The following is a 66,937-nucleotide window of genomic DNA, read 5'->3' as shown; positions in this document are numbered from 1 at the left end:
CAGAGTCCTGGAGACAAGGGCACTCTTGCTGAATGGCTGCCCTCTCAGGATATGCACCTGGCTCCTGGCATTCAGCCAGGGACAGTCCTGAGGAGTGCCCCTTCTTATATTTGCATATGAATGCATCTGTTTTTCCAAGGCTAACTCTGAAGCACTCCACTGGCACCAATGAGCCCAGGCACTGCAAGGCTCCAAGTGAAGGTGATGCTGTGTCTGATGCACCAGTTCTGTCAAGATCCAAGAGCATCTTCATCTCAGGGTCAGTGCTGTTGCCCTGGGACGTCAAGGGGATGCTGTTGCCTCCGCAATCTCTAAGACAACGGTGGTGATCTTCACTGAGCAACAAGACCGCAGCTCCACCAACACGCAGCACTCTGTGACAAAAAAAACAAAACCAAAACCAAAAACAAACGGTAATTGGGATGAGTGTTTCTATGTTCCAAGACAACAAACCATCCTGATTTATTTAAAATAGTTGTTAATCTGAAATTTAATTCCATCTATTTAAACACAAGAGTTTTGATAATTAGGTAGTATCTTCCATAATGCATATTCATTATAGTAATTATGGAATCTCTAGTACAAATCGGCTTTAATTATCTATTTTTACCCTACTTAAAAGGCAAGCTTCAAAGTAATTTGTAGTCACTATTTAACAAATGGTTGTATAACAGAGAAGACAAGTGACAGAATCCTATGGAATCAGAATGTTTAAGAAAGAGAATGCTGATGGCAGAAGTCACCAGGGAGAAGTTAGGCCACCAACAAAGGGGTGGCTAAGGGAAGATCCCACAAAGGGCAGACCCTGAAACATCTGCTTGGGAATTTGTTTACTCAGTCCCTCAAGTACTGTGACACATCTGTGGAAACAGGCACTGCAGAGCATACAGCAGTGAGGGGGGAGGCGGGGAGGAAGGGACAGTTAAAGAGTGTGACAGAAGCTGCAAGGTACACACATGAAAGGCTCCAGGGGTGAGCCAGGCCAGTGACAGGAAGGGGCCAACCTAGGAGGTAACAGGGACAGAAATGACAGGATGAAGCACTGAAAGTGGCTGAACCTGGGGTAGGTAGAAAGAGGGGAGCAGAGTTCAGTCTGTATGATGTCACTGAGGGTGGGTTCCAAAGGACAGCTGGGTGCACAGCCTGGGGACCTGAGAGACCAGGGCAGGAGGCAGAGACAGGTTTAATGATAAATGGGAGATAAGGCCAAAATGGCTGGGATCATCTGGATGGCAGAATAAGAGGGAAGGAAGCAAAGACTTCTCTCTTAAGGAAGGACCTGGGAAGAGAGCCAAGTGGCACACCCCAGAGAAAACCGGGGCAACAGTGGTGCCACGGAGGCTAAAGGAGCACGGCTTCAAGTGTCAAAAGCTATAGGACCAGCAAGTGCTCATGGGAAGAGGCCAGCAGTGCGCCTGGGGACAGAAGGCCCAGGGCAGCAAGGAGAGAGTGGCTGCTATGGAAGGCTCCTGTTTCTTCCATCTCTTCCCAGTGTCCTCTAGAAGGCAGATGTAAATGCCTGCTCACTCTGCAGTCACTGCCGGGTGTCAGGCAAGTTCTAAACTCCGTCCTACGACACTCAAGGCTCTTCTGCAGTCTGCCTACTTCTGCCTTTCTAGACCCACAGCCTGCCCACTTCCCTCTGGCCGGGGAATTTCCCTCAGTTGTTCAAACTCAGTAACAAGCGTCTGTCTTCAGTCACGTGGTCTCACTGCTTGCTCTCTACTAAACACACATTCCCGCGAGCTTTCTCATCCTCCAGACCCTAGAGGTCTGATGCCACCTCTGTAGAGAGGCATCTCTTGACTGTGCCTAAGGCAGAGCCAGCACTGCTCTGTCCAGCAGGGTATCCGGTCCCATTTCTCTACAGCAGCGATCACGACCAGACACACTGCTGTGTGTACCGTTGTCCCACTCTGACAGGTGGGACCTCACCAGTCCTGCCTTCTGCTGCGTCCTCAAGGTCTAGTACAGGACACAGACATCCACACACATCTGAGAGCATCTCGGGAAAGGATGACTGAGCCTCTTAGAAGGGACAGGGAGATAAAATGGCTGAAGACAAGAGAGGAAAGTGGACAGAGTATGGTTCTTGAGGAAGGCACCGGGGGCAGCAGCCCAGCGGGAGGAGAGAAGCCATCACTACACAGGCCAGCAGGCAGGAGGAGGTCAGCTGTGGCTGTATGCCAGAGACCGAAAGGAGAAAACAAGTATCTCAGAACACAGCAAAGAAAATGTACATAAAGTAGTAATTACACAACCTTTTAACTCATCTCATCATCAAAGACTGGCACTTAGGATGCTGAGACTGAGGCCATGAGCATTCTTGGAGATGGGAACTGCTGTTACATGTTTTGGATAGTAGATTAGTTATATGAACAGCACAGAATGTCTCCAACCCTGCAATATCACCTCCATGGAATTATCCCAAGATGACATAACCGCAGGAGCAGCAGAGGAGCAGTAATGGTGACGACAGCGAATCGACCGAGTGCATCCACCTCCCTCTTCAAGCTCACGTGCAAGGCACAATGCTTCACACAGTATCTACCAACTTATTTATGGTGATTTTTTTCAAGTAATGGATAAGATATAGGAGAAAAGATGCCCCACACTTCTCTTCCCATGTGCAGCTACACAGAATTTCTTACAAAAGGCTGATTTGGAAATTATAATATTGCTCAAAATGCTTGCCCTGAACATTTTGGTTCTTGATATTGACGGGAATATCTTTAAAATGTTGTTATTAAGAGGGTGAGAAACTCTGTATACAAACCATAGAAAAGCTTTTTTCTGCATGTGGCCCTGCAAGGCCAGGACTAGATGATTCAATAATACAGTTACTTGACCGTGAAGCACATTAGGTCTTATGCATCTAAACCGCCCACTGCAACCTTCCGCCTCAGGAAGTCTACTGTACTCGCTGGACCTTGAGGATCTTTGCTTCTTCATTACACCCTGAATATTGGCATGTATAAAAACATGGCCCCTTAAAAAAAGTCTTTTACAACTTCCAAATTTTATCGCCAACTCTCCTCATCTGTAACCATTCTAGGCCTCTGCAGCACACGGAGCTTTCTCCTTTCTTCAAGGTGAGCAAGGGGCATTTTAAAATTTGCTCACGTATTTTACATGGAACTAGTTGAGAGGAAAGCTCAAACGTTCCATCAGACTCCTAAGTGTGCCCTGTCCTGGCGACATGGTCAAGCCTGACACTCTGATTCTGAGCCACATTCCTTCCCTGGGGGATCCCACTCTGTGTGACACACAAACCATCTTCCTCCACCACCATTATGAATATGCTTAGCGAGCATTTGTTTTTTCCTGCATTTTAGTAACGTAAGTCTCCTCTTTTGATTTCTAGATGTGGGGACCCATGAATACCGTGAGTTTCTGGGAGAAAAGCTTACGTATCTAACTATGACTATATATCCTCACATACTGTCCAAGAAGTGCTGATACTAGAAAGTCTGGGTAGGAGTAAGACGATGAGGCTGCCCAGTGCTCAGAACAGCTCTGAAGCTTTGGTTCCACGGAACCCTCTGAACAATACGTCAGCGTCTGTATTATGACAGAAAAAATTAGCCATGATGTGGTCTGCTTATGCCTGAGGAATTGTGAGTAACAGCCAAGACTGGAGCCACTCATCTGGCTTCCAAGGCTGTGGTCTCAGTCACTGTGCTACGCTGTCTGTATGAACCTGAAACCTTGTAAGTAAAAAGTCAGGTCATGGCTGGGCAGGATGGTGCATGCCTGTAATCCCAGCACTTGGGAGGCAAAGGCAGGCAGATCTCCCCTCGTCTACAGAGCAAGTCCAGGACAGCCAAGGCTACACAGAGAAACCCTGTCTTGAAAAACAAAACAAAACAAAACAAAATGCCAGAGCAGAAAGGCTGCAGGCAGAAAGGAGAAGGAACCCCATTCCCTATATTCAAATGTATATACTCTGATCTTGACCTGAGGCATTCTTAACCATGCAGGAAATCTTGCATATTCATCTTCCTGGCTCTGTGGGTAAGTGTTTAAATTTACTGACAGTGGGCAGGCAGGCTTACCCATCACTGGCTCACTTCTAGAACTTCCGGCTGCTGCAGGTGCTGGCTGCAACCCTACCTCCCACGACTGGTAGACATGTCTAAAGTAGAGAATGCTAGATCTTTAGTCAAGTCATTATCTCTGCAAAGTTCCAGTTTAGAGACATGCCCTGGCTCACAGGTTTTTTTTTTAATCTCTACATGAACTGGTGGTTCACAGGCTATAGTTATGAGCTGGGCTGTGGCACAGCATCACACTGGCAGGTTTTTTTTTTTTTTTTTTGCTTCTATTTATTTATTATTTTTAATTTTAATATTTTATTAATTTATTCATATTACATCTAAATTTTTATCCCATCCCTTGTATCCTCCCATTCCTCCCTCCCTCCTGCTTTCCCCCTACTTCCCTCCCTTATGACTGTGACTGAGGAGGTCCTCCTCCACCTGTATATGCTCATAGGGTATCAAGTCTCTTCTTGGTAGCCTCGTATCCTTCCTCTGAGTGCCACCAGGCCTCCCCCTCCAGGGGACGTGGTCAAATATGGGGCACCAGAGTTTGCGTGAAAGTCAACGCTGAGATTCCATCTTACTCCCATCAGAATGGCTAAAATAAAAAATTCAAGTGACACCACATGCTGGCGAGGATGTGGGGAAAGAGGAACACTCCTTCACTGCTGGTGGGAATGCAAACTGGCAGCTTTTAAGAAATCTACCCAGGCCCAACACTAGGCCAGTTAAATTAGAGATGTGGAGAGTGTTGGGAATGGGCCGCAGTAGTTTAAACATGCTCCTGCGAGGACTACAACATGAAGTCAGGGCTGTAAAACCTGCTGGAGGGGAATTAGTATCAGATCTGGGGATGCTCAAGAGATGCCTACATCTCAGTGCTGCCTCCAGCAGGACTGAGCTGGGGACCCAGGCAGCAGGGAGCGGCTTATTTATTTATTTTTGTGTGCCTGCATGCCATGGCTCATGCACACGGGGGGTCAGGAGTCGTTCCAGAGCCAGCTCTTGCTCTCTATGCCCCCCCTCACATGGGAGCACTGGGACTGCAGTATCCTTACTGTATCTGGTCCTCAGGCTGGGCTGAAGAGATGGTAAAGGGCTTGCCGTACAAACATGAGGACCCGAGGTCAAATCCCTAGCACTCATGTAGAAGATCAGATGTGGCCACGTGTGCCCGCAGTCCCAGCATGGGGGATGGGACGCAGAAAGATCTCTGGGACTTGCTAAGCTGGTCACGGTTTAGCCACATCTGTGAGCTCCTGATCAGAGGATCTGTCTCAAAAATTGTGTGGAGAGTGATACAGAGAGACACCCAACAGAGACTTCCGGCCTCCACTCATGCGCACCACATGAACACATCATGAACACATGGACAAGTGCACCACAAAGGAGAAGACGGAGAACCCAGCTGACAAGACGCAGTGAGAGGGCTAACAGGTAGGCTTAGACTTCCTCATGGTATGTCATCATTACACCCTGGTGACACGTCGCTCCTGCAGCAGGCTAGTAGCACTCATGTCCTGATCCATCAAGTGTCCAGCTGACATATATTATCATTGATTGAGCCCCTTATTTTTGTCTATTTATTCCTGCATCAACATAAATGACTGGAAAGTGTTTATCTAGGTCTCACTGTTTGAATGTCTCAAAACAAACAAACAAACAAACAAACAAACAAACAAACCAAAAAAAACCCCAAAACCTTCTGCTAAACGATTTCCCGAGGTCAACAGCAGGAAGCAAGGTTTGGACACTATTCTGCATTTTCATCTCATGTCAGAGATGGTCCTGCCCCTGCCATTCTGGTCTGTGGTCCAGCAACCCTGTGATCAGGCACAGGCTTATCTTCCTGGACCCCAGTTTCTCATCTGTAAAGTGCAGGGTCTGACACAGAGGATGCAAGTTTTTGTGAGATTTAGAAGCAGATATCTAAATTATCCACCCTGGTGACTGAAACAAAAGTCATTGTTTTTCTCAAAAAATGGTAGAAGACACAGAAAACCGGTTTCGATTTTAAACTTCTAACTTTTGGAAAATTAAATGTCAAGATTTTGGGAAATTATTCCACTGCAAACAGACTTAAGGGCAATGATATATTTTTACTAAATGGCCTGAGGCTAGAAAATTATGGAAATGAATTCAACAACTTACCTTTCCATTTCTTGGAGAATGCTTTTGATGTCTTTCCCTAACTGAAATTTTTTCCCAAATGGGATGTCAGAAATAATAACATCGACACTTTGTGATGGCAGCGGTAACTCTGGAATGCAGAAAGCGGAGACTCTTAGTACAGCAAAGTCAGACATTTACCACCTCAATAGGACACTGACCAATGAAGATTTTCAAAAAATAGTCAATAAAATTTAGAGCTGCTATATTGTTTCTATGAGAAGACAAGATTCTGACTGCTTTGGAGACCCAAGATAGAAGCCAGCAGCATTACTGTCCAACCCTCCCAGGCCTGGCAGGGCCACAGCCAGGAGGAAACGCAGAGCACTGGAATCTAATAAAGATTCCTACGTACATTGGCAAAAGGTCTTTAAAGGCTTAGGTGGCCACGCCCTGCAGATAGGCCTCTGTCCTCTTCCCCTCCTCCAGCAGCAGCTCTACCACAGCATCAGCCTGTACCGGAAGCACCAGGCTCTGCATGCAAACAGTTCATCTAGGAGCATCTGCGAAACAGGCTGTGGGGCAGGCATTTGATGCAGACTCCCGAGACCGTGAGCGTCTGACTCCTAAGCCTGAGCACACACTAAAATCCTGTACGTTAGTGAGTGCTCTGGGCTGCCTGTGAACATATCATCTGTGACTAAGAATAAGGCTTTAAAATAGGAACAGCGAAAAGCAAACAAGTGAACAGTTCTGTTTTCCAGCTCAGAAGGATGACTCAAGAATGTGAAAAGTTTTGTTTTCAAACTGTAAGTCTTTCGAGCAAAGAACTGCCCAGATTTTCCCCCTTTTCCACCAGGAAAATGGGTAAAAATATAAGACCGTGGAGTTAAGATTCTTTCTTGCAAGTTTTATGGCCCCTAAGGTATGTTTCATGTATATATGCAGGGCTGGTTGGGGGAGGAGGGCTTTTCTAGAAGCGGCCACTCTCCCCCTTCTATCTTTCCCTTGTACTTTCTGCTGATGTCATCCCTTCCTGTGCCAGGGACCAGAACACTCACGGTCTGTCAGACACTGCCATCTCTCAGTTGTTCACAGTAAGTTCTAGATTCAGGAGGACTGGTCCTCGTCACCCACTACTCTGCCATAACTCACTCTGCTCCTCAGCTGATTTGGCTCTTCTCTGTCTGCATTTTACTAAGCACTTCTCCACTTCTAACGAGCCCCCAAAGGCTCATTAACAAAACATTCTTTGAACATTTTACATCTGGAAATGTCTATGCTAAAATGCTGTTGTGGATGGGGATATCTCCCCCCCCCCCCATCATATGCTGCTGCAGTAATCTTGAAAAAGGACCACAGAGCCCTGGAAACAGATGCTACTATGCTGGAAACTGTTATAACTCCTCTCTTTGTCTGTGGCCGAAAGCAATGATGGCTTCACTGGCTCACCGTCCTCCCTGGCTCAGCTGCTGCTGATCTTCTTCTATGCTTAGTCTACTTTTGTTCATTTCAGCTAAGTATAGGGAGGTGCAAACAATGCCAACAAATTCTTAATCTGCTACTTTAATGCAGAAGCCCACAGTTAGTCTTTTTGTTTTCATTTTATTTTTGATGTATGTGAGTGTTTTGCCTGCAAGTTTTTTATTATTTACTTACTGAGTGATGATTGATTGATTGATTGAGACAGGGTTTCTCTGTGCAGTCATGTCTGTCCTGGAACTCACTCTGTAGACCAGGCTGGCCTTGAACTTAGGGATCTGCTTGCTTCTGCCTTCCGAGTGCTGGGAATAAAGGTGTGCGCCCCCACTGCCCAGCAGCCTGTGTGTTTTCATGTGCACCAGAAGTGGGTGTTGGATTCTGAGACTGGAGTCACAGACAGTTGTGAACTGCTATGTGGGTGCTAGGACTCAAATCCGGAAGAGTAGCCAGTGCTTTTAATGACCGCTGTCTCTCCATACGTAGTTTTAGACATGTAAAATGTAGTTTGGCCACTGGGTTGGGATACCCTTTAATTTATAGTTCAGTAAACAATATTGCTGAGAAGGAGAATGCTGAAATTATACACTTTGGTATTTACTCATTATATTACATGATGTTGAACCTAACAATAACACATATTTGTGCACACTAAGGTTTTACTTGAACATTAAAAATTCCAACACTACAATAATTGTAGTGTACACTCATCTACCAACCAGCTTCATAGACACATTTGTTTCTGAGCCCGTGTTATCACTGGGTTAAAGCCGTTTTTTCATAAGACTGCCTATGAGCTTAGCTTCAAAGTTCTACTTTCATATTTAAAAAACTTTTTGGGCTACATTTATATTTCAGAATGTATTTTATCTAGAGCTGTTATAGTAATAATAGATCTCAGAGAAAATTCTGCTAAATAGAGGTCACTCACAATTGTACTTCTCCTGGAAAATGGGTCCATTTTAGCCCTCCACAGACTTTCCACTCAGTGACATCAGCAATGTCTCTGTTGCTTTTATTTTATCAACTGTAGACTCAACAAAATTAGGACGGCAGTTTCGTTCCATCTTACTCTAGAATCTACCCATGTCCAATTAAAATGAAAAGCCACCAGAAGATTCTTGCCACAAGACACTTGAGGTGTCCTTCCAGAGCGTCATCTTGTGCATTAGTAAGATCAGTAATCTGTCCATGCTTTCCCATTGCTAATCTTATTTTTAATAACAAATCACCCAAAGCACTCAAACAAACGTAAGGACACTTGCAGTTGAACAGTGAGCAACATCACATTGGAACACCAGCCGTTTCATGTTGATGAGAAGCCATACTTGACACACTGATGTCAAATGCATTTTCTTCAGCTGCATGTGACAACACCTGGCTTTGATCCACCGATATCTCTAAAATAACTTTTCAGCTTTGAAGTAAATGTTAGGTGACTCTCTAAGTGGGCTGTCTCATTCGGTCAGGGATGTTGGCCTTCAGAGTGGACAGTGAATGTCAAGATACTTCATTCAAGTTGTCTGTCCACCGTCACCCCTCTAAGGAGATATAGACTTGGTGCTTACCTTTCCACATGAAATCCACCCTATGAACTCACTGGCAGAAAAGCTCATTACAAAATACAAATGTTAGCAAACAATACAGTGACAGGGGCAAGCACTTCTGAGGTGAGTTCTTATCTGTTCTCTGTATGAACTTCATGCCCACATCCCACATTTGCTGGTAACTCTCTAAAAGCTAACACCAGCCCGGCCAGCACGACCTGAGACAAGTGGTAGAGGCAAACATATCAATATGAAGGAAAATGAAACAGCTCGTCACTCACCTCAATATAGGTGGCAATAAATGACACACTTGTGACAGAAAATCTTGTTACAATAAAGCCTGCTGATGAGTGACCAGCTGTTGAATGTCTTACTGGGAGCAATATCAACATCGTCTTATTTAGTTATGTTTTAATTACATCATAAATTTATCTCTTTTGCCCAAATATATATGTTACAACTTCTATCATACATTAAGAATGTAGATAGAGAGCTGGAGAGATGGCTCAGAGGTTAAGAGCACTGACTGCTCTTCCAGAGGTCCTGAGTTTAATTCCCAGTAACCACATAGTGGTTTACCACCATCTATAATGAGGTCTGGCGCCCCCTTCTGGCCTGCAGGTGTACATGCAGGCAGGGCATTATTTATATAATAAATAAAACTTTAAAAAAACTGTATATACATCAACATGAAAATCAGTGATGAGTTCCTCCCAGATAATTGGCAGCCCAGCACACATTTTATTCAGTATTTTCACAGTGATTAAAACTCAGGGACAAATTTGTAGAATTTCTTCATGTTAAATGATCTTTGATTATATAGTAGCAGAGGCTTACAACACAAAATAAATGACAGCAAGAAGCAGAAATAATAAAGCCATTAAAATACAATAAAGTGGGGTCAGTAAGATAGCTCAGTGGGTAAAAAGGCACTTTCAGCCAAGCTTGATGACCACAGTTCACTCCTTGGGCCCCACATGCTGGAAGGGGACAACCGATTCCTTTAAACCTCACATGGTTATGACCTCACACATGTGCGTGTACACAGACAGACAGACAGACAGACAGACAGACAGACAGACACACACACACACACACACACACACACACACACACACACACAAATCCCAATTAAAAGTTCCAATGCTGTGACCCCTTAATACAGTTCTTCATGTTGTGGTGTCTCCCAACCATAAAGCTATTTTTGTTGTGATTTCATAACAATGGCAAGTTATGCATAATAATGCAAGTATCTAATATGCAGGATATCTGAGATTTGACACCTGTAAAAAGGTCATTCAACCCCCAAAGGGGTCGTGACCCATAGGTTAGGAACCAATGTGCAGTACAAAACCGATCTTAACATTTTCTCCTGTGATTCTCATTTCTGCTGTGCGCTTGCTCGCTCTCCCCCCTCCCCAACATTAAACATACTCCGTTCTTTTGGACTTTACGTTCAATATTTACTCATGGCCAAAGGCGTAATACGCCTTCCACAGCAAGATTAAATATGTGAAGCCAAGACAGTAAGCGGCCAAGGAGCTCTGTGAAACAGCTAGAGCAAGGCCAGCCACCGCGGTTACCGAGCTCCGAGAGGCACTATGCTTGCTTGATGCCCATTCCCATCAGCCACTGCTGACTCCCTGTCAGAGGGGCTGATGGTTATATCCATCCTGGTTGGCCCCAGACCTCCCTGGATTCTTGAGAGTATTAGTTTAGCACCCAAGGGTGGGTAACTAATTCACTTCTCTATGTCCAATGTGAAGCAAAGATTTGCTAATTCATCGCATTTCGTACAGTTCAGATGAAGGAAATTCAAGTCATTTCTTCTCCCTCTAATACTCTATACTATGGTTGTACCATTCCTTCCAAGGTCATGAGATGACAATGATTCAGTAGTAACAAGGACGTCTTTAGAAGGTGCACCCCAGCATAAGTGCTATGGAAGCTACATAAGTATCACTCCCCAATCAGGAATATCTTGAAAAAAAAAATCAACTATAGTAGCGGAAGTAAAGAGTACGTTCGTTAGCCCCACAGATATTCCTCAGGATTAGCAACCAAACCTGTGCACACATACTGGCTCTTGTTTCATGTTACTACTTTACCTGTAACAGAGACTTTAAGTAACTCAATCTTGTCCGCAAGGCCTGAGGCCTTCAGATTCTCACATGCTCCAAGTAACTGCAGGTCGCTGACATCAGCACCCAGGTAGTATACATCCTATGGGAAAGAAACCCACATTAAGTATTTCAGTATTTAATATAGTCTATTTGCATTTTGATAAAGGGCAAAAATAAAGTTAAAAGAGTCTCATTTCAAGTTAAAGAAAATTTAAAGCTTTTCTTCCCTAAAATACACAATAGTAAATTTTAAAGTCTGTTAATATTTTACCATTACAGATGCCCAAAGAATTTGGACATTAGTATAAGCTATGTATGAATAATTATCACAATCTTGCCATATTTTCTTAAATTCTTTATAGCATTTAAAGAAATAATGCAGAAATTTAATTAACTCTTCAAAATCTATTATACTTATAGTAAACAATAACTCAAAACTAGACTATCTACTTGTAAAAAAAATAGTGACTGTAAGTATTAAAATAAAAACATAACTTGATTTAGACCAAACTTTGCAACTTACTGGCCACTCTTCGGCAGCTTCCACAAGTATGGTCGCAAGGCCACACATTGGATCTAGAACCAGCGCTCCAGCCTAAACACAAGTAGAAATAAGTCGGCTGTAACAGACGTAATATAAGAGAAGCCAAACCTGGGGAGTCACTATTTCAAGAGTCAAGATTCCTTTTTATGCTCCAGGAGACCCTCAGGCAGCTCAAGTCCTAAGGCAGGACTACATTTGCCACGGATCGAGGCAGGAGGGAGCCCAGCGTGGTCAAGGAAGAGCGAGCGAGGCGGCAAATGTGATGAAAACTGTGGAGAGGCAGGCAGGGGATGCCATGACTGTATAATGCCCACCCAGAGGTCTGCAACAACATGCAGCCCATCCTGCATGCCCGCCTGAGGCAGGGCACCCGGGTCGGCCCTCTTCCTGGATGCCAGGCTAATGAAGCGGTGCCCATCTGCAGTGTTACCATCACCACAGCAGAAGGAGGGAACGCAGGACAAGTGTGCATTGCTCTGAGTGGTCTCACTGGATGCTGTTCCCATGACTCCTACGCCATCAGGCTAGTCACACCATGCCAGCCACTTGGTACACGGAGCTTCAAGGAGTCAGGACAATGCGGTACTATTTGTGTTCGAAGGGAAATAAAAATTCAGAGTAAAAGCTTAATGGCTCCATTCTGGGAACATCATCATTTTAGATCTTGTTATGTGACAGTACAGCTGCAGGGGTCACTCTGGCTCCTCTGCAGCATGAACCACGGGCGGCTGGAGTGGTTAAGGGTGGTGCTGGGAGAAGTAGTGGGATTCTGGGTTTATTTTAGAAAGTGGAGCTAAAAGGAAGGTTTGGATGAGGACTACTAAGCTCACCAGGACGGTGCGGCTAAACTTTTGCCTGACCAACAGAAGAGCTGTCTGTTACTGGTGGGGGCAGAGGTGTGGAGGGAGGTCTGGAGGAACCAGGAAAATGTTCTGACACGCCCATTTTGAGACACCTCTTGGACCTCTTGGGATGGACGATGAGTGAGTCACTGAGGAGATTACTCTAGAGCTCAAGGTTTGGGCTACAGATACAGACTTGGCAAGAGTCCATGTGAGTCAGCCGAGAAGTCGTGTTTAAAGCCTGAGAACTGGGGGAGATCATTTGGGAAGCAACTGGAGTTAAAAAGGAACAGTCAGTGCCTTAACTGTAGGTGTTAGGACACCGAGGCTCAGTCATGCTTCCTGAGGAGAGGAACGTTCAATTCAGGAGGAGAACCAGAGCGGTTCCTAGTCAGCAGAGAGAACTGGTTTCAGGGAGAGTGGCCATGGCATCAAATGTTATAAGGACGATAGGCACGTTCATCGGGGTCTTCATGAAAGAAGTGGGTGCTGAGAGAACAGGGAGAAGGAACCCGAGGCAGCAAACGTCAGCCATCTCCAACAGGCGTTCAGGTGGTTGTCGTTGTTATTGTTTTTATTTATTTGTTTGTTTCTTTTCACAGTAAGTAGAGAAAGAGACCCTTGGACTTATTAGAGAATTTTATTTTATAGTAGTCTTTTTAAGTTCCAAGATATCAGAGCAGTGGACAGGGTGATGATAATGACCCACGAGAGGGAACAAGTCCCTAAGTATGAAAGAGGAAGCTGAATCCAGTATCAGGTTCTGGGGCGGAGCAGAACAATTCACTACTAAGGGACAACGGGCAATAAATGCTATGTGGATGCAGATCCCTACATGCTGATAGGTCTGGGCCTAGTACTTAAGTCAAATAAGAAGGAAGAGAACGGAAACTATTGTAAGAGAGCAGGATTCTTTTTTAAGAGATAAGGCCTTGCAATGTTACCAAGGATGTCCCTAAACTCCTAGGCTTTTATGATGTTCCTGCCTCAGTTTCCCAAATAGTTGAGGTGATAAGACTATTGTGAGAGAAGAGACACGGCCTTGTAGTGTTACTGAGGCTCTTCTCAAATGCCCGAGCCCTTGTGATGTTCTTGCCTCACTTTCAGAAGTAGCTGAGACTATCGGTGCACATTTCCACACCTGCGGAAGAACAGGACTCTTCAAACAGAGACTTTCACAAGTCACACCCTTCTGGATCTGACATGGTCTAGCATGGGACTAGGGCAGATCACCAGAGGGAGAGGAGCCAATAAGGCAAGAGGCAGGCTGCCTCTGGCCTACGAAGGTCAGTAAGAACCAGGCAGGAATAAAGGCCTGTACTCTGACAGGAATGACAGGGAGAGAGCGCTGTACTTGGCTGGCATAATCTGACAACACGCGCTTCAAGGGCAGAAGAAAGGAACTGACAACAGTGAGGGGCAAACAGGACACCTACCCCTTCAGGCTGAGTGGCACTTGGATATGGGAGGAAAGCATCCATCACTGGACCTGTCTACAGAGGAAGCAGGGTCCTCAGGGCACAGCCAGGTCTCAGAGCCAGATGGCACCTGAAGGAAAGAAGTAAAATATCCTTCAAGCAAGAAAATCTGTGTATGCCTACACAAGACAAACATAAAAGTTCAGATTTGTATGTGGTCACGTAAATTTACGTTTAAACACAAACTCTGAAACTGGTCAAAGTGTAGAAAAGAACTGATGGGAATTATATCTCTAGTTTTACATCAAAATAAGTTGGGATAACTGTTTAAAGACTAGCATGGGGTCTGGATCCCTGACCAAGCTGATGCTCAGACCTCAAGGCTCTGGTGCTCAGAGAAACCTGCTCCCACTGAGACCCCCAAGAAGGAACTGGTAGGAGGCCATCTTGCCTGGGCTAAGTAATAAGAGTAGCAGTGGAACCAGGTGGACGCTTGTCTTCAGAGAGCTGCAGGCCTAGAAGGAGAGCAGAGGACAGCTGCCTTTCCTTCAGGCATCTCAGGGCTGACAGAGTCTCTGCACACGATTGACACACACACCTGTTTGCCTCTTACCATTTATTTGAGGCATTCAAATATCCATTGATACCACACTTTGGCTTTAGTGAGAAAAAAAAAAAATAAAAAAACTCAAACCCAAGCCAAACCAAAACACACCTGGCTCATCTAAGGGAGCGATGCATTCTATCTGCTCTAGTGAGGAGAGCTGTTGACAACAAAAACCATGTCTTTTAAGGTAGAAAACCAATAAATGAATTAAGGGAGATCATGTCTCTGTTACTGGAATTTAGAAGAACAGTTCAAATGGAATAGTAAAGTATGAAGAGATGAAACCACATGAGGGGGGAAAAAAAAAACAAAAAACAAAACAAACTACTTGGAGGATAGAGCCGGCTGTTTAACATGCTCTACTAGGAATTTCCGAGGTCAAAAACAAAGAGCCTAAAGCTGAATTCAGCAGACAGCTGAGGCAACACTATTACATATTGGAAGAAAGAGTGTTTATCTAGGAAGAACAATAGATAGTAATTCTTATTAAATAAGAACAATTTCCTATGCCATAACAACTCATACTTGTGCGCTTTCCGTGACAGCCACTAGTGTAATTTCTTTGTTAATGCTAATTCATTTAGTCCCAAGCTGAAGCCACTAGAACCATCACAGCAAAAGGAAGACATTCTAAGGAGAGTCTCTCCTCTCACCATGGAGAAAATGGACCCCAAGGCACTTCCCTGGGCTCTTCTGCTGAGATAAAGAGAGCCAGAGGAGGAACTGGTCTCTGACAGATTTCACACAGTTCTGACAACTGTCAGACCAATGTGCAAGAGAGTAGGCAGAGACGATGGTGATGGACGATGGGCAAGATGACACCTTGACCAGGATTGCGTGGCTCTGCCAACTGGCCCTGTATTTAAACCTAAATCCTCTGTCAGGGATGGGTTTGTACATGGGTGGGTCACTGGACCCTTTTTGATAGTTTCTTTCCTAATGTGACCTTACTGGAATGAAAATAAATAAATAAATAAACACACACACCCACGCTATTCATGATTACTTATTTTTTTAATTTAAAATTTTCATGTGTATGAGCGCTTTGCCTGCATGTATGTCTGTGCACTATTTGTGTGCCTGATGCCTGAGGAGGCCAGAAGAGAGGTGGATGGCTGCAACTGGAGGTACAGATGGTTGTGATGGGTGCTGGGAATCAAATGCTGGTCCCCTGCAAGGGCAACCGCGGAACCATTTCTTCAGCTCTGTTTGTAATTGGCCTATTGAGGACAGGTGACTAAGCCTAGCCCATTGGGGCTGCTAAGGTCCCATAATGGTCTGACCATAATGGTGACTCAAACACTATGAAATTCTATTTTTATCTTGCAAATAAGGAACTGAGGCCGGGTTGTTACATATCTTTCCAAAAGTCCTTGGCCAGTAAGCGCTAGAGACAGAACTGACCAGGCAGGTGGACTCTAGAACCTCTGGGCTTTAATGGAAACATACGCACACACACACACACACACACACACACACACACACACACACACACACACACACCAAAATGCCACATGTACAGGGATTCTGGCAATATTCCTGAGCTTTAGGATTGAAGTCAAAATTCTCAGCCTACCATTGGAAAAAACCAAGAAGCCCCATAGTGTGTGGCCTGTCCATCGGAGGTACCAGAAGATGAAAGGCAGGAAGAGTATCACAAGGCTGGAAAGGGAGAATTCCAAGTCAGGAACCTTCTGTCAGCCATAGAGGATGGGACGGATTCAGACAGTGTCCCACGCAAATACAACAAGAGAGGGGATGGCCATGAAAAGACTGACCAAGTCACTGCCTGAGCCCTAGGTGAAAAAGGGAAGGAACAAGGTAGGGAACAACCCATCTTGGAAGGATCTTGGCATCTGTATCCAAGTGTGTTATGAAACATTAAGGGTGGGCAGGACAGCCATGAAAAAGCCTGTGATCCTCAGCAAGTAAGTTACTTCACTGTAGCAGCTGGGGGCTGGGAGAAGAAGCCAGGACAGTTGCAGGGAAGGGAAGAGAACGCACCCCTCATGGCCCAGGAGGGGCAGCTGGGAAAAGCAGTGGTGAATGTGATCACTTAGGAATGGGCAAACAACTTAGGGAGTAAGTGCTAAGCAAAGTCCCTAGCCTCAGGGTGGACACCAAGCATTAGTAGGTGGCCTGGTCACACCAGGGGCAGTCCATAGATAACCAGTAAGACACCACACCAGACAGAAAGAGAAGACAGAAGTGGAACTGCCATGCCTCTTTCAGGATGTTTTCAGTGAAAGAGACAGGGACAGAAAAGATCAAAACCAGGTGTGAGGCTGCATGTGGTGGTAAACTGAAAGCAGGGAGGTTGGTATAGAAGCACAGCCACAAGTTCAAGACCAGCCTTAGCTCCAAAGAGTGCTCAGGAATGCTTGAGAGAAAACAAAACAAAACAAAACAACAAGAATCCTCGATCTTGAAAATAAAAAGCAAGGTGTGAGATGATGAATAAGACGAGAGACACAGTGAAACCTCAGCTGAGCTGGCTAACCCAGATGGAGAGGGCTTCCACAGCCAAGAGGCAGCATTCACAATGAAATCAGAATGTTTTACAAGGAAATTCAAAACTTAATGCAAACAGTAATATGGGGAAGTTTCAGAACAGCTTTTAGATAATAACACAAGAAGTAGATATCACATACAATATTTCTTAATAGGAAAATACAATTTTCTTATTGACAGTGGAGCATTTATAGACTGATGAAGTGCTAGGATACAGAGAAAACCAACATTAAAAAAAAAGATGTAGGTTCTATAAGTCAAATTTTTGGATTATGACTCATAAGATTAGAAATAATAAAATGCAACTCACTTTGCCTTCAACTTTTCCAGTCAAAATGCTTACAGAAGTCCAATACAGAAAAGCAAAAAGCAAGAAACAATACACACACACACACACACACACACACACACTGTAATAGTTTTTAAATCAAATGGTAGCTGTAAAAAATCGAAAGACAAAGGGGAGAAAGGAAATTAACAGCCACAAGAAAAAGCCCAAACAGAAGCAAGCAGGGTGCCCACCAGCAGGAGGCTTGAGTCAGCACCTGGCTGCAGTGGAGAGGGATACATGCATCCTCCTGACCTTAATTTCCGCAATAGATGCCATGGCCCATGCTATGGTCGACCGCAGCCCAGCCGTCTGGATGTAAGTTCTGCTGGCTAAAGGAACCCTGCAAGAAAGACAACAGGCAGGTATCACATATTACTATATGCAAAGGAACAGGAGACAAAAGATGGTAAGTTTGTCTCCCCATGAGAAGTACTTTAACATATCAACCAGATACACTCTGTGAACTAAAGGATGTTTTAACCTCATTATTAAATACCTTCTACATTTGGGCCCTTAGTTTAATCAACCAGTGTGGGATTTAAGAATAACAAATCTTTCTTAGGCAGCTGAAATTTAAACCCTCCTATGTTCAGGTTACAAAACCCTGATCGTACATGAAGGAGACCTCTGACTTAGCACTTCCCTGTCTTTCTACACAGAGCAGCTGGCGTCACCGAGAGGAACAGGCCTTTGTGATCTTGTGCAATACGGGGACTTTATAGTCTCTCTGTAAGCTTGGTTTCTGCTGATTTGCTCTTTCTGAGAGGACAGAATGAGGCAGGAGCATACATATGAGTCTCTAACTCTCATTCTTAGCTGCCGCACAGGCCACCCTACAGCTATCCCTCAGCCTAGCTACCGGGTACCTATGTTTGACAGACTTGAAAGTTGTTAAAGTACTGTCAGACTGTCAGGTATCAATTCTGTGTAGATGTAGGTCAGAGGTCAGTCTTGGGTGTTGTTGCTCCTGGGAGGCTGTCACCTTGTTTCTCCTGCTGATTAGCCTTGGATTGCTGAACAGCAAGTGCAGGGACCTGCCTGTCTCTCCCTCCCCAATGCTGGGGTTCTAAGGATGAAGTTAGGTCCTCAGGAGGGTGCAAAGAATACCTTACAAACCCAGCTGCCTTCCTGGCCTCCATTTCTGCCTTTCTAATGCAGTGAGCAAGGGGCATCGTTTTGTAGCTACAATTTGTGGGTAAGATAAATAAATTATGATGTCAAGAATCTGTGCTGGTAGGAAACAACTTCCTGAACAGAACACCAACAGCCCAGGCCTTAATGTCAACAATTAATAAATGGACCTCATGAAGCTGAGAAGCTTCTGTAAGGCAAGAGAAACTGTCAAGAGAACAAAGCGACAGCCTACAGACTGGGAAAAGATCTTCACCAACCCTTCATCTGACAAAGGTTTAATATCCAAAATATATAAACTACTCAAGAAATTAAATACCACAAAACCAAACAACCCAATTGCGAAATGGGGCTTGGAACTTAACAGAGAATTCTCAACAGAGGAATATCAAATGGCCGAAAAACACTAAAGAAATGCTCGTCCTCGTTAGTCATCAGAGAAATGCAAATCAAAACAACACTGAGAATCCATCTTACACCCATCAGAATGGCTAAGATCAAAAACTCAAATGACATCACATGTTGGCGAGGATGTGGAGAGGAACACTCCTTCATTGCTGGTGGGAATGCAAACTAGTACAACCACTTTGGAAAGCTATCTGGCGCTTTCTCAGAAAAATGGGAATAGGGCTTCCTCAAGACCCGGCCATCCCACTCCTTGGAATATACCCAGAAAATGCCCTATCACACAACAGGGACATATGCTCAACCATGTTCATAGCTGCTTTATACATAATAGCCAGAACATGGAAACAGCCTAAGTGTCCCTCAGTAGAAGAATGGACTAAGAAACTGTCGTACATTTACATGATAGAATACTACTCAGCTATTAAAAACGAGGAATTCCCGAAATTTGTGGACAAATGGATTGATCTAGAAATTATCATAATGAGTGAGTTCACCCAGAAGCAAAAAGAGACAAACGGTATATACTCACTTATATCAAAACACTAGTCCAAGGGATACGTACCATGAAAATCTTTACTTACCAAGAAAGTGGATCAGAGGAGAGGACATCCTATTGAGACTTTAGGCGAGAGTAGCATGGAAGAGTGAGGAAATAGTAGGACCCACAGGGTCCTGAAAACCTACAAGAAGAACTTTATGACAGGCAGATCTGGGTCCTGGGGTCCTCCTAAAACTAAGGCACCAGCCAAGGAGAATATAGGCATTAAGCTTCGAACCCCTACCAAGACCTAGCTGACAAACAGGATATTCTCCACCGTTGAGTGGAGAGTGAGATCTGACTCTCACATGAACTCTGGTGCCCCTTTTCTGACCACGTCCCCTGGATGGGGAGACCTGGTGGCACTCAGAGGAAGGATAGCAAGTTACCAAGAAGAAACTTGATACTCTAAGAGCATGTATAGGGGGAGGAGGTCTCCCTCAGTCACAGACATAGGGAGGGGAGAAGGGGAGAAGTGGGAGGGAGGAAAGAATGGGAGGAAACAGAGGAAAGGCTAACAATCGAGATGTAATATGAATAAATTAATAAAATTAATTTAGAAAAAAAAAGGAAAAAAAAAAAGAATCTGTACTGGTGTGTTTTGGGGTAGGTTTATTTTAAAACCAGTGAGAGGGCTGTCACGCAAAGTCACAATGTTCTCTGCATCCTTCTAAAAACCTTTCAATGGAATCGCTCTCTCCCTTAAGCTGCTTTTGTCAGAGTATTTTATCACCGAAAGAGAAAAGAAACAAAGACACTAAGACAGACTACCATTGCCTGGAAGCTCTCTCCTTCCTCCTGTCCACTGGGGAAGCCTGACTTAGTCCCTTCTCACCTTTCTTTTCTCTCCTTCATACTTGCCATCACCTCCTTGCCTCCCTCCCTCTCTCATTGTCTTCTTCTCCATTTCTTCTTTCCTTCCTTCCTTCTGACACAGTCGTGTTAAGCAGTCTAGGCTGTCTTGGAACTCACCATGTACCCAGAGTACCCTGTGTTAGATGACAAGGACCTAGTTGTTCGGGGTCTCTTAGGTTCTTTGCCTACCTGCCGCCCATTAGTTAACTCTTCCCTAACTGGTCAAGCAATTATCATGTGCCAGACTGATTTCTTGAACTTAACCATCTCACTGGGAGACACGGTTGTTTCGCCTCAACCTAACTGAGTGGATCCCTGTTACTCTAGTAATGTTCCTTCTCTTCCTCACTAGTCGCTGGATAGTTTCAAAAATAAAAGCTAGAATGTTTTCAGCATGCTCTGAATCCTTGAAACAGTACCACACACTGTCACACTGTCACACCGGCTGGCTCATCCAACCCCGACCACAAAGCTAATTTAGTGGTTTGAATGAGAACAGCCCATAGGCTCAAGGCTCATATATGCTTGGTCCACAGCTGGTGGACTACTGAGGAAGGATTGGGAGGTGTGGCCTTGTTGGAGGAGTTGTGACACTGGGGCTGAGTTTTGTGGTTTCAAAGGCCCACACCAGATATAAGCTCTCAGCTACTGCTCCAGGACTGTGCCTACCACTCTGCTGCCATGCTGCCCACCAGGATGCTAACAAATGCTAACCCTGTGAAAGTGTAAGCCCCCAATAAACACTTTCTTCTAGAAGTTGTCTTGGCCATGGTGTTTCATCACACCAATAGATAACCAAGACAGCTTTAAAGTAGGTAATATTATTTTCTTGATTTTATAGCCGAGAAGAGATGCCATAACCGGGTTGGTATAGATACAGTTAATGTCCTTGAAACGTCAAACTGCTCTTCAAAAGATCGGAACAGTTGTTGTCTTAAACAAACAAACCCTTTAGGAACTACTAAGATATTGTGATGTGGCATCGGACATCCTGGCTATCTCATGCTGCTTCATAATTTTCCAATTTCTCCCATGGTGAGGGCCACCATATTGTTCCTTTTACTTATACTCTTGGAAATCATATTTTCAGCCAAGTGCACTGCTTTCCTTCACCAAGGCATTTAACTCAACCTAACACAGGATATCAATTGTAACCTTATTTACACTCTGTATTCCAGTTCTGAGTCTTAATTTCCGGTTACATATGTGATTTTAAACTTTTAGCTTATTACCAATTATTATTGGAAATAGTATATGCATGACTTCTTGTGTTTCTTCAAGTATGAAAATTTTTGGAGTAATAAAATTTAATGACTTAAAACACTTACATAAAGTTATATATACTTGTTGAATAAGAAGTTCAATAGTTTTATATATAATTAAAATTTTTAAAAATTATTTTATTTGGTGTCAGAACCTAAATAATATCACTGTTGCATTTAGTACCACAAGGGTAGAGATATTCTTTTTCTAGTCAGTTTCTAGATTCACCTATTTGGGGGGAGGAGGGGAGGGGCTGGGGGTGTAGTTCAGCAGCACAACATCCGTACTGAATGTGTGTGTAAAGCCCTGGGCTTGACCCCAGCACTGAGGTGGGGGAGGGAGATGGGAGAAGAGGGAGTGGGAGATGGGAAGGGAAGAGGAGGGGGAGAGGAGGAGGAGAGGAGGGGAAGAGGCACAGAGGGAGGAGGAGGAGAGGGAGGGAAGAGGAGGGGGGAGGAGGAGGAGAGGAGGGGAAGAGGCACAGAGAGAGACAGAAACTGAGACTTACTTTATGATATGAATCCTTATAAAATATATGTTTTATGTTTAACTGTTTGACTTGGCCTTCCTACCTTTGTTTTGGTGATCATAATTATTTATAATTAATAAATGAATAAATACACAGCTCAAATGTAATCGTTCTGCAGTCTCTCCCATTCTTTCTGTCAGCAATTAGGGGACTTTTAAAAAGCCAGAGGCATAGGGACTGGGATTAAAGTCATCCAGGACCTTGCTGCAGGGCAGCCATCTTGGACTGAAGAGCAGGCAGTGGGGCAGCTGTGGCCCAGGGAAAGCAGCAGCCACCACGGCAGGCGATGGTTGCACAGGGGTGCAGTGCTAAGAACTTTCATCTAAGTCCTGCTCCTTGCTGGTGTGAGACCCTGGTGGAGCCTGCCATGCGACCAACAGTAAGCAGGGACACCATCATTCAGCATTCTTGGGCATCTCTGCCTTGTGCTGGCCAGCTGCAGAGCTCCTCACTGGATAAGAGCCATTATAACCACCTTAAGCATTTACAAACACATTCTCGTGTAAGACAGAGAAAACAGGAGCTATGGTGAATGCAGCATTAACAGAAGGGGGGTATATAAATCACTATATTGAGTGAACAGAGTTAGGTACACAGGCATTTAAAAATGCCGTTACTATTTATACGCTTTCAAGACCCTAAGAATGACTATTTGTATCTACCAGCTTTCTCCCCAGAACACCTATAAAGCAACCATTGCCCAGTAAGAAGTCAATGGGTATGATTTTTAAAAAAAGATTTTGAGCTTATTTAGTACTCTGCCTAAGTCGAGAGACACTTACAAATGATTTTTAAAGCGAGCAATAACCACTCGTAATAAAACAATCATGGCAATGAAATCTGGACAATATTTGATATGCACTTAAGTAACCATGCTTCATTTTCTCTTTAAATTACATCGCCAAGATGCAACAGACTAACAATTTTAGCTTACACCTGGGCTGGTGCAAACTACTTAATAATAGAAATATGAGGCATTGTTTCGAGATTTATCCTGTGATCCATGGATGGCAGTGGTCAACCCTTTCTCAGCTTGAACTAGTCAGATCAATACCCACCCCCAAACCAAGACCTCAGCATCCTGTCTACCTCATCTGCTGTGTCAGTACTCCACACTGCACAAGTAAAAGTCAGTTCTTAACTGTATGCGCACAACCGTTACCTGAGCAGGGGAATCCCCAGAACACAGTAGGCATCGCTTAGATGCATGAAGATCTGAAAGGAAGGACAGAGACGTCAGGGTGGCACAAGAAAGCACACCAAGTTACTGACAATCTGAAGCATCTGGTTTGCGTCTCTATAACCTGGATTATAATAACAAATGCAAGACTACTTGTCATGTTTGGAAAAACTCTACTTGTTGTCGTTGTCGTCCTTGTCATTTCATGGAAAAAAAAAAAAAAGGTTGAGTTCCAGTAGCAGGTAAGCTCCACAGTCATGTGTCAAAGAACTCAGCTCTTTCCGCACTGGCACGCTCTGGCCTATAGTACCTGGATGGAGCTTTTTACACTGAGGAAGATAAGACTTCCTCAAGCCTAGTCTAACCTCAAGCAAGACTTGCAGGCACACAGGGCTGCCTACCCCAGCGCACAGACAGCTCACAGCAGTGGAAGCTTCCCTACGGCAGGGTGTCTCTCTCTCTGCAGTCTGCAGGTGAGGGTCCGCTTAGCTTCTATTGCTGGAATAAACACCAAGACCAAATGCAACCCCGGGAGACGGGGTTTGCTTCACATTAAAACCCCCACGTCATATTCCATCACTGAAGGAAGTCAGGGCGAAACTCAAGGAGGGACCCTGGAGCCAGGCACTGAAGGAGACACCCAGCGGAACACTGCTTACTGGCTTGTTCCAGTGGTTTGCTCAGCTTGTTTTCTTGTACAATTCAGGACCACCTGTCCAGAGTGGCATGGCCACCCGTAGTGAGTGAGGCCCTCCCACATCGATCATTAAGACCCATGCACAGGGCAGCTGATGAAGGCATTTTCATTGACGCCTCTTTTCCCAAGGAACTCCAGCTTGTGCCAAGCTGACAAAAACAAGTCAAAACAAAAACCTAGCCTCTTTCCTTCCTTCTCCTAGGTCCTGAATCTAGTTTAACATGTCATCATTAGTAGCCCACATATAAAAATGGGAATTTCTCTTCTTTTAAAGTCTGATAAGATTTACAGATCATTCTAACATGCTGACCATACGGTCCTTGGTACTCTCACCCAAAGTGTCTTTCCCCCTACTTGCTGCTAGAGGTTGAACACTGAATCCAGGGCTTCACAGATGCTGGGTAAATGCTCTACCACCGAGCCACACCCCAGCCTGCAAGGTCGGGTTCAGTGTTAGCACTTGCACCAGAGTCATTCCATATGAGAAATTTTAAGATTTACCTTGTCCCACATGTGGACAATTCCTCCATCAACTGAAACATCATAGCTGAACTTTCCAATTGTATTGATTATGAATTTTAGCAAAATTACTTAATAGAATTCTATTCAAATTTTAATATATATTGATCTTATTTTCACATACCAAATATCAAGAACAGCTTCTCCCTCTATGAAACTAATTTCCTATCAATTTTACAGAATAAAATTTAAGATTTGTTTCTTAATCAGTTGGAGACACAAATTTTATTATATGTGGCTTTAGCACCAATTATGCTTTTGTATGGTAACTTTAACCCATTACAGGTATTATTAATTGCATGAGGTAGTGGACAGGAGCTAAACTGAGCATAGTTTTGTGAGATGATTTTGACAGCGTAACACAGCTAGAGGAGAGAAGAGGGAGAAAACAGAGAGAGAAGACGAAGTGAGGAGAGACAAGACCATGCCAAAAAATCTGGGGGCCAAAATATTCTAGGTGCACCATAGAGGTGAAAAATATCAAACAAGGGACACTCCCAACCCTCCCCCCCCCCGACACACAATCAACAATTCACAAAGAGTCTGACATCTGGCCAGGTCTGTCCCCATATAAACTTGTACAGAAATTATGAAAACAACTGTCTGCCTGCCAAATATTCATAAGATGGTTTTCAAAACACAGGGAAGGCTATTTTTTTTTACCCTCTATATTTATTTGTTCCTAATAAAAGATAAACATAATCCCACAAGCCCAAGGCCACTACTAACAATAACACTATATTTTGTGAGTCATTTTTTTATTATTCATTTTCTTTAGATAAGAGCCACAATTTCTCATTAAAGAGATTTGTTAATCACACAGCGACCATGGAGAATGCCTCTGCAGCATCGCTATAAATGCTCTCTTCAGCTGTGGCCAAGGGACTCCAGTTTGGGTTAGACACTGTCTGCACTATTTGGCTGCTGAAGAGAAACCAGTGGCTGGATCCATGCAGACATGGTTTTTCTAACTGAAGTTGACCTGGAAAGTACAGAAAGTAGACAATGCTGTTGTATAGAAATTAAGATAGACAGTCATTACCTCTAAATTTGGATTCCGCAGATCAGCCTTCCATCCGAACTGCCTCATGAGAGCGATTCCAACCACTCTTCCTATCTCCTGCAAAGTGGCAAGTTACAGAAAACACAGGAACGTAAGAAAGAAGAAAGCGTTAAAACAGATAAAAGCTAGTAGCCTGGGAGAGAAGCAAGACATGATGGTAATTTAGAGGTATTAAAATATACTTCCAAAGATTGCCTATGCACAGCAACAGGGCTGTATTTTTACTTTCTCCATCTTTCAACCCCCCTGAGATGTCTTTCTACCTGTGTGCAGTCTCTACTCTGGCAGTCTTAGGTGTGTGACATAAGACCATGACCTGATATGGGATCCTTCTAATAAAGAAAATGAAGGCACACTAAAAGATTAAGCACTAACTATTATCACCCTTTATGTTTACACTTGACCAGGTCAACTTCATTAGACTCAACCTTTAGGGTTTGTGAGATTCTAAGTTTAGCTAAAAGACCCAGATCAATTTTGTGCTATTGAACTTTGTAAGGGCCAACTGATGAGGCCTTGGGATAGAAACAGGTGTCTGCCCTTCCATAGACTGTTAAGACTTCATGTGCACTGGTGTGTTTGTGGCCCTGACCCAGTGACAGGGCTATAAACATCACACGGAGCAAGGTGGTTCTCAATAAGCATACAAACGTCGTGAAGAAGAACACGACATATTAAGACCGCAGCATTGAGATCTGCAAATGCAAAGGACACCTAGGAACCTACGAAAACCTTTGGCAGAAACCAAAAGAAGGCCATGACGCGAAAAGGCACGCCATTTCTGAGCCTCTGAGGCTGAGTTAAGAAGGGAAACACACTCTTATGAAGTCAGACCTCCTCATCTGTCTGGGCCACGGTACCTGACTGTTCTGTGCTCTTGGAAAGCGGGCTCCCACTTTGGAGATGAGCTTACCTGTCCAGTAAGGGTCTTTCTGATATTCCCACTGCAGCGACAGGAAACCCTGAAAGTCATGCCGTCCTCCTCGTGCTGAGCACCAGCTGTCCTCTCCTTGGCATTCTGGAGCCCAGCAGCTCTAGTGACAGCAGCCCCCTGCTCCGGAGAGCCTTCTGGTACTCCGTCCTGCCGGCCTTCCACGTGACTCCCATCAACCACCTCTCTCTCCTCTACTTTTAATTTCTTAGCAGTGATAAATTCATTTTCTCCCGCTTTTCGTTTTAGTGGGTTAGCATCCTTTTGAGGAACTTTTTCTCTTTTTGTATCACATTCAAGAAGTTTCTTCCAAAGTGAAATGCCCTTCAGCCAACTTCCTGGATCATCATTTATAAGTCTTTGGATTTCATTCAGTATTTTTCCTAAAAAAACAAAAGCTTCAGTTTATCCATCCCATCTTCAAGCTTTATAGACAATTAATTGTCTATTATATTCATCAAATCCAGACTTCATGACCTTTATTTCTTTAAAATATTCTATTGAATCGCTACATGAACAAAATTTCACTTTTATTTAGAATTTATATAATTTACTCTAAAAATATAAAGCAGAATAAATTTCACTGCCTTACATCCAGAGTTCTGAGTTTTATTGAATTTATAGAAGTCCCATGTATTACCTTCTCAAAGCCATATATCCTGTGATAATATACTTAGCCAGATTGTGAGATTTTTCTTTCTTTGGTTTTTCCAGACAGGATTTCTCTGTGTAGCCCTGGCCATCCTGGAATACCCTTGCTTTGCAGTCCAGGCTGCTTTGAACTCACAGAGATCCACCTGCCTCTGCCTCTTAAATGCTGGGATTAAAGGTTTGTGTCACCAATGCCCAGTTCAGATTGTGTGTTTGTTCACAGACTTAGAGAACATAGTGATCTTTGAGAAAACAGTAACCTTGCCCATGATGGGGATTGGGGGAGATGAAAAGAAAAAAAAGAGGAAAAACCAAGAATAGGAGCTGGAGAGATGGCTCAGCAGCTCAGGTCCTAAGGTCCTGAGTTCAGTTTCCAGCACCCACATGACAGCTCACAACTGTCTGTATCTCTAGTTGCAGAGAATCGGATACTCTCTCACAGACATACATGCAGGTAAACCACCAATGCAAATAAATAAATAAATAAATAAAAATAAAAAGCAAGAATAAACAGAAAAACCTTGGACCCATTTCATTTGACAAAAATTTAACATAAATACTAAAATGAGTTCCCATGAAATCAAACTTCAGAACACAGGTCACTTATAAATTAAGGGCTGTCAGCTTGCCCAATGAACTTTAATCTTTTCTTATAAACAAAAGCCACTAAGATGATCTGAAAATTATCATTATAGTTCCTTCAATATGACAGTATATGGAAGTCTGGAAAGAAATTATGTTAGGCCCACAAATCCTCAGGATTCTCTTTAATTTTTTTTTTTTGAGTCTTGATTTCTTATATTTGCATTTTTCTTGAAATAGCTTCTTATAGATTTATGTGATTCTTTGATGTCTTATGCATATAGCAATCAGAGAGAAGGTTAAGGCAGTGTTAAATCCTGCAGTTTCTGCCTTTTTAAAACGGCTTTAATCACGATCTTGAAATTATTTATACAACATAACTTTAAAGTTAGGGAGTAGTTACGAAATCTCCTAAGCTCCTTTTGTACAGGGTCATAAGTTTGTTGAAAACACTTAAGGTTCTAGGAGAAGAAAAATTTACTATGTAGTAATTTTCCAACTATATCACTCAGCTAAAATTCATTAGATGACAGTTTTTATCAACTTGTGATGCATAATTGTATTCTGGTTATCATAGGCTTTGAAATCAGATAAATAACAACAGGGCATATTTATCTCTAGAAAGAAAACATGTGAACAATAAAACCCAGAGGACAGGAGGCAGTTTCCACGGAGGAGTGATGGAGCCTGCTATAGATATGTGACAATACCAGGGGACTAAAACCTCTAACTAACAGTGGCACAGCATGAGTGAACCTATGAGTGTGAAATGGAGACACATTATTGAGCGGGCAGCCTCGTAGTGTCACATAGCAGGTGGGGACCATGCTGTACCTTTGTGCAGAGAGGAAACTGCAATTGGAAGCTGCTTCTTAATCAACAGAAACAGTCTTTCTGCTGACTTTAACTTCTTCATCGAGGTCAAATCTGAACAGGTGGTGAAAAACACTTTTCCTGAAATATATTCAACCTAGACACAGAAAAGCAGATATTAGTGTGGCTTGGGGCTCAGAATGAGGACTACTTCCTTTTTCCCTTTCATCATGTGTGGAGCATCTCTCTGAGGTTAGGTTCTGCAGTAGGCACCACCACACGTATTTTCCCTTTAAACACTTAACTACCCTAAGGTAGATTTTATCATGCCCATTTTCCACATTGGAAACTGACATTTAGGGTGGGCTAAGTCATCTGTATAGGGTCACGTGGTCAGACTATTATGTTCCTTCTTGTAAAGTACACACCCATGTGACTACAAAAACAAAGACAAAATATTCAGTAATCACAGCCAAATTTTACTCACTGCTTAAAAGCAGGCAAAGGAAAGGCATTATGCACAGCACAACTCAGCTGTCTAGACAAAGGTGGGTGTTTACTAAATACTCTGTGTCTACGAGGGGACACAGGACAAATGATGAACAATAATGCAACAGACATATAAAGTAAGATATTAAACTCATAAGACCACCTGAGTTTAACCCAGGAGGACATGAAAAGGTTAAACTGCTTCTCAGATGTACTGATAAACTACATACCGTGTGAGCACTGAATATGGAAGCAACCATCTTTCTAATGTTGGGGAGGAGTCCTGTAAGAGCGAGGATGCAGGATTTTAACAAACAGGAGCAGGTGCAGAAGCAACAAAGACCTGGCTGCAGGAAACTGTTGGTATCCTGGCAGCACTGGCTGAATTATGCTGATTGAGAATGTCAGGGGGACGGATGGCGTAGCTCAGGCCAGCCTGATATATGGCCGTGAAATTCTGAGTACCACAGATGGTAATGGACAGCCATTAAAGAATTTTGATGAAAACTAGGACAGCAATGATTTAGCTGACAGAAAAATTACCTTGGAAGGGGCATAAAAGACGGGGTTCAAGAATGTGGTGCTGGAGGGAGAAACAGATTACTGAGGTTGAAATGATGGGGCACATGGCCACGGAATAGGAAAATAGACGGGACTGAGACATACACATCACACAGAAATAGTCTTTGGGATGAGCTTGTGGTACGTTGGGGAGGAGGGATGTGGGAAACGCGCTGATCCACAGGGAATTGAATGCGGCAAAGTGCACTTGGTGCCACAGGAATCCTAACCCTTCTAGCTGTCATATGTTCAGGAAGGACATGGATCGTCTTGGAGTTCTCGTTTTCACAATGGTCATGGTGGACTGACACAATCCTAAATTATCTGGAACGTAGGCACCAGGGAATATGGGGTACCTTGTGGTATTGGTGTATACCCCAAGGGTCACGTGGGGTGACACTGAAAGGTGGTAGAATTTTCAGGTTTGACCTAGCAAGCAGTGACTGGGTCACACAAACCTTGAAACCAATGCTGGCCACCTGGCTATCATTGGTCTCATGTCAGTAGCTACTTCCCAGGAAATTGGGTTGCTATAAAAAAGAAGCTTGGATCATACCCCTCTGCTGTAGACACGGCCTTCCTTCCGACAGGCTCTCTGAGCTTCTCCACCTCATTGTGACAGATGGGTGTGGGCATTTCAGACACTACCCATGTGACGTCAATTTTCCCCTAGCATAATGTTGTGTTTAATAGATCTCTTTTCTTTGTTTGTTACCTAGTACCAGACATACTTCTGCCACAGCATGAAGAATGAACCAAGAAACCACATGCTTAAGAAGCTATCATTCAGGGTTGGAGAGATGGCTCAGCGGGTAAGAGCACTGACGGATCCTTTGGAGGAGCTGGGTTCGGTTCCCAGCACACACACTGGGGCTCAAAACCACTTGTGACTCCAGTTTCAGGGATCCATTGCTTTCTTCTGACCTTTGCAAGCACATGGCCCACACAAGGTACATAGACAAACATGCAGGCTAAACATCAATACACATAAATCTATATATAAAAAGGGTCATTATGCAACTTAACTTAAAATCCTTGCCAAGATCCCAAAGGAAAAAAAAATCACTTTATTGAAGATGAAAAGTTTTAGACTAAAATAATGGGACAGAAGAGATGGCTCAGTGTTAGGAGCACTTGCTGTTCTTGCAAAGGACATGGTTCCTAGCACCCAAAGGGCTGCTTATAACTATCTCTAACTCTAGTTCCAGGGGATCTGATGCCCTCTGTTGGCCTCTAAAGGCATAGCATGAATATGATACAGAGAGATTAAAGTAATGAAAACAAGAAAACAAACATAAAAATCTAGATCAGGGATTTTACTTAAGTAGTCAGTGATTTAGACATTTCTATTTCCTTAAATATTCAACAATTTTTGCTTCTTTTACTTATTTGAACGTTAAAGAAAATAGTTTGCACAATGAGATATTCTTAAAATATCTCTGTTTTTTGTTTTTGTTTTTGGAAGGCTTATTAACAAGAACATGATGGGGTGTCTATCAACTGACACACTGAAAGGCTGGCGTATTCAGGACATCACATCATGAGAACACTATGCTGATTAATTAAAATACCAAACACATCTAAAAAAACCCAAAGCAATGTTACTGTCTTTAGCATTTACATGAGGGTTACCAGTCTTTGTACATGCGATGGGCACATCATCACAAGTAGCTTACTAATTTAGTCACTGTGAGAGTCACACAGTCACAGAAGTGAACAGTTTTTTCATTGTGAACGTTGACATTATTTCAAAGGAGGAGGCAGAATGAATTTCAGTACTTAAGACTTCACCAACTGCTAAGGCTAGGATTTCCCTTTTCCTCCAGCTTTTTTTCCACTGCTTTTGGGGTGGAATTTGCTCCTATTATCTGTAATTATGTGTGTAGATAAATAAATACATGTGTGTTTCGGTGGCATAAGAGGTCATAGGTTACAGGCAATTGCCTGTATGTGATATGGGTGCTGGGACCCTAAACTCAGCCCTCTATGAGAGCAATATTGTGCTCTTAGCATCTCTCTAGCCCTTCAGTTTATCTACTCACTTAAACTACTTATTTGTGTGTATGTGTTTATGCCACATGTGTTCGGGTGCCCATGGAGGCTAGGCGGATCCTTTGGAGCTAGAAGCGGGTTGTCAGCTGTGTGATGTGGGTGCCGGCAACTGAGCTGGAGTCCTCTGGAAGAGCGGCAAGCACTCTGAAGCCCAGAGCCATCCCTCCAGCACCGCCCTGGTCCTACTTTACATTTATTTGTTGTGTGACTGTATATGTGTGGAGGCACGTGTGCCACAGTGCGTATGTGGAGTTCTGAGGACAACTTGTCGGAGTCAGCGCTCTCCTTCCACCATGGGGTCCTGGAGACTGAACTCAGATTGCTATGCTTGGCAGCAAGCACCTTTACCCACAAGGATCTCTCAGGCCTTGGCTTATTGCTTCTAATTGATCATATTCAATTATAATATTATGGAGCAATGTGGCATTCTAGAATTTTCATCTCAATATTTGTTATTTGAAAAGGCATAAGTTTTCCTACTATTTTGAGTCAAATGAAAATGAAGTGTCCGAACCAAGTGGTCTAATGTTTAACATCTATGCAGATGAGCTAAGAGCCCTTCCATGCCAGCGTGTCTAAGCAGTTAGCATATCTGGCTTTCCTTTCACATTTATAGAGTTAAGTTTAACCCAAACATTAGTAGATGTTTAAATTTAGGCAAACCATAATATCATTGAGAGGGACAAAGGTTCTAATTCTACTGACACTATTTAGATTTACGATGGAGTTTTAAAGTACTAGGTGATCTTTTATGGTGGTATCTGAGTTTGTTTTGGTTCATTTTTTAAGACAGAATTTAAAAATAGATTTAATTTTCAAAATGGCATCAAACTGAAAAGAAATGCACAGAATCTTGAAAAGGCATGTATAATCATCCCGTCCCATGGAAATGATTATGAAATACTCCCTTAGGCTTAACTATCCCCTACTGTCATGACACTCTTAAGAAATGAAAAACTGGTTGGCTTCCTAAAGGCCTGGGCTAACAGTCTGCGCCGTGTGGATTCACAGAGATCAATGGACTGATGGACAGGAACCTCTGCTTGGCTAGCATAGCATCACCTCCGCTATGTTCAGTTTTATCTTAACCATCGCTACTATGATCCTTACCAAAAATTAGTGTTTAAGACATTACACGTTGTTATAAGGAAGTTTTTCTGTACTTGAAGGGATCTGAAGGTGTGTATTAAGTACTTTAAGATACCCACACAGCTTTAAAGACATCTGTCTCACCACTGGAACATGGGGATGGGGCCTCAAGTTTCAGGCTGGCCAAGCTCTAGACACAAATTACAGGAAACGCAGAGGACAGAGTCTGAGGTTTCCCTAGTTACACACACAAACTTAAAAACAAAAGTGATATAAATTCACTTTTGAATACTAATTAGGTTTCTATTCTTTTCTTTAAAAAAAAAAAAGATTTATTTATTATGTCTACAGTATTCTGCCTGCGTATATGCCTGCAGGCCAGAAGAGGACACTAGATCTAGTTATAGATGGCTGTGAGCCACCATGTGGTTGCTGGGAATTGAACTCAGGACTTTGGAAGAGCAGCCAGTTCTCTTAACCTCTGCGCCATCTCTCTAGCCCCCTAATTAGGTTTCTTGATAAGGAATATTTTTAGCCATTAAATTACATACACTGCTATGAACATCATAATTTAGTGATACATGAGCAAAGATGCTGATGAAATGATTTCTGGGATTTGCATCAAAATATCCTGGGTTGGAAGTATGGCAGGAGAGATGAATGGAGCAGAATTCGCTGTGTGCTAGTCTCTAAGGCAGCTGGTTGATGAGCAGGGAGAACTCACCACATTATTCTGTTTGTTTCTGTGTCCATGAAAACAGTTAAAAGGAATACACAAGAGGCTATCTGCTGCAGGCTTTTTCCGGAGGATCTACCTGAGTGGCAGCCACCTGGGAAGGGATGGTGTTTTCATGTTCAAATGCTAACACCTGGGCTCAGCAGCAGAGCGGCGGAAAGAAAAGCCTTTTGGGACTGGCACCTTCAACAAGCTTCCCTGGTGAGTCTTAACAGTCACTAAAATCCTAAAAACACTGATTAAAACTGAGTGATTATCTTCTAAATGTAAGCGCTCACTTCTGAGTTAATTTGTTTTATAAGTTCAGATTTTTTAATATTAATTTTCTTCCAGCAAACCTAAATCCCTAGGGGACTCTTCTCCTCACAAGGAGGATTTTTAAGCATTTATGGAGCACCAACTGTTTGCCACGCATCCCACGCGATCTGTCTTTAACTGAATGACACCATGGACATTAAGTGTCAGCCAGGGAAAAGTGATGCTTAGAAACCCGAACAGTTTATCCGAAGCCACACATCTGCTGAAGCGCAGTGCAGGAGTTGACTGTATGCTCTTCACTATAGGCGTAGCTCTCACTCAGTGCTACAGGGCAGGTCCTCACGCTGTCCTCCGACCCCTGTGTCTGCAGAAACCCCCTCGGTGGATTCAGTGAATCTCAGACAGAAAACACTTAGGAAGTAAATCTTGCGTCTATACTGACAGACTCCTTCCTTGGTATTTCCTAAACAATTTGTTTGACCACTGACACAACATTAGTGCCCTCATCTCCTGGACAGGGTTCACATGTGCAAGTTACAAGCAAACACTACACTACCATGACTATAGATCTGAGCAACCCTGCATTTCTGTACAAGGAACGGGGAAGTGTCTTAGACTCCTCTTCCTCAGATATGAAGGTGAGGCAGACTAGTGGGACCCATCTTGGGGCAGAAGGTAAGTTTATTGTTGCAGTACTGTTAAGCAATGATGCTGATGACAGAGAATCATGTTTTCCAAACAACTCTCTTAATGTCTGTTTCTCCTTCTTGTAAACTAAGATGTGGGCTGGGGAAATTTGACCCCCTGAGTGCTTTTAGCCGCTTCTCTGGTACCCTGGCTGTTTCTAGCAAGCTCTGTCAGTCAGTTGTGTAGCTGGACTGCCTTAATACCAATGTGAACACTCTGGACACTTCATGGAGGTCTTGAGGAAGATATAACATGGCCACAGCTGCTTGCTGCAAAAGCACAACTCATTTAAGAGACTATTTCAGCTGTGGCTTTTCCAAACGCCTTGCATTTAACAGCTGAACCATCTCTCCAGCCCACTGGACCCTTTTTTGGCATTACAAGTCTTGGTAAACCAGACATGACCCTTCTTACCCAGCATTTATTCTTAATCAGGTCAGGATTGGTCCAAACACACCTTCACTTCCCAGGATCAGTTTCATTTGTAGGCAGGGCTGTATTTGATGGATGTAAATACACATCGCCACCCCATCTCTTTATGGTTGTAAAATGCAGGCTGTTTAGCTTACTTTTGAATCCAGCTGGGACACACCCTTCTTTGCTGCTGCCTCCTGGTGTTATTGCAAAATTAGTACCAATAAAAGGCTTCTTTCGAATGATTTTTTTTTTTTTTTTTTTTGCTTATTTTTAATCTTCAGCACTAAGGTGGGATGAGTTGGTGACACAAAGAGAAAATGGCAGGAAGGGTGACAAAGCTGGTGGCAGAAGCGGACGTGGCAGTCAGATTAGAGGCCGCTGCCCCAGAGGACAGCCAGGAGAGAAATGACTGAGAACAGAAGCAAAACAAGGGCTCCAAGGAGCTAAGATGAAAAATGGTGGGCGCCCTGGTTGCCAGAAGACTCTAGGGAGCCGCCAACCTTAAAGCTCAAAGGTCTCAGGCCTAGTGCTGTAACACATGCCACGAAGGGCTCAGGGTCCTTTAGGCCCAAGAGCTATATATCGGCACCCATTACTTGTTCCTGTGGCTCTGTGGAGCTGCCACTCACTGCTGCCGTGCACCAGGGATTACCAAGGGATTAGTGTGTGCCTGGTGGGTAAAGCGCAGAGCTAAGTGATAAGGCTCCATCTTGAGTTCCTGAAGCTGCAGAGCTGCAGTTCTCAACCTGTGGGTTGTGACCCCTTTGGGACGGGGTGGGGCAGGATGTGTGTGTCTAAGGACCTTTTCACAGGGTTGCCTAAAACCACTGGAAAACGCAGAGACTTACATTACAACTCATAACGGTAGCAATATTACAGTTACGAAGTAGCAACAAAAATAATTTTATGGTTGGGGGGGTCACCACAACACGAGGAACTGTATTAAAGGGTCACAGCATTAGGAAGGTTGAGAACCACTGCCATAGAGGCTTCGAATCTAAAGACTGGAGCAAAATGTACCTCCCATGGGAGTATGAAGCTGTTAGCCTCTGGACCTGCCTGCCAGTCCAGTTCCAAGGCCTTGGGTGCTCAAGATCCTAGGATAGGCAAAACTAGAAGAGCTCTTGCCTACCTGGCTAGGGTTCCAATGCAGGTAGACAGTAAAGGACCCAGCTGACAGTAATGAAATAATTCAGCTTAGTGGTAAAATACATGGGCTTCGGAGTTAGATTCGGACACACATGTCAGTCTCCTTATGTATTTGTAAAATGGAAGTAAAGGTGACACATCCATAGTGTAGCTCAGAGGATTAAATCGTAACATGTGTACAGTGTCTACCAGCTCAAGTGCCTGGGAATTGTCAGGGCAATCCTAAAGCAACAATTACAGCAACCATCTCACAGCAGCTAACAGGAGGAGTTTCCCCTCTAGTCAGAGCCGCTGCGATGTAATTGAGGCGTATGGGGATATCTCTGTTCCTAAAGCCAGCACAGGGAAGAATATGAAAATTCTCTTGGCGTTTACCTGCTCTCGCTGACAAGAAAGTTTCTCTCCTATTTAATTGAGTCCTTGCTGCTTACATTTTCCTCAAATGATTTTCCCTTTAAAGGAGACAAATAGGATCCTTTCTCTAACAATCTCAGATAAACAGATCGGATCACACCTTATCCTTTCTACACTAGGCTCATCAAGTTAGCAGAACAAATCCCTGGGCAGCACTATGTACGGGCACATGGCTTGCTGGGTTGGGCATCATATAGGCATGCTTGATTTCAGAATATGAATATCACCGTTGTCATTTTGTAGTTGTGTGAGTTGAACACATGATTGTATTCGCTAGTTAACACTAGGTAATAAATACTCTTGTAGAGGACCCATATTTGGGTCCTAGCACCCATGTTGGGCAGCTCACAACCACCTGTAACTCCAGCTCCAGGGAGATGAGTTGATGTCTTAGGCTTCCACCAGTACTTTGCATTCACACGAGCACACACACAATAAAACAACAACAACAACAACAAAAACAAAAAACAAAACCCCAAAACCTTTAAGTCCTTGCTGAACGCGGGGACTATTCTAGAAAGACCATTTTAGATAGGTTACTATTAGCACCACTAAATTCAGTAGTGCAAATCACAAATGGCAGTGGTCTAATATGGCTGATGCCATTCTTGGTAACTCTCCCCGCTGCACCTGTGCACTATAGCAGAAACTCCTTTTGCGGGCTTCGAACACTGCTCGCAAGAAATAAGCAGCTAGTTTGGTTTTCGCAAGCTTTTCCTTTCCAAGAACACATCACACACAAAAGTACCGACCTACGGTATGACATCTTTTCCCTCTGTTTTCAAGAACTAGGTTAGCACATTCTAGCACTTATGAGGACGCTTAAAATCTGCCCACTTGTCACTCACTGAAACGCACAGGTAGCTAGCTCCAGGGTCGGCAGGAGCATATTGTTTTTCTAGCTACTGTTAGCGCGTGTTTTAGGTTTACTTGCTGCATGGACAACCCACAAGGTAAAGCCCAACCTCGTCAGGAAAGTAACTTTGCATCTAAGATATAAAGTAAGGTTTCTAACTTCAGTTATTGTCAATTCATAGTGTCTTTATTTAGGAACCCAGAACAAAACTGGCTTCCCTCTCAGTTTAAAACTTTGGCCGTGATACACGTGCGGTGGCCAGATTGGATAGAGAACGAAACCATCAACCATCTGGGCACTCACAGGAGTCATCACAGGATCTGAGATGGGGTGCCGCGTGCTCGCACGTCCTTCCCTGGCCTGAGCCCCAAGCTGGAGGCGAGGGAGTGGGAATGGGGGTAGGGTGGGAGGGCAGGGCTCTGGGACCCCCTTCGGAGGCGGTCTCCCTAACACGGCGAGCCCGACTCACCTGCGTGGCCTCCAGGCGCGCGCGCACCTCCCGCATCAGGAACGGCTCTAGGCCGCGGCCCGCGGTGCAGAAGAACCGGGCGCCACCAGCGGGGTCAGAACCTGGGGAGTCCCCGGCCGCCGCCATGGCACTCGGGCGCGGCCCCGAGACCCGGTCACGTGAACTCGGGCGCGCGCCCTGGCGCTCTCACAGGAACGCGCACCCGAGCGGCGGCTTCGCAGGCGCGCCCCCTATGGAACGCCCTGAAAACTACACCGAGCCTCCCGCAGCCAGCAATCTAGGTGATTTGCCAAGAATCCTGGGCATGCTGTCGTTACAGTCTTCACCCAAAACTGGGCCAAACCGGTGAACTCAGGGGGGGCCAAGAGCAGAAATTCTCGTTCTCCGACAAAACGTCTTTATGTTGCCGGAACTTGTTAACATTTCTAACACTTGGCCAGTCGTCTAGGTAAATGATGAATGCGCCACAAGTTTAGCGTACCCGATTTGAGTAAGTAGTAACAGTATTTGAACAGTACGTTTTTAAACTCTTGAGTTTTAAAATGGCAAAGAAAATATAGCATATGTAGAATAAAATCTATCTCTAATTCGACAGCATTAAATTATCTATGTATTTCTATATTGAATCAGTTTGGTAGAAATTGTTAAATAAATGTTTCTAGAATGTACCTTCCTCGTAGTCTACAAATGGATGCCAGTAGGTCACTGATAATCTCTCCCCAGTCGCTCATGAAGGGTTGAGGCAGAAAGGCAAGCTCCTTATGGAGTCCTGTCACCTGAGCTTTTCAAAGGGGTCAGTCCTAAATTGGTTCACTTGGTGAGTTGTCCCAGCCCCTTTCCAAACGGTTGTTTTCCCTCGTTGTTGGTATGGCTGCTTACAACGTAGTTATACTTTGGGCTCCCATCGCAAGTCTATGTGAGGAGGACCATTGGGACTCTCGGCATGTGTTCCAGAATGGGTGAGCTCATGGGTACAGCACATCCCCTCTGCCAGCCAACAGCCCGTGTTGAGGAGTCAAAGAGAAGGGTCTAGAATTTAAGGCCTTAGAAGATGGCCACGTTGACGGACTTATCAACAACAGCAGGTCATTGGTGACCCACAGCCCCATTTAGAGGATGGGGAGAAAATGACTGTCTTCCTGGGAGGACACTCAGACATCACGTTCTCAGCATAAAGGAGGTTTGTCACCCGGAGTGGCAAGCTGGGGTGTGTGTGTGTGTGTGAGGGGGGAAGGGTAGGGCTGCCTCTGGGCTGGACAAAGGCAGCAGCAGGTGGTTCTTTGGGAAATGGTATTTAAGGATAAAAGGGGAAAGTCTGTGCTTGGGTGAGGTGAGAAGTCCTGATGGGACATGCTAGTCAGGGTAGTAAAATAATGAATTTTGATAGCTGGACCTTGGAGTTTTAGTCAGGCATAAGTGGCCAAATAAAGGAACAGACTTTGGGGGCTAGCTTTAGGAATGCAGTACAGTGGTTTAGCAAGGGGAGGTAGAGACAGGCAGCTCCCTGGGCCTTGCTGGCCAGCCAGCCTAGCCAAATTGATGGGCTCCAGGTCCCAGAGAGAAAAACCTATCTAAAAATCAGGTTAAAAATAAAAATAAAAGATGGATAACACCTGTAGAATGACACCTGAGGTGGTCTTCTGGCTTCTATACGAATGTGTTTAAATGGACATTCACCCACATATGCATATTCTCCTGCATACACACACACACACACACACACACACACACACTATACAGTTTGCACTAAAAAATACCCTCAGATGCCTTCAGATGAATTTAACTTATCCAGCTGCAACTTGCCATTTGAATATTACATATTCAACATTCAGGAAGTTGGAAGTCAACAGAAGCAATTTTAGAATGGGCAGACTTTAATTCCGTTTCATGTTTGGCAGTTTCGTTCATTTCTATAATGAATTTTAGTCATTTTTATCCCACCTCAAGACACACTTTTAAAGTGAAGCTGTGTGAGCATGTAGGGTAGGACATTTGCTTCAAATTTTCCCCCTATTTTGATGTAATTGTCAGTTCCTTTCATTTTAAAGGTGTTTAATGTGTGCAGTTACCTGTCGGAATTCAGATGTTTTAGGCTGCAAGGTCCCTGGGAAGAGGATAGTTTCATCCATCTGGATACACAGTCACACACTGCCTTACTCTTGGTAGGCACTCAGCCAGTGTGGTGCTGAGCTGGACGCAGTCCAGTGGCGTGAAACTGAAAGAAAGACACAAACAGGAAGCATCTCTAAGCTCAGAAGATGGTCATCACCACCTGTGCTGGTTAGTTCTTCTCAACCCGACACAACTTAAAGTCACCCAGAAGCCTCAACTGAGCAATCGTCTAGATCAGCTTGGCTTTTGAACATGTCACCGGAGGACTGTCTTTCTAGTTAAGCCTGCCCACTGCGGGCGGCACCGTTCCCTAAGCAGGAAACAAGCAAGCAAGGATCCATTTGTTCATTCTCTTTCTCTTCCTGAGTGTCTATGTGGTGCAGTGACTCTGTAACCTGGCAGTGTAAGCCACATAAACCTGTTTCCTCCCTCAAGTTGCTTTTCGTCAGGCTGTTTTATCATGACGACAGAAATGAAAGTGGAACACCATCCTATTGGCAGTAGCCGTTGTGAGCAGGCATGGGATAAAGGGAAGGAAGTGTGGGCAACAAAGTCGGAAAGTTGGGCACTAGTGGGTAGGAGATCGCTCTACACCTGCACTTCTTAGAACATTGCTTATTGCTTTCCTTCTTCCTTGTCATCTCAGTTATACCACCCCACAGTCTGCAGCCAAGAAGAATATTCCTCAGAATTACTAAGATGATCTTGCAGCACCATGCTTGCTCCTCCCCCTCTTCCCTCTGTACCGATACTGTTGAGCGTTGGCACCAGACCTTGGTCCCCTTTCCCTCCAAGAGATCAAGAACCATTGCTATAGCCACTGCAGTAGTTACTTTCTATGCCCACACACATGCAATAGCAAGAATGATAATAATAATAACAGGTTAAAAAAATTCAGCTGCACTGTAATATTTAGTAAAAGCCTTAGATGAAGATGCACGTCTGAGAGACACATTTCAACTGAGTAAGACAAAAAAGAATATTATCTGAGAGACACAAAACTGAGTCACACAAAAAAGAATAAACATTATTATTATTATTATTATTATTATTATTATTATTATTATTAATGTCTACAACTGTAAGCCATTTGGGGAAAAGCTACCTCTGGCCATGATCGCATACTGATTATTTAAACCACGTTTATGGCCATGATAATCACTTCAAATGGTGCTTCTTTGAACATATAGTTAAAAAAGAGAAAACTCAGCAGAAAATGGTTGCAGAGAATACAGAAATACTGTCTGTAGAATGTTGCTTGCTAATTAGTGTTTACAACAATGTACTTCTAATGTACCATTGGAATTGTAAAGATGTGATCTTTATGCTCTCATTCAGAGACAGTTTTGTTTACATCTTGTCTGCCCTTTTGTTGATCAGTGTAGGAAATAATTTCTTATGTACAAACACAGTCATGTATTTCTAGTACCCTTTGGAATAGTGTGCCATGTATTTATTTAGTGCCTATTTCAAAATACTATAAGCTATTTAATGTGATTTTATTTGTTTAAATGCACTTTGAGCCTATAAAACCATATGTATATTTGATAGAACCCTTGAATGCCCCAGTTAGAAGAGAATAGGAAAATTGTTTCAATGTATCTGTTGAATGAATGAATGACTGAATTTGCAATTTTCTTCAATTTCCTGGAATGAGCTATGTTGCCTAAATAAAATGAAGCCATTTTCTTCTTGCAGTTATGTGCGCTTTAACGCAGATTGTTATTTTAATACTCTCTTTTTCTTTCTGCACTTATGATTATAGGTGTGTAAATTATTTTCCTTTAGAGTTTTGCTATTATCTCCTCTTTCACCTTTTGTTACAGTGTGTGCCTGTGTATGCTTGTGTGTGTGTATGCGTGCGTGCATGTGTACGTGTGTATGCGTGTGTGTGTGTGTGTGTGTGTGTGTGTGTGTGGTGTAAGCCAGAAGAGGACTCTGCATCCCCAGAACTGTATTTTCAGGCATTTGGAGGCTACCCAGCACGGGAGTCCATGTTTATGCAGCATGTTCGTTCCTTTAGCCGCAGAGCTGTCCATCTTTGTTGCTCAGGTTGGCTTCAGAGTCCTGCACTCAGGCTACTTTCCTGTCTTTGCCTCCCACATTGCTGGAATTTGTTACTGTAAGCACACGCTACAGATTCCTTTTCTGTTTCACACTTCAGAGAAAGCCACCGAAGGGTAGAACAGCAGCAACAACGCTGTTTTCATATTGCTCTAAGTCTGACTTCTTATAGCAGGTGATCACTTGTTTCGCGTGTCTTCTCCATGATATTTTAAAAACCAAATCACCATAAAGCTCAAGGGGATGACCTGAAAATAAATAGAAACAAATAGAGGATGTGCTTTATCTTCTTAGAAGGCAGGCAGAGCACCCTGTTTCATGCAAGTTGCATTTAGCAGCATGATGTCTGAGCATTTTATTAGCTGTTGGCTAACTCAGTCAGCTTCCCCCACTCTTGACACAAGGTGCAGAGTACAGATGACGGACCATGGGAGTTTACTTGTTACATACAATTGCGCATTTGCTTTGATTTGTCCCATGAAGGGTGATGATTTATTGTGGCCCGCAGATATGTGTGCTGTTCTGAAAATTAGTCTTTAGCACGTTGAAAGGCTCTGATGTCTGTTCACACACAATCTGACATATCTTGCACGGTTTTCCTTTTTTAAAGCTTGCAATTTAATAATTAATTACACACTATGCCTATTTATACATAATGTTATATTTTAAATGAATGAGTGTGAGTTATTTGGCCAAGCAGAAAAATGATTTTGTCTGAAATAGAAGCAGATGAGCAGCAGCCGGCCAGTCATTAGGATCTTTTTATTAAGTTCTTCTGCAATAACATGGTGGCTGGCAGTGTTTGAACCTAGGCAAACTTGTAGATCTCAGTGATATTAATAGCTTTGATTTCTATCTGTAGCTTTATGTTTCTATTAATCTAATTTAGATGCTTTTAATCTCTTGCCTCAAAAGCTCCAAAATCTAGCATAGCCAGGCGGAGAAAAATAATCTTTTTGTTTATATGGTTTTTTTTTTTTTATTTGAGACTCATTTCTTAAGTCTCATTTCTTATCCTTGCCTTGTATGTAGCCCAAGTTAACCTCAGCTTGTGGCACTATTCCTTTCTTGGCCACAAGTACTGAGATAATGGATATGTGCTACCACACCCAGCTGCAACATGCGATCTGCTCTGATCCACTCTGGCAAGTGAAGCTTTGCTAGCTCTCCTGGAAACCATTTGTGCTTTTCTTTAAGAATACACAGGTGCCCTTGGTGCTGCACCCACCTCTTTTTCTGTCTTGAATGTGAAAATGGTGCTTTTGCTATGACAGCCATTTTGCAGCCATGAAGCTCTAAGCAAAACAAAACAAATTCCAATAAGTTAAGAATGAAGAAAAAGAAACTTGGAAAGAGTATGGATTTTTAATAGCATTGCTGGGCCCAGAGACTATCCACCCTTTCTTGGTAAGTAAACAGTAAATGTTATTATAGTTTAATCCCTCTAAGCAGCGGTTCTCAAAAGTTGCATGTCAGATAACCTACACATCATATATTTTATGTTATGATTCATAACAGCAGTGAAATCACAGTAATGAAGTACCAATGAGAATACTTTTATGGTTGAGGAACACAAGGAACTGTATCAGGAAGTTTGAGAACCACTGGGAAAGCTTTCTTTTATTCTCTGCTTACAGAAACATTCTGAATGCAGACAAAGGTTACTCTGGACAAAACTCTTAAGCCAGATGCAGATGAGGTGCTTTCCAAAATCCTGGTGAAAGCTTTGAAACAATTTGCCTACATGTATACCTGCTGTTATACAAGCCTGTACTATTTCATATAAAACACAGAGGTGCCAATATATTTTATTGATAATATTTATCGGTTGTGCATCTGTTTTCATATTTTATATACAATCACTATGATAGCATTTCACACATAAAAAAAAACCAGTTATCCAGTCATTGAAAAATTACTTTAATTCTGCACTAGGAAATTGTTTTAGGTAAGCATATGCAGCATGCCAGTGAACAAAACCAACATTTTTGCCCTTAAAAATGCCCGTCCTGCCAGTTGAGGTGAGGCTCCATGACAGACTGTGTACATGGCACACATGGAGATTCAGCTTTGTGAACAAGCACGGGCACATGCACGCACACCTCCCACCTTAATCATGTTGTGTCGCTGGAACACAATACCACAGATTAGGTTGCAAATACAGAAAAGAAATATATCCCTTACTGTGCCAGAGGCAGGTAAATCCTTGTGTGTGTGTGTGTGTGTGTGTGTGTGTGTGTGTGTGTGTGTGTGTGTGTGTGTTGTATCAGCCCAAAGACTATGCAAGTCACTGGTCCTATGAGCCCCACCTCATGACAGCACGTGAGTCTTATAGCCCAGCACTGTTAACTGTCTCCAATACCCAACACAGGGGCTTCAGGGGACATATTGCACCATAGCAATAACCATGTAGAATTTACATCCTATGGGGAAAATGAAGAGGAGAAAAATCACCATAATAAGACACATAGTATGTTAGCACTGAGAGTGCTTTAGAAGCACAGAAGAGGCTATCAGGTATGGCAGCACACACCTGTGATCCTTGGACTATGGAGGCTGACCCATGGGGGTCATAAGTTTGAGGCCAGCTTGGGGTATATATACTGAAAGCCTGCTTATTAAAGCATGTGTATGAGAAATTAAAAAGAGATCAGGTGTGGAAGATAGTACTGTGTGTACACTTAAGCCAGGAAAGGGCATCAAGCCTCTCCCCTCTGCCCACTCCATTCCCTTTTGCTTATTTTTCTGAGGTGTGGTCTTGCTTCTCAGCTGGAGCTGGCCTCACAATGTACGATTCTCTTACGTCTACCTCCCCAATGTTGGCGCTACAGGTGTGTTGCCATGCCTGGCGGAGCTTTTACTTGGGACATTGGCTCCATCTTTAAGTACGTAGAGGAAGGCATGATTATAGAAAACGAAAGATGTAATCTTCGATATGATTTCCATTTTCTGAACGTGCAGGATAACCGATATGTGCTCTGTGAAGGGTGAAGGAAGGTTGCAGCTGCTAACCACAGATAAGGGGAAAGGCAGACCCCTTGATTGCGTGGCAAACAGGTATCCTGGGGGTTAAAAACTCTGAGAGTTCCCTTGTCACTTTTGCGGTCTGTCTCTGTGTCTGGTAATATTTAATGAGTCATTGAGGTGGCCGAACATGTTGGACAAGATAAGTGCTGCCATTTTTGTTTTTAGCAATGAAGACTGAGGATTTTCTCTATCTTAAAATAGGCTGTTCTGTGCACCTTGGTCTTATGATTGAATACAGTAGTCCTTCCTGATTCTCTTTTTATTGTGAGAAGAACAGTACTAGGAGACATAGCCTCTGAACAAATATTTAAATACACAGCCTGGGTTGTTAAGCATAGGCGTAGTGTCGAACAGCAAGCGGAACCCGCTCGTCTTGTATAATTAGGACTTTCTGCCCATCAACAATTTCCCATTTCCCCTTCTCCTGTCCCACACAGCCACCATTGTCCTCTGTTTCCAACAATTTCCCATTTCCCTTTCTTCTGTCCCTCACAGCCACCATTGCCCTCTGTTTCCATGAGTCTAGTTTAGGTATAGCTTATGAGTGAAAGTGTGTAGCCATAGCTTGTCGGTGGCTGGCTGATTTCATTCAGCACAATGCCCTTCAGGTTTACCTGTGGTTGATGCATACAACGGAGTGATTTGGATTTTAGTTTATTTAGTAAAATTTGGCACAGCAGGGCATTACAATGGCAATGCGTTGCTCTGTTTGGGAGCAGAAAAGAGAGAGAAGCAATAGCTGGTATTCCTCAGGGTAGGTGCCACTCTTACCATCCTTGGCTTTCTGCCTTTCCTGGTAGACTGTGCATGAGCTCCCAGTGAAGCCTCACCAACCATGAACACCAAGAGCAGGAGAGTAATGGTCCTCAGCCTTCCTAATGCTGCAACCCTGTAATACAGCTCCTCATGGTGTGGTGGCCCCAAAGCCATGAAGTTATTTTTGTTGCTACTTCAGAACTGTAATTTTGCTACTGTTATGAATCATAATGTAGCTATCTGATGTGTAGGATGGTCTTAGGGTCCTAGGGGACCCTTGTGAAAGGGTCATTCGGCCCACAGAGGGGTCGCGATCCCCAGGGTGAGAACCGCTGTCTTAGAGTCTTCCTCTGCGTGTATCCATAAAATCACGTACACAGTTTAAACTGGGGGAGTGTCTCTGAAGACTGAGCCCATTGCCGTGTGAGCACAAGTATGCACACCACCACGGGGCTATACCTCCAGCTTGTTTTAAATGATTACTTTTTATGTAAATCACTTAAAAGATCTAAAAAAAAAAAATTACTTTTGAAGCAAGTGTACAAAAGTAGTTTGTTTTCCACCCCCACCCCCTGCCCTAAGGCGTGTCACACAACTTTAACCCAGCACTTGGAAGACAGAATTTCTGTTGCTAGCCTGGTCTACATATGGCGTTCTAGGCCAGCCAGCGCTGCACAGTAAGTAAAACCCTGCCTCAAGCACAGCAGCAGACGCTCTCTAGCCTTGGTCTTGAACGGGGCTGGCACGAGGTTATTGTCATCTGAACATACAAACTCTCTCAGAGGCAGTGAGTAAGTTCATCACTAGCTAGCTCTTTGTTTTTTGTTTCTAAAGAAACGTCTGCTTTTCTATTATTTAAATTTACTTGGGGAAGGTGAAGTACAGCAGATACAGAAGATAAAAAAAAGAAAGTTACTGCTTAAAAACAAAACAAAACAAAACAACAACAACAAAAAAACGAGCCACAAGGGAGGCACAGTTTTACTTTCAGTCAGAGCAAATCTGCTTGAAAGAAAAACTGTGAGAAGCAAACAGAAGTCTGGAGGTCAGGGCCTCCCAGCCTGCTCTGGGGCTGGCGGATGGTTCAGGGAGTGTTTTCAAGCTGTGCTCTTAGGAAAAGCAAGGAGAGTGAAGGGAGCTCTGTTTGGATGGCTTCACGTCCCCAGCTTTTATCCCCGAGTCATTGTGATGACCATCTGGTCTGAAGTTTTATGGCACAAAATGAGAACTGTTTGTTTTACCCAGGCTTCCGTATGTGACCCAGGCACATCATTGGATCTCCCATCCTGGAGAAAGTGTAAACAGGAGTGTGATAATAATATACGTCCTCAGGGACAAGTGTGAAAATTAGTTATCACCCACGCAAACAGTATTTTTAATTTTTTTTCTCCTAGTTGTTCCACTGGTTGCATTTGTTCTAGTATCCCCCCCCCCCCCCCCGCCCAGAACTAAGGTTCTATGGTGTGATTTTTTTTTTCATCATTTGACAAATATTTCAGTAAATAAATGTCAGAAAGAAATCTTCGTTTAAACTCCAAGTTGCTTGGTGTTGCTTCTGTGATTTTGAAAATGAATGTAGCTATCTATTTTGGGTGTGGTTCAACGCATTGCTCAACAAAACACTTAGAAACCAAAGAAAATGTTTTCCCATTTATCTTAGAGAAAGGTAGGTTGGTAGATGAAGTACGGATGGCCTTACTTTCTGCAGCAGTGGTTCTCAACCTTCCTAATGCCACAGCTCCTCACGGCGTGGTGACCCCAACCATAAAATAATTTCCCCACTACTTCATGACTGTAATTTTTCCTACTGTTATGAATCGGAATGTAACTATTTGATATGCAGGATCTTTGATAAGCCACCCTGTGAAAGGATCATTGGACCCCGGAAGGGGTTGTGACCCACAGCCTGAGAACCTCTGTTCTACAGGGTCACCCATGAAATGTTTGTTCACTGTCACTGCTCACAGCAGGCATGGTTAGAAGCTAAGTCACAGCACCGATGTCAAGGCCTATCTGTGAGTTTCCTTACGTTCCAAGCTCTGCTCTCCTGTCTCACAGGCACCAGCTCTTTCCCTGGTGTCTTTCCTACTCTATTCTTGTCTCTCTGCACTGATGTTCACTCAGAGAAAGAATAAGCAGGCTATCAGGATGAGACTTGATAGCCTGTGACCACATAGTGGGGGAGGAGGTCCCCCTCGGTCATAGACCTAGGGGAGGGGAATAGCGTGGAAGAGGGAGGGAGGGAGGAATGAGAGGATTCAAGTGATGGGATAACAAATGAGATGTAATCTGAATAAATTAGTTAAATAAAAAAAATCCACCTTAAAAAAAAAAAAAAAAGAATTGAACTGATGGAGGGAGCCTGGACTCCTTAAACACTGCTTTGGCTGAGAGTAAGAGAACACAGTTCTGAGATCTTGTCTGTGCCTCCTCAGCTACAGTGGCCCAGCAGGATCACTTTTCAAAAATCTCTTTGGAGACTTTGTTGGTGCTAGGCGCAGTGCTCAGCTTTTTTTTTTTCTTCCCCTCTCACTTACTACTCCTGAGAACTAGGTGTGTACCATCATCAGTTTCATTTTACAGATAAGGAAACTGAGTCACGGAGCAGTTAAAAGACCCTCCTCCTAAAGACACCCACAGCCACAGGGCTGCTCCCAGCAAAGCCCAAGCTCTCCTCTGTTTGACGTCACTCTTTCTTGCACAAGCTATGGAAGAGTTGCCTCAGTAAATGCTTATGGAAAATTTCTTGACAAACGTTCACAGTTCTGTTGAGGTAGTTTACTGAGTTAGACACAGCCTTAAAGGTATGTGTTAGGTATATGCCGCACTTACACGCTTTTTTTTTTTTTTTTAAATATATTCCTTCACACACGCAATGTACTTTGTTTATATTCCCCTATTTTTCTCCCCCATCCTCTCTTCCTCCAAACCCTTCTTTTTCCCCTGCTCCTGATATATATATATGTGTATGTATGTATATATATATATTGTCTTTTTGTGCTCCTTGAATTTAATTAGGGTTGCTTGTATGAGTGGAAGCTGAGGGACAGGGGAAGGAGGTTATTAAACAGGCTTGATTTTCCTCCTGTTTACTTGCTCCTTATGTTTACTTTAGACTCTGTTTCGGTGGTTCTCAACCTGTGGGTCGCGCAGGGGTGTTGCATATCAGAAACCCTGCATGTCAGATATTTACACTATGATTCCTAACAGTAGAAAAAGTACGGTTATAAAGTGTCAGCAAAATAATTTATGGTTGGGGGTGATCACAACTTGAGGGACTGTGTTAAAGGGTCACAGCACTAGGAAGGCTGAGAACCACATTTTAGACATTTCCAGCACTATAGGCAATGGAGGTGAACGTAAGGCTTTATGGTGATGGAGTTGATGAAGTTTGAGGTCCACACTGACTCTTTTCTATGAATGAAGAATGTGCCGGTTGTTAAGCTGGTTACTTTCTTTAAATGAGCAGCAGGTGCTGGCAGTGTCTTAATGGGCAGAGAGGAACCATTGTAGGCTTTGCAGAGCAGAACCCTGTCACACAGCTTGGCTGTGGTCATGATCAAACCACCACAGAAAACACGTAAATGCATGATACAGATGTCTACTAACACCGTGCGTCTACAATGCCAGGCAACCATCCGGCCCGCCATACTCTTCTGCCCCACCTCTTTATTGACTGTCTTTCTGATCTATCAATTCCTATTGGCTATGCTGAATTTCTCAATAAATTCATCACTTATTCTTGACTGGTCTTTTAGAAAGTTCTCATTTGTTTCCTTAACATGGAATAGCAGGATAAATGAGAGGATGAGAATGTGAACTCCAGTCAGGCAGCTCGAGCCTGCCCTTCTTGCTTCAGCTTAGTTCCTTCCTCAGGAGACTGGGGGATAACCTGTATTTATCCCACGGGTCACTAAGCAGAAGACTATTTGAAGCACAGCAAGCTCTTATCAAAGGTGAAGGGCTGCTAGTCTATATGGGTCACTTAGGCACACAATTGTTAGACCCTTTGGCACATTCTTTTAATCTAAATATCACATTTGTATTTTTGCATGATATTGTGACTTTGAATTTAATGTTTACTTGACATTAAGATTTCTATTCTGGGTTTTGTTTGTTTGTTTGTTTCTTTTGTTTTGTGTTTATGAGAGCAAGTCTCCCTATGCATCCCTGGCTGCCCAGGACGTCTCTGTGTACTACAGACTGGCCTTAAGCCTGCAGTGAGCCTTCTGCTCCTCTCTGCTGAATTCCTGCATTCCAGGCACACCCCGTAACACCTGGGTTTTCTAGCTTTCTTCAGCCTCTCATGTGCCTAATTTTTCTTTTTCCTTTCCTCCATTTAAAATTTTTTTTTGTGTTGCAGAGTTTCTGTAGAAAATTTATTCTTTCCTCTTATTTTAAAATTTTTATCTTATTTTTAAATGTGTGTGTGTGTGTGTGTGTGTGTGTGTGTGTGTGTGTGTGTGTGTGTGTGTGTATGAGTGCAAGTGGCCTCAAGGGCCAGGCTGTTGTCAGCCATCCAATGTCAGTGCTGTGATCTGAGCCTGGGTATAAATGTTGTCTTTATTTCCTCAGATGTGGAGATAAGAGCTGTACCCAATTCTTTCTAGGGCTTTCTGAACTCTCACTGGCAGGTTTAACTCAGGTGTTCTGGCCCAAACTCTTCTCCAAGATGACTGATTCAAACTGAATTCTTGTGACTGAATTGCTCTGCCTGGCCTCAAGCTGATTCTGCAATATGTTTTAATCTTCTGACTCCTTCTCATTCTCTGGATTGTTCTGCCCTCACTTGTGTCTAGCTTGTTCTGTCTGCAATCTGTCTGTAAAACTGTCCCTGTAAAAAAGTCTCTTCTCTCTTCCTGTGTTGCTCTTAAGTAGCCTCTCTTTCCTGTCCTGTTCTCGTAAGAGTTGGGTGATTCCTATTTCTGATTCATTCTATCAACCCTTTTCTGATTCTTACTTTGTCTGTCCCTCAATTAGATGTCACTTTCAAACATGGTGGCTTAATTCTATACATTAACCTTACCATTATTGTCTGGGATTAAAAGAGTGTGTCTGTATTCCAGCTGGATCACAAAGACGTAGAAAGTTTTTGGGTATGATCACTTGCCAAAGCAGCCATATTGCTGGATTAAAATTTCTCTAGACCTGTGTCTTAGGCAAGGACTGTGCTTAATAGCTGAAATCTCCATCCAGGCCCATTTTTATTTATTTATTTATTTTATTGAAAATAGATTTTTTTTTTCTCATATATATATTCTGATTACGGTTTTCCCTCTCTTTTCGTCTCCTAGATTCTCTCCACCTCCTTTCCATCCATATCCTCCCCCCTCTCTGTCTCTCATTAGAAAACCCACAGGCTTCTAAGGAATAACAGTGAAATAAAATAAAATAATATAAAACAAAAACTAATGTATCAGATTTGGACAAAAACAAACAAATAGAAGGAAAAGAGCCTAAGAGAAGACCCAAAAAACCCACAATGAGACCCACTCATTCAGGAATCCTGTAAAAAAGATTGCCTCCCCCACCCTCCCCAACCCCCCACCCCGCAAAAGGATGAGAGAGTGGTGTAAAGCTTCAAGGACAATGGATTTATAAAGGGGAAAATCATAAGTGGGGGGTTGAGGGTCACAGGAATGTCGACCTTTAGGAAGGTTAGATGCAGGCTGAATGACAAGGGGAAGTTGTGGGTCACAGGAATGTCAACCTTCAGGCAGATTGAGTGGAGGCTGAGTCTTGAGAAGTTTTTTTTTTTTTGTGTGTGTGTGTGTGTGTGTGTGTGTGTGTGTGTGTGTGTGTTTTAAAATCTCAGAGGAACATTGGATGTTAATTGTATCTAATTGCTCCAGTGCAGTTTGTGGAGAGTGCTGGCAGGTGCAGTTTATAGCAGTATGTGGTCATTCCCGGAATGCAGGGAAATGGGTCACCTAGAGGACAAGCTCTCACAGAAAATACGGACCATGCATGCCATTTAGTTTACAGAACACACAGAACATGGCATTAGTTTGGTCCTTACAAAAGGATCTTCAGGGTAAAAAGAAAGAAGAAAAAAAAATTTAAGAAAATAATATGAATTTTAAGAAAAGGAAACGCCCTGATACAACATTGTGAGACAAGGAACCTCTAAAGATGCCCTTGAGTTCATTTCCTGTTGGCCATCCGCTGCTCATCATATAGCCTATTCTTCAGAGTAGGTTTTCCCCCAGTAAGAGTCCCTTGGAGGAAACTAAATTTTCATTTGCAAATTGTTATCAACTGGAGATTACTTCTGCGTTAAGGATGGGGCACCATGTGTGCGCCTTTAAAAAAATATTTATTTATTTTATTTATTGCATATGAGTGCTTTATCTGCAGGAGAGGGTATCGGATCACATTATAGATGGTTGTGAGCCCCCACGTGGTTGCTGGGAATTGAACTCAGGACCTCTGGAAGAGCAGGCGGCGCTCTTAACCACTCAGCCATCTCTCCAGCCCCTACCTTTCTTTTCAGCTCCAGGAATCCCTTCCAACTCATATGCATACCATCTCAGGCTCTGTCAGTTCATGTGAATAGATAATGTTTATTCAGAGGACTTTATTTTCTTGGTGTCCTCCATGTCCTTGGCTCTTACAGCTCTTTCCATCTCCTCCCCTGAACCCTGGGGAGAGGGATCTGATGGAGACACCACATTCATGCTGGAGTGTTCTAAGGTCTCTCACTCCCTGCATAATGCCTGACTGTGGGTTTCTGTGTTTGTTCTCATATACTCTAGGAGGAAGCTTCTTTGATAATGGCTGAACAACAACAACAAAAAAGATCCATGAGTATAGCAAAATGTCATTAGGAGTCATTTTGCTGTTATGGCTTGTTGGTTGTATGTTTATTCATATTTATTTATAACAATGCTATCTGTTCTTACCCTATGCCCCGGGGCTACCTGGTCTCAGATTCTTGGTTACCTAGGCAGTGTCAGGTATGGGTTCCATCTTGTGGAGTGCGGCTTAAATCAAATCAGATACTGTTTGGTTATTCCCCAAGCTTTGCCTCACCATTGCACTAGCATATCTTGCAGGCAGGACACTAATGTAAATCAAATAATTTGTGGCTGGGTTGTTGGTTACATTTCTCCTTTGGTAGCATAAAGATTACCTTCTTGTACCGAAGACACTAGCATGTAGAGTTGATGGCTGTATGTAGGCACCAGTTGGACTATTCCACGTTTAATGAATTGTGTAGGCATTATTTTCAGCAATGGACCCTTGCTATCAGTTTGTGGAAAGCAACCTATAGTCTTTGTAACACCCTGAATTGTTTGGGGATAGCCGTAGGACTCCTTTGGCCAACAATTCAATTAGATGTAACTTATTCCTCGTCCTGGAGATTGGTTTGATGGCAAAGAGATGGCCAGTTGGAAGTCCCATTATTATTATTATTATTATTATTATTATTATTAATTTATTTTTTAATGTATTCACTTTACATCCCTATTGTAGCTCCCTTCCTCATCTCCTCCCCATCCCACCCTCATTTCCTCTTCTCTGCATTCCCCTCCCCTACTCCTCAGAAAAGGGGAGTCCTCCTCCCCTACAAACTGACCCTAGCCTATCAAGTCTCACCAGGACTGTCTGTATCCTCTTCTGTGTCCTGGCAAGGCTGCCCTGACAGGGGAAAGTGATCAAAGAGCAAACAACAGAGTCCATTGCAGAGACTGCCCTGCTCCCCTTACTAGGGGATCCACATGGAGACTGAGCTGCCCATTGGCTACATCTGAGCTGGGGGCCTAGGTCCTCTCTACACATGGTCCTTTCTAGGTGTATCAGTCTCACAGGCCCCCCAGGGTCCAGATTTTTGGCTCCCTTGGTCTCCTTGTGGAGCTCCTATCCCCTTCAGGTCCTTCTATCCTCCAATTCTTCCTTAAGACTCCCTGTGCTCTGCCCATAGTTTGGCTGTGAGGTTCAGCATCCATCTGCTTTGATCTCCTGCTCAGCAGAGTCTTTTCAGAGGACCTCTATATTAGATTCCTGTCCTGTTCCTTCTCTTCAACCCGGAAGCCCCATTATTTAAATCTGATACCCAATTTCTCTTTCTCTCCTTCTTATTGAATATTATGCCACAATGCATTCTTTATATGATTGGTAGTTCTCAAAGTTGTGCCACTTATGTTAGAAAAAGACCAAGTATAACACAAATGCCTTCCAAATTTCAGCAACTGTGATAACTGTTGAGCATTCCTGTACTATTATCCATATTTTTCCCTCCCTTCCTTCCTCCCCACCTCCCTCCCTCCCACCCTCCCTCCCTGCTTTCCTTCTTGTGATCCTAGAGATAGAAGCCAGTGCTTTGTACATGTTTGGCAAATAGTCAACCATTGAACTACATCTATAGCCCTAGCATTTTTTTTTTTCATCATATTGTTTAGTTTTTATCATGTTTGGAGTGACTGATACCTCTAACCCAAATTATGTTCATACTTTCATTCGCTTAATTATCTTGTCCTTCTCATTGAATGAATCGTACTTTCTTATGTTGGCTAGGTGGATGGTTATCAATTAAAATTTTTTATTTATTTGTTGGTTACTTAAGATTAATTTAAACATATACTTGTGCTTGTTTTTCTCTTTTGCAGAATCTGATTTTATTCACAACTGTATCTTTCTTGTGAAAACTATGGGCTCTACATCAGATTGCCTGAGTGTCTCTCTCTCTCTCTCTCTCTCTCTCTCTCTCTCTCTCTCTCTCTCTCTCTCTCTCTCTCTCTCTGTTCAGATAGGTGCACATGGGTTTCTGTGAATGCTGATGAAGTGTTTGTGGAGGCCAAAGACAATCTTTGGTGTTGTTCATCAAGGGGCATCTATTTTGTTTTCTGGCAGGGTCTCTTACTGACTTGGAACTTTCCCAGTGTGGCTAGGCTGGGTGGCCATTAAGCCCCAGGATCTGTCTCTGCTTCCTCCCCCAGCACTGAGATCACAAATGTGCACTATCCTGGATTTCTTCTGTGGATTCTTGAGATGAAACTCAAGTTCTTATGCTTGACAAAAGCACTTTACTGATCTCCAGCCCAGAGTTAGAAGGTCTTTTTGTTTTAATAAAATGTTTTATTTGTATCAGTGTTTGCCCTGCGTGTATCTGTGTACCACATGTGTGTAGTGCCCACAGCGGCCAGAGAGGGCGGTAGATCCCTTGAAACTGAAGTTAACAGACAGCTGTAAGTCAAAATTGAACCTAGGTTTTCTGAAAGAGATCTGAGTGGCCCAGCCATCTTTCCGGCCCTGGAGTTTCTGTCTTGTTTCCTTCCTGTTAGACAAATTTCTTAACATTTTCTGCCTCAGTTCCTTCAACTGTGAAGTGAGGTTTTACTTCCCTCAGACTTCACTCATCACCTTCCTCCTCCTTGGACCATTTTAAGTCATCCTGTTTAACTTCTTGATTGTATACATTTATTTTTCTTTTTTCTTTTGGTTTTTAGATAAAATAAAGATTTGCTCCCTCTACCTTTCTATATATCTCCCCAAGGTTCTTGTGGTCCTTTTTCTGTGCTGTGGTTTGTGGTTAGCCTTCTGACGTTGTGTGGACAAGGAGCATCTCTATTGCTGTTATACTTAAACCTTTGCATAGTTAAAGCACCGCTTTACCAGATTCAGCACCCCGTGTTTAACGTTCTTTTGCAGAAACATGAGAAATCCTTTCCCAGTGTGCCAGCTAATACTCTGCATTCCTAGGAGATGCCATTTCTCCTGGACTCTGACATTCCTGCAATTTCCCCTTTGATGTCTGGAGATTGGATTTCTTTCCCTTCCCTCCGTTTTGTTTGGACCTTAGCCATGTACTATGAGCCTTTAAAATCTGAGGCATTTCATCTTTAATTCTGGGAAATCGCCAGTCATCCTTTCTGGTAATTCTTTCTGTTGGTTTTGTTCTCATTCTAGGAGAGTATGTATGTATCCATTCCGTTGTTCTTGGCTTTGGAAAATTCTCGTTTCTGAATCGTGCAATCAATCCTTGGTTGTATCTTTACCTTAAATTCTTGGTCTATTTTTTCTCATTGGTTCCACTGTGTTATGTGGCATTGTTTGCCTTCTTTTGTGAATACCCAGGGGGAGGAACTCTATCTAGATCAGGACTCCCTTGTGAGGCTGCTGTTGAGCCTCAGTTGTTTTGTCTTCTGAACTTCTGGGTCCCCAGGAGTCTCTTAAAAGGTTTTGTGTTACTTTTTCTTGTTTTGGTTTTGAGACGGAGTTGTTGGTGTGTGTGTGTGTGTGTGTGTGTGTGTGTAAACCTGGCCATCCTGGAACTTGCTCTGTAGATCAGGGTAGTTTGGATCTTAGAAATCACCTGCCTTTTCCTCTAGAGTGTTGGGATGAAAGGCCTGAGCCATCATATCCAGCCTGTACATTTCCTTTTCAATACATGATATTCCTTTGGACTTTGCATTTGCTTGGTCTTATTTGGTTTGCTTCTTCAGAACTGTGTTCAAGATATCCACCAGAATGGGCTGATCTAGTATTATGTCACAACGCATCCTTTTTTAAAAAAAGATTTATTTATTATTATGTGTACAATGTTCTGCCTGCACGTGTGCCTCCCCACCAGAAAAGGGCACCAGATCTCATTATAGATGGTTGTGAGCCACTATGTGGGTGCTGGGAATTGAACTCAGGACCTCTGGAAGAGCAGCCAGTGCTCTTAACCTCTGAGCCATCTCTCCAGCCCCCACAATGCATTCTTTATAGTATTAATAATGGTTCTCAAGTTGTACTGCTCATGTTAGAAAAAGGGTGAGCATAACATGACTGCCTTCCAAAATTGAGCGTTTTTGGTAATTGATGCATATAGCTATTTAAATGGCTTGGCCACAGTAGTCACCATCTCCGGGCACTGCTGATATTAATGGCATATTATCCTGCAGTTTGGTGCAACTGTAGTACATGAAGTTGGCTTGGACTTTCTTTTCTTGATGAGCCTGAAAGGCCAAATAGTCTACTTGCAAGGATGTAATTCATGGCCATGAATGATGGTTCATCTGGTTCTTCCTCTCGCAATCTCTCCCAGTCTTGAAGATTTACAAGGAAAGCCACATCTTAGAATTTATGTTATTTTCATAAAAAGTTTAAATTGAATTTCACTTTCATTGATTTCCAGAAGTCAGGCAATCCACTTCAGGACTGTAAATCTTGTACCTACTGCAGGTCTGTCCCGCAGGATGATGAGTGAGGCTGAGTCTGTTCCTCCCGCCTTCACTCCACTTCCTATTTTTGTAGGACTTTCTGTGAAATTTGCTTGCAGTATCTCACCACCAGCCTTGTGGAGGTCATAGGACACCTGACTACTTTGAGAAAGGTAAAAAGATTTAGGCTATAGGTTAAATTGTTCTTTATTCTTTGATTTTTTTTCCTTTGAAGCCTCTGTTAAAGTTTTGAGTGAGAATTAATTTAATTCATAAAGAATTTTTCCTTTCTTTGATTTTAGAAGCACCCATGAAAGCACTGAATGATGGTTAATTTAATTCATGAAAGAGGTGGTTTAAGCACTGAAATTAATCATCAAAATGCCACGTAGAAATCTCTTTCGGGAGGCCCTTAAAAATAGGGTATATTTTTCTCTTTCTGAGATGGCTGGCTTAGTGATATTTTAGAGATGGTGAATTGAGATGGTATCTTTTATAACCCTACCTGAGGCCCTTGATTGAAACTGCTCTTCAATTATAGGTAAGGAAATGCAGCTTTTCTCTCTTAAGTGCTTTTGTGTAACTGATATTTTTCAGGGAGATATAAGTAAAGACTGATAGGCAGCCTAGGAAGGCAGCTGTGATCACTACTGTGCCACCAATGCACACTGACAGGTGGCTAGGAAGCCAGCTGTGGTCACTACTGTGCCACCAATGCATACTGATGGTGGCCTAGGAAGTCAGATCCTTTAACCAGTACACCACCAATGCATGCTGACAGACACCATTAGAAGACAGCTGCATTTACCGCTGCACCACCAATGCATAGTGACAGATGCCTTCAGATGGCAACTGCATTCACCACTGTACCACTAATGCCTTAGAACAATTGTAAGCCACCTACCATTTTGTATTTGTCGATTTTCTCGTATCTCTACAATCCATTTTTTTATTGTCTTCAATTGTCATTTGTTATTGTCTTACATACAGGAAACATTTGTCTTACAAACATTACATATATATATATATATATTCCATCCTAGCCTAGCATTAGATTTGCCTTTTCTCTTTTCAGCCTATTATTTACATTCTCTCAAACAAATATCCTTACATGGTCTAAACTAGAACACTAATTACTGGTTTTGTTTTGAGATACGGTGTTATGTATCCCAGGCTGGCTTTGAAATTACAATGTAGTGGAGGATGACCTGAACACCCAATCCCTTTCCAAGGGCTGGGATCATGGCCTGCTCTACCACATCCGGTTTCCAGAATAATAAGCATTTCTGTTGGAATAGTCTGAGTTTTTCCTAGCTTTATCAATCATTATAAGATTATTATAATATTCTTGATCTGTTTCTCTCAACTCCTGCATTATTTCTAAGGGAAAAGTAGATTATTATGCAATTGTTTTGGTATACCGGGAAACAGGAAATGGGCATGGAAGGATACCTCTCCTTCTATTCTCAGGAGATTCTGTTGAGCAAGTTGCTCTCGACAGTTTACATTTTGTTCTGTTAGGCAAAGTTTACAGGCAGCTTGTACCTATCTGTGGCCAGGCAAAGCCCATAATCCAGTGTATTCTGCCACAGGGTGGGAAAGCTTTCTAATTCTGAGGTTCTGCCCATTTAAAAACTTTCTAAATGCTCAGATTCAGTCTATAACAGTAGTTCTCAATATGATGGTTGTGACCCCTTTGGGGGCTGTGTATCAGATATCCTGCATGTCAGATATTTTTATTATGATTCATAACAGTAGCAAAATTACAGTTTTAATGTAGCAATGAAAATAATTTTATGCTTGGGGGGTGTCCTCACAACATGAGGAACTGTATTAAAGGTCACAGCATTTAGAAAGATTGGCAACTACTGATCTATAATAAAGTCAACAGAGAATCATTGAGAGGGTTGAGAAACTAAGGAAGGAGATAAGAAATTAAAAAATAAAAAGGAAAGATATGGTAAGATGTTAATTCATTTTTGCAGTAAAGGATTCATTGTCTTATCTGGATAAGAGTGCTTGCGAGGCAGGTGGGGCAGAGGAAGGAGCCACAGCAAATGTTCCTTGTTTTGTTCGTTGCAACGTGAGAAGTAAACTAATAGAAGGGGCTGTGGAAGCAAATCACAATTTAAAGATGAAAGAGACTGAGAAGCAGCCGCTACTGTAAGTGGAGAGACTGAGGCTATGCGAGGAGTTGATGGAAATTGCTGTAGAAAAGACCTAACCCTCTGACTGGAGCTTGGACAAGCTTCCACTGAGTCTTGTTTGCCTCAGTCTTAGAGCTTCTTAGAACCCAACGTGAACGCAGCTTCTAAGTATTATCTCAGCCTGCCTTGACTGCTATGGAAATATGATAAATTGGTTAGTTTATAAACAACTGAAAATTAGCCCCCATCCTCACCCCCTAGGACAGGGTTTCTCTGTGTAGCCTTGGCTGTCCTGGACTCACTTTATAGACCAGGCTGGCCTCGAGCTCACAGAGACCCGCCTGCATCTGCCTCCCCAAGTGCTGGGATCATAGGCATGCGCCACCGTGCCCAGCTGAAAATTAGTTTTTAAATAGTTTTCAAGGTTTCTTTGTAAGGGCATCCCATTCCTAGGGTGCCACTTTCCTGACCTAATAATCTCCGATGACCCTGTGATTGTTTGTTGTAATTGTCAAGTGGACATGACCCAGCATCACCTGTGAAGGGACTTTCGGTGAGGGGCTGTCTTGATTAAGTTGGCCCGAAGCGTGTGTGTGTGTGTGTGTGTGTGTGTGTGTGTGTGTGTGTGTGGTCATTTTTATGACATTCACTGAGCTGGCAAGACTCAACACTCATCCACTGGCTGTGGCACCATTCCTGAGCAGGGGATCCTGGATCAAGTAGAGGAAGCAAGCCAATCAGTAGCACACAGCATTAATTCATCTCTCTCTCTCTCTCTCTCTCTGATGTTGTCATCTGTGGATGTACTGTGACTAGCTGCTTCCAGTTTTGGCCACCTTAGCTTCCCTGGGATGGTGGGCTGACTATAACCTGGAAGCCAAATGCACCCCTTTGCCTTTAAGTTGCTTCTGACAGAGTGTTCCATCGTAACAACAGGAAATAAAACTGGGCTGTCTGCTATTCTCGTCACACTTGGTATCTGGACTCAACATAGAATTTAGGAGGGACAGATATTCAGTGTAGGGAATACATTTCTTTATACACTCCTAAGATAATTTAAACTCACTCCTTGTTCCCACAGCACTCTGCTCACACTGAACCCTAGTGAAGAATCTTTATCCGTTCACTGTACCAGATTCTGAGGTCCTTGGAGTCAATACTTTTGTCTTTATTCTCCCATCATAGTAGCCACTCGGCGGCTTATTGAATGACTGTTGTTTCCCCTGTGTGCGAGGTTCAAAAGGATGGATCAGGAACGCCATTTCGATTTCCCTGTGGTGCAAAGCCTTTTAGGATATATTTGAACTCACTAGTAAGGATATAAGTAGCGGCCCTGGAGTGACTTACCAATCATTTCGTACTTTCATTTTAAGTGTGGTAATGCACCTTTTGGGGTTCGCTTTGCCCTTAGAATGAATGCCTAAAGCGACAAATCCTGTTAGGCCTAAACAAATATGTTTTATCTGGCAAGGAAAACAGCTGCTTTAATGTGGGGTGAGAATAAAAACACACTTCACGTTCAAATTTATTTTCAAAACAGGAGAAGCAGATATATGAAAGTTTAATGCCATTTTTTGTTTGGAATGAGATTACATTCCAACTGAAATTGTTTAAGGAGTTTATGAAGTTATTCTTTCTGTGCTATGCCATCCTTTTTTCCTCATGCTCAAACAACTTAGTAGGTGTATGTGTGTGTGTGTGTGTGTGTGTGTGTGTGTGTGTGTGTGTGTGTGTGTGTGTGTGTGAGTGTGTGTGTGTGTGTGTATGTCTGCACTTTTTCCTGAGACATTTTATTTATTTATTTTTAAAGATTTATTTATTATTATGTATAGAGTGCTCTATCTGCATGTACCCCTACAGGCCAGAAGAGGGCATCAGATCACATTCTAGATGGTTGTGAGCCACCATGTGGTTGCTGGGAATTGAACTCAGGTCCTCTGGAAGAACAGGCAGTGCCCTTAACCTCTGAGCCATCTCTCCAGCCCACTCCTGAGACATTTTATGTACCCACAGTCATATAAAATTAGTCTTTATCACCACATTTATGCAAACGATGGCTTGCTTTGTACACTAATCCACACCTTGCTCTGTTTGTTTTCCGTATTTCAACAAGACACCTTTTTTATACCTTAACCTTCAATGAGCCTTACATTCAGTAAATCTTCTACTAGTGTCTAAGAGCAGGAATTTGGGTGCAGCCATTGAAGGGACTCCAGTGGGCCCAGGCATGGCAAACATGGCTCTGGCAGGCCTTGCCTTTCTCCCTCCTTCCCTCTGCCTTTCTGAAAACACATCACATCACATCCTAAAGGCTGGAACCAAGGTCTGTTGCCTTATTTGTGGCCACTTCCTCCTCCTCCTGAAGTTGGCTACCAAAGACCAGCTATCAAAGTGTTCACGTCCAGCAATCAAAAGCCCCCCGTTGGCTCACCTAATAATTAACATGCTCAATTAAAATTAAACACCTCATTTTAACAAGAGGTTTCTCCTTTTATCTTTATAAACTGTCATTTGCCTTTGGGCCATGTCTGTTTCCTCTCTGTTGAGAGGCAGTCTCTTCTTCTTGTTGCATCATTCCTCACCCCCAAATATCCGCTGCCCCCCTTTCCTGCTCCCTTCCCCTTCTCTCTCGCCCTCTACCTCCTGCCTTTTTGTCTCTTATTCCCTGCTCTTTGTCTCCCAGGGGCAAAAAAACCTCCTTTGTGCTGAGAACTTGGTCTAGCAGTGTCTTGAGCCAATACGATCCCTCAGCCATAAATTGCATGTGAGATTAGGAGAATTACAGGGCTTTTATTTATTTATTTTTTGATATTATGTCAACAGGCAATTGAATGACCACATTGGCAGAAACCTGAGTGCCAGCCTATGTTTGAAACCCTCCCAATCTTTTCTTCTAATAGAAATCAAAACAGCACTATTATCAAAATTATTCATGTCAGCATTTTTAAAAGATCTGTGAGAAGGTAATGGACTGTCATATTTCACAGAAAAATTTGGGTTTCTAAAACCTCAAGTCCTAAAGTCATGAAAAGAAGTTTAAAAAATCCTTCAAGCAATTTATTTCCTTTCCTCTCCTTTTTATGTCTGCACAGTTGTGGTTAATAATAAAATTCTTTAAGTCAATCTGAAAGTTCATAGTTAAGATTGCATCTGGAAATAAAGTATGCTATGCTTTGAAACAATCAAAATATTTTGTTTTTGATCAGTAAAATACAAGTCTACTTAATAAATATGTAGTAATTCATTGCCTGCTTTCCCTCCTAGTGATGCTGTTTCTGGTTGCGTTTAATCTTTTGTGTGTGTGTGTGTGTGTGTGTATGGTCACCTTGAACTGAGATCATATTCTACTAGGTTTGTAAGACCAATTCTAGAAGTGAGGTTTGCATGCGGAATTAAAACTCTTATGAAGGGGCTGGAGAGATGGCTCTGGCGTTAAGGGCAATCTCTACGCCTGCAGAAGGCCTGGGTTTGGTTCCTAGCATCCTCATGGCAGCTCACAACATCCCACATTTCTAGTTCTAGGGGAGCTGACACTTGCTTTTGGCCTTTGAAGGAACTGCACGCATGTGATGCATATATATACATGCAGGCAGACACTGACATGCATAAAACAAAAAGATTAAAAAACCTTTGATGGAGCTCCCTAATTCGCTTGGTTTTGTTTTAGAGCACACAAATTTACATGGAAAAGAATTAGCATTGCTGTTGTAGCCGGTGCTTATATTTTCAGTTTAGTTTTTGTTTATTTTAGGATCATCCTTTTTTAAAAAACTGTGTGTTTTCAAATTATTCTAAAGGATTTTTTGGCTGCTATGAGAAAGGGAGATTTTTTTTTCTTCTTCTAGTGCAAACTCTGTCTAGATGGAGTTAAAGGTAATTCTTTAAATGCTGCAAATTAGTTTCAAACTTCATTCCAAAAATGTACTAGTTAGTTTAAAATTAATCGTGTTATAAAATTATATAGCAAAAAACAAACAAACAAACAACCCAGTTAACAATAGTGGGCCAACTTCTAACTTGGTAAAAGTTACATTTACTGTGTGTGTGTGTGTGTGTGTGTGTGTGTGTGTGTGTGTGTGTGTGTGTAGGTTGGAATTCAACTTGCACAACTTGCAAGAGTCAGTAGTTCTCTCTTACCACCATGTGTGCTCCAGGAATCCAGGCTCAGCAGCAAGCATCATTATCCACCGAGCCCTCTTGAGTCTCATTGTCCAGCTGTTTTAGAGGCAAACTGTCTGGTGCCATGAACAACGTGTATTGACATCAAGGCAGCAACATAGTCACTTGGTTTTCCTTTTGGCTAGTGAAGAATGAGATCTGAGTGCCTTGTGCCTGAAGCCAAGGCTGACACCATTGTGCTGGGTGAAATGACACTTGGGGACCACACAAGCGTCCTGGATGTCGGTCACCATGTAGCTCATCAGGTAACATCCAGACTTTATTTCCTGAGGATTTTCTCACAAGTGAAATGTTCTGTTCCATCAGATGGATTTGCAAATCCTAAAGCTGTCTGAAAGCTGTCTTAGCCCCACTCCGCAGCATCATCATAGTCTCATTAGGAAGGGGCATTCTTCAGAACGTGTTATTGGTTGCCTTCTTTACTGCACCAGGGCCTGTGGGCTTTTTGGGAAGGGATGGCACTTCGTATTTTTTTCTCTCCATGCAATTATGGTTTGTATCAATGTACAGCTTCATGAACAGTCACACAGAGAGTGACAATTTTGAGGATGAAAGCATTGGTGATTCATGCCATCAATGAGTTTAAAGTAAACATACACCAGTTTTTTTTTCAAATAATGTATATTGATTTATTTTAGTGCATAAAATACAGAAAAAAAAAACCCAAAGCAAATCAGCCTGCATCATCACCCTTCTGTTAAATTTTATTGTTTAAAAGATAAAATATGTAGGGGATAAAATGATTTAAACAATTCAAACAGGAATCACACACACACACACACACACACACACACACACACAGACACACACACACACACTTCTTGGGCTGGAGAGATGGTTCAGTTGTGACAGCATTTTGTTTGCAAGCATGCAGACCCAAGATTGAATTCCCTCATCTGTAATTTTATAAGAGGACAAGCTGGCATGGCGAAAACTCTGGCACTATGGGCCAGGGGACAGCAGATTTGAAGAGCTAGCCAGCTGGGATGCATTAGCAAAGTTCTGAGTGAGAGAGAGATGCTGCCTCAATGCAGTAAGATAGATAGATAGATAGATAGATAGAGAGAGAGAGAGAGAGAGAGAGAGAGAGAGAGGCATTGTCCCGCTATAGCCTCATATGAAAGCATGGATATATGAATGGGCACACTCATGGGCGTGCAGCACTTAAGACAACACAGACACACACTCCCCCACACACAACACACACACATGTGCATACACACATGCACACACACATTTACCACACACATACCCCACACCACACATATACTGTACACACACACACACACACACACACACTTTTCTTTCTTTCTCTTTCAGATGTGTCTTTTGCCTTAAAACCACTGAGAGTGCATTCTTAGCTACTCCAACTCAATACGTTTGTAGATGCTTATTTTTGCATGTGTGCATGAACACAGAGATGTCTGTCATATCGGAGGTTACAGAAAAATCATCATCTCAAACACAATATTTTGGTCCTTGCATATTTCACACAGTGACTTAGACCTTTCAATGTCAATTCATGCAGATCTAGATTATTCTTCCTGGATATTAAACACAGAGAGCTATTAGTAAACCTACCTATTAATATCAATATACCTTTGCTATGTTGCATAATGTTATGATTATATTTATTAGGATTTTGAGGAATTGTGAGAGTATATCTGAAGACTAAGGCAGGCACACAACATAGTAATTAATAGTATGGATTCTGGAGCTAGGCTCCATGGCATTTGCACTCTTTGTTTCTTTATTTTTTATTTTTTATTTTAGCTGTGCAACATTGGTCAAGTTACTCTCTGTACTTCACTTTGTCTTGTAGGACAGGCCTAAGGTTAAAGCCTGAAGTGATATCTTAGTTCACTTTGTACTGATACTTAATAAAGACTACATTTTTAGGGATAGAAATCACTGCCCAGGGCCGAGGTCAGCTTCCTGAGGGCGGGATGCTGTGTCTTTACATGGCACGGCAGGAGGCATCGAGATCAGGTTCTTAAGGACCTTCATGCCGTCTACAAAGGGAAAATACTCTTGTCATCTCCATCTCTCAAACTCCTCACTGTGTAATATTTCACACCTGTGACGCACACACGTGGGAGAGTCTACATTCAAACCGTGACAGCTGATGTGAGGATTAAGGCACAAAGAGCTTACATCGATATATGACCCGGTGCATGAGGCTGCCAAATGCTACCGGTTACAGTCATTGCAATTTGAGATGCTTACGCGCTGAAAGCCCTTGTTTTGGGCGAGAAGAAGAGTTGGCTTTGGAGGAAAGAAGGGAGACCAAAGGAGAAAACAATAACGGCTAGCAAGAGCGAAGGGAGAGGAAGGGTGAGATGGAACTCAGGCTGGTCAGAGAGCACTGGTGAGAGTGGGCGATGGAGAAGAAAGGCAGGCCACATGGCCTAAGGATAGAACCTGCAGCGGGGTTGGCTGGTCAGGCTGCCCCTTGTGGAGTTCGGTGGAGTGAAACTCATCACTGTACCCTGAGCCCATGCCATGTTGTCCTGCAAGACATCTTTATTTTGCTTAGTGAGTATTGACTCACTCTTTTCTACCCCTTTTTTCTAGCCTGAGTTTTTTGGTTGTTTAAGCAAAAAAAAAAAAAAAAAAAAAAAAAAAAAAAGTTAATTTTAAATCAACAAATACAATTATCTGTATTGTATAAAACATGTTTTAAAATATGCACACATTGTAAAATGGCTAATTTGAGGTCATAGCAGAACATTATCTTGAACACATTTTCCTATAGTAGTAACACTAAAATTTTTTCAGATATTAAAAATGTAGTATTTATTAATCATAGTTATATATTATACAATAGATATTTTTACCTTATTCCTCCCAATTCCCACCCCCTTCCAGCTACTTGTAGCTGACACCCTATACTTCTATAATTTTACATAATCATGCCTTTAGATTCCTGTATGTGATTATTTCACTTAGTATAATGTCCTCTGGTTCATCCATATTGCTGGAAATGCAGTGTATCAGTGTGTGTGTGTGCATGCGTGCATATGCGCGCGCGTGTGTTATACCTGTGTGTGTAATTTTCTTTATTTATGCACTCCTCCACACATGGGTGATCGACCTCCGTACTGTTTATCACATTGGCTATTTCAACTGACGTTCCCAACATCAGTGTGCGAGCGTTCTGTTTTCTCCTTCTCCCCACCAATACTTGTTTTGTTGTTGTGACAGAAGCTGTCCTGTTATATCTCACTGTGGTTTTAACTTGTGTTTTGCTGATGGTTAGTGACGCTGAAGATGTTTTCACTTATTTCTCAGGTATGAGTTAAGTTTTACCCATGGTACAAGATGAGAGCCCAACTTCTGCATGTGGATATCCACGGTCCCCACATTATTCATTAAAAAGGCCATTCTTCCTTGTGTTTTCTTGTAAACATTATTGAAAATCAGTTGATCACAAATGCATGGATATATGTCTTAGATTTATATTGTTATCTATCTGTCTGTCTGTCTGCCTGTCTGTCTGTCTGTCTGTCTGTCTATCTATCTGTCTGTCTGTCTGTCTGTCTGTCTGTCTGTCTGTCTATCTATCTATCTATCTATCTATCTATCTATCTATCTGTCTATCTGTCTATCTATCTGTC

At 42.9% G+C, this 66,937-nt stretch overlaps 1 protein-coding gene across 1 annotated transcript; it reads right to left on the bottom strand.

Moving 5' to 3' along the window:
- Positions 1–6,228: 6,228 nt before the first annotated feature.
- Thumpd2 (THUMP domain containing 2) lies at positions 6,229–38,036 on the bottom strand. Its single transcript, XM_051163437.1, has 8 exons — positions 37,889–38,036; positions 28,733–28,868; positions 26,648–27,048; positions 25,714–25,791; positions 23,438–23,490; positions 17,804–17,891; positions 11,822–11,893; positions 6,229–6,300 (listed from the first exon to the last, which is right to left on the bottom strand). Exons 1-8 carry the CDS (start codon positions 38,012–38,014, stop codon positions 6,229–6,231), a joined length of 1,026 nt encoding a protein of 341 aa, XP_051019394.1. The 5' UTR covers positions 38,015–38,036.
- Between the last annotated feature and the right edge of the window lie 28,901 nt (positions 38,037–66,937).

Source organism: Acomys russatus, chromosome 1 (assembly GCF_903995435.1).
Source record: "Acomys russatus chromosome 1, mAcoRus1.1, whole genome shotgun sequence".
Taxonomy (NCBI): Eukaryota; Metazoa; Chordata; class Mammalia; order Rodentia; family Muridae; genus Acomys; species Acomys russatus.
The sequence above is the reverse complement of the archived record's forward strand: the minus strand, read 5'-3'. Positions and strand labels throughout refer to the sequence as shown.

Bases quoted from the DNA above. Each gene is read 5' to 3' on its own strand.
- Thumpd2 (XM_051163437.1), bottom strand. From the start codon at position 38,014: ATGGCGGCGGCCGGGGACTCCCCAGGTTCTGACCCCGCTGGTGGCGCC. The intron at 27,049-28,732 runs GTACAGCATGGT...TTGTTTTTTTAG, and splicing joins AGTTTCCTCTCTGCACAAAG to GAAAAATACTGAATGAAATC. The intron at 23,491-25,713 runs GTAATGACTGTC...CCTTCCTTTCAG, and splicing joins TGCGGAATCCAAATTTAGAG to ATCTTCATGCATCTAAGCGA.